This window comes from Uloborus diversus, chromosome 9 (genome assembly GCF_026930045.1).
Source record: "Uloborus diversus isolate 005 chromosome 9, Udiv.v.3.1, whole genome shotgun sequence".
Taxonomy (NCBI): Eukaryota; Metazoa; Arthropoda; class Arachnida; order Araneae; family Uloboridae; genus Uloborus; species Uloborus diversus.
In genome coordinates this window covers 105819299-105890174 of record NC_072739.1, presented here as the reverse complement: position 1 = coordinate 105890174, position 70876 = coordinate 105819299, and the positions used below count along the sequence as shown (strand labels likewise).

General features: G+C 34.3%; 1 protein-coding gene across 1 annotated transcript; it reads right to left on the bottom strand.

Annotated features, from left to right (window-relative positions):
- Window positions 1-24971: 24971 nt before the first annotated feature.
- On the bottom strand, window positions 24972-60747 carry LOC129229867 (zinc finger TRAF-type-containing protein 1 homolog). Its single transcript, XM_054864246.1, has 5 exons — window positions 60433-60747; window positions 46544-46782; window positions 43576-43787; window positions 38198-38369; window positions 24972-25592 (listed from the first exon to the last, which is right to left on the bottom strand). Exons 1-5 carry the CDS (start codon window positions 60643-60645, stop codon window positions 25391-25393), a joined length of 1038 nt encoding a protein of 345 aa, XP_054720221.1. The 5' UTR covers window positions 60646-60747; the 3' UTR covers window positions 24972-25390.
- Window positions 60748-70876: the final 10129 nt, after the last annotated feature.

Here is a 70876-nt window from a genome sequence, read left to right as displayed (position 1 = left end):
CCTGTTCATCGTGCTGCTTCACAAGTCCGACAAAGCAGACAAGATCTCTGACTTAACCAGCATTGGATATCTCCGCATCACCATGGAGCACCTCAAGCCAAAATTCATCCCCGTTCAGTGCTTCAACTGTCAACGATATGGTCTTGGCGCATCCAAGTGTTTTCAGAAACCCGGATGTCTAAAATGCTCCCATGACCATCGCTCCTTCGAGTGCAAGAAAGACAAAAGGACACCTGCATGCTGCGCACTCTGTGGCGGCAGCCATCCCGCCAACGCACTGATATGCCCACAACGACCCAAACCCCGCAAACCAAGACCCAGCCGAACTTTTCCTGCGGCCACAACCAACGCCTGAACCCGACCTCTCTTTCCAAAGACGAAGGAGTCGCTGGACTTCACTCCAAGGCCCGTCGCCCTTCAACAACTTGCCACCCTGCCTATGCCTAACAACGCACAGATCATGACGATTCTCAAGCCGACCCTCGCCCAACTCCACGCCCAGCAGCAGCAGCTCAACCAACTTCAGGATCTTATACGCGGTCTTATCGCCCTAACGGGACCTTAGGCTTTCCTCTCCCCCCCCCCTTTTTCCGTAGGTTAGCCTCATGGCTAAATAGTTCTTTCTTACCAACTTCCACTAAGTCAGGTAAATGGGACTTAGTCCCAGTCCTGATCAAAATCTAATGAGATGAGATGAGATAAGATCTCCAGCAGCTAACCTCTCATCCCACGCACGACAACAGTCACATTCGGACGATCCTCAACCAAGCCCTCACCCAGCTTCATGACCAGCAACTACCAGATGTAAAGCGGAATCGTCGATCTAACGAGGCCATAGCCTTGTTCTCCGATTCCATAATGCTAATTCCTCAACAATTAATGAAGGAACTAGGTCACGAACTTTATGGTGCATTCGGCCAGGAATACGTTCTCCAGCGAGTATTTTTAAATATATACAGACAACTTTGAAGAAAAAAAGTGGTAGCTTAAAAAAAAAACCATATATATATATATATATATATTTTCTCTTTTTACAAGTTCTAAACTCTAAAACATTCAGGTAAAAGGAATGTTTCAAGTCCAACGCTACCCCTCCACCTAGGGTGGGGGCGGGCATGGCGCAGACTGTCGTGTAAATTCGTATGAGGGAGATGGTTTAAGTAGCATTTTTCACTTTGGGGTGAGGGGGGTCATGATATTTAGGGGGTGCGCCCCTGTCTAACGTGTGGGGAAACATTCTAGTGAGGCCAATATTGTCAAGGTCATAGATGACTTTGACAATATTTAATATTCTTTTTGGGTAGTTCAGTGAAAAAGGGAAACCCTGAAATTGAATACTTGAGTTGGAATACTTTATTAAAATTAGCACGGAAGTAACCCGACTCAACTTTAGGCCAATTACCTGCTGCCCAAAAAGTGGTTAACATTATCAAGCACACAGCTCAACTTATTAGAGCCGCACTATATCAAGCTTTAAACACAACTAACTTCAAGTCTCAAAATCATAATCCTCTTTTCCGTAGCGATTGATTTCTCTGAATCTACTTCTACACTGACTGGGAAACATACATCGACTTTTTATTTAACGACTTTAAATGTCAACACTCAACGGTGATTCACCGGTGTTTTTGCATAAGCAGATATAGGCGGTGAATTCTGTGGGTGCAATAATATCGGGGTGTGGCGGAATATTAATCAGGACAAAGGGGGGGGGGGGGCTTCGGAAAATTTTAAGAATTTAGCTTAAAAAGGCTGGGTTTTAGTCGATTTCGGAACAGATTTTAAAGCACTGTTTACTAGAATTATGTGCAGGAACTTGAAACACTTGATATGATTTTTGATTAAGTATATTACTATAGTCATGTTTTTTGACTTGATTAGCCATGGTTGTTACAAAGTAAAAGTAATTGCAATGATTCGCAATTGCGGATCGTTTAATTAATCTATAAAACAGCACTGAATAATAAACAATTTAAGAATTGTGTTTATTTGATGTATACATGTAGTTATTTATCATCATCTTTTTTTTTTTTTCAAATTGATAAAATACAGTCGACTCCCGCTACAACGTGATTCGACTTACGTGAACTGGCTATAACGCGATTTTTTCACCAGTAAATAGTTTTAGGCCTAACGCGAATTCCTCGCCAGCAACACGAAAATTTTCAAAAGGCGTCGCGGTGTGAAAGTATCGGCTTTGGTTTTGGCTACTAAAAATATTTTTTTCTGGAATGGATCTTCATCCTTTAGCATCACTGGCAGCCGAAGATCACACACCGTACTTTTCTGAACATAGCTCAGTCTGTGCTCGCAAATAACTACACCGCATTCACCATGTTTTTTTCATTCTAAATGCGAAAATTGATGAAATATAATGACACCTAGGAGCAGTTCCATTTAAAGTTTGAAAAAAGAAATAAAAAGAGAAAGTTTCTGACAATTAAAGAAAAGCTAAGTGTTCTCGATGCGCTTGAACAACTAAAAAATGCGTCGAAGGTAGCTCGACAATTAAGTGTGAGTGAATCTTTCAAGTCAAGAAAAGGAAATTCGGAAAAGTTCGTCGAGTAGTGTCTAATAAGCAAAATTATAGTGCCGATCGACGGGGGAAAAGTGAGGTCAGATCTGAGGAAAACCCAGATTTCGCTGCGCTCGAAGAGTACGTTATGCTCCTCAATCAGACTCGTTTTAAATCGGCGATTGCATGCTGTTTTCGCAGTTTAAAAGCCCCGTTTTTCGAATTGAACTTATTGCTGCGCAAAAGACAAATTCTGTATTAAGTGCTAATTGTTACATGGGTGTTCATTTATTTTTTGAAGCATATAAAATTACCTCATGCTAATTTATCTTCAATGAAAATAGTACACTATAAGGGACCATTCATTAAATACGTGAGGGTCCCGAGAGGGAGGGGTATTGGAAAAGCCTCTCCTTACCTTTGGGGGGGGGGGTCAAACTCATTCTTACGTAATATTTTCCAAGTCGGTATTTCACATTAGAAATTGCGCGGTCAAGTGATTTGGCAGAGATTATGTTCCATTTGCGTCTGGAAGGTAAGAAACGTGTTAGGATAAGATGGTTTTTTATTTGTTTTACAAAGAATTTATAGTGTAAAATATAATAAAAGAGTCGCATTGTGTATGGTATGTTTTATTTGTAATTAATATTACATAAAAAAAAATGTCGAAAAACATTCAGTTTAGATTCTAACTTTTCAGTAACTATTTCTTTACGCAAAAGGTTTAATTTAATGATGTGAATTTAATAACGATTCCAAGATTTGTTATTTTATCATTTTGAAAAACAAAATGGAATCTTACGTAAGAATGGGGGGGGGATGAAAAATCTTACGCACCCTTACATGGGGAGGGGGGTCAAAAATTGCCAGAATCATCCTTAAGTAATTAATTAATGGCCCCTAAGTATTCTCAATAACTGCGCGTCTCTTATTTCTCTACTAATAATAAAGCTGAAAGTCTCTGTCTGGATTTCTGTCTGGATCTCTGTGACGCGCACAGCGCCTATACCGTTCGGCCGATTTTCATGAAATTTAGTACAAAGTTAGTTTGTAGCATGGGTGTGCCCCTCGAAGCGATTTTTCAAAAATTCGATTTTGTTCTTTTTACTTCCTTTTACAAAAAAGGAAGTATTGTATTCGCGAAAAAATTTTCACTCAAAAATCGCCCTTAATTTCCATTTTGCTCACCCCCAAATGAATGTTGAGTTTTTTTTTCGATTCGACCACATGCGGAAAAGTGCCTAAGAATGTATAGACACGCGAAATATCCATTTTGACCATCACCGAGGTAATTACAACGACTTTTCTCGTGACGTCTGTATGTATGTGCGTATGTGTGTATGTGCGTATGTGCGTATGTGCGTATGTATCTCGCATAACTCAAAAATGGTATGTCCTAGAAAGTTGAAATTTGGTACATAGACTCGTAGTGGGGTCTAGTTGTGCACCTCCTATTTTGGTTGCATTCGGGTGTTTCTAAAGGGGTCTTTTGCACCTTTTTGGGGGGAAATCATTGTTAATTTCGATGCAAACTCAAGTGGTGTTATAATTTGGCGGTCACTTGGCGATATATCGCCAGTCTTTTGGTTGCCAAGTTTTGTCGCCAACTTGGCGAAAAATTTGGCGATTTTTTTTTTTTTTTTTTTTTAAATCTGCTTTCAATGTGGCCATTGCTAGTGATATTTAAAGAGTTAGAGAGAGAATCCCATTAAAATTGCAATAATAGGGAAATAGCATTAAATTGGTGTAAAAGGAAGTCATGTGATGCACACATCAGCTCGTTTTATTCTAATTTTAAGAACAGTTTCCGAAGCAAAATTATCGTAAGATGGACAAGTAAATTACGAAATTATCATGACCTGGAATCGTAACATGGGAAGAGCGAATATACATAGCCAATTGGCGAGAAATTCATCATCCATTACTTGTAACTATGCAGGCTAATCAAATGACCTTTTAATTTTCTCCTCCGGGCAAAGTCGTGCGGGTACAGCTAGTTTCAAAATAAAACTGCTTCTAAATTCTTGAAGCTAATTAAAATTATCAGGACTTCTCAGTCTGAGTCGAAGAGTCGGAGTCGCTTGAAAACCTCCTGACTCCGACCTGTTTTTTTTTTTTTAATTTTCAAGGACTTTCCTTACATTAAAAAAAATAATAGGGCCACTTGCTCCGATCACATATATGACTACATACTAATTTGCAAATAACTGCAATTGGCAAACAGATGGCGTGATTATTTGTTGAATTTTCGGTGATACTCATCAAAGTCAAACTGCTAGTTTGCGTATTTTTACAACGTTATTTAGAACCTGTCAGCAAACGGTTTTGTTGTCGATAATTATCGAAATAGAAGTAGTTTTTGAATCTGACGTTATCACTGTCAAAAAAAAGTATTCATGTATTTTTATCTTTTATCTCATATGTAAAATAGCGAAAGAAATGTGTCCTTAAAAATTAAAAACAAATGGGGAACCTCTTCGTCCCTCTCCTTTGTCTAACATTGCTTATGATAGCTTTAAAATGTTCTTTTAAAAGAAAGCGCAGCTTCTGAATCTCAATACCCTTAATCAGGAAACAACATGACAGTGTTACCATTAAAAAATCTAAATAAGTTGTGATCAAAAGAACATTGGGATACATGTTTTCGGACGCAAAATATTTTCCCGTTGTCGATATATGAGATTTTAAAGCCTATGGGAATTTTTAAGAAAAGCGAGACTCGTTGCTCCAAATTTAGCGAGTTTCGATGGTGACAGACATCTTTCTCACGCTCTGTAGATATGGATGTCCTGCCACATGCAGACGAGGAAATCGTCTGTGAGAAATTGGTACCTTCAATCCCTCGCCAAGTGTTTAAACTTGCCACTTTTAAAGTGGAAGGTGTTTTTAGAGGTTTGTTTAAGAAGTTAAAGTTTTAAACTTTTAACTTCTTAAAATTTCGGGAGACTTAAATACCTTTTATCTCGATAACAAGGGACGATAACAATAATAATTATCAATTTTGTAAAGGATTTTAAAAGGCTGAAGTTCAAGAAAAAAACTTTTTTTTTTAATATAACTTACGTGCTCGTTGATTCCGTTTGTCCGGAAGTCTTATGGTCGGTCGCTAACAGTTACCAGGCGTATAGCGTTGCTGGAGATTTCCAACCTATTCTCCAGACCTATAAACTGAGAGGTGGTGCTACCATATACCGTGCCCAAGTAGGGCTCTTTCTCATTTAGGGGCCTCATCGACTCAGGAGTTGCTCCTTTCTGCTTTAAACTCATGCTGGCTACATGAATGGGGCTTGAGTCTCCCAAGTGGTATTAAAAACAACAAACTGCGCCCTAAGCTATCTCGATTGATAATACATTTGTCTTAAAATATAAGTATCAAATTTTCAGAGTCAATTGTGTAAAATTTTGTTTTGAAAACATCCTTGTCTTTGTGTCTACTTCAATAATGATCTTTTTATCGTTAATATTATTTTCCACATAATCTTCATTAAATACAAAAATGACAATATTTGGAGATTTTTTAAATTTCATACAAACCCAATATTCGTTAGGCAAATTAATATGAACAATTTCATTTATAATAGATTTATACGTGGTTATTTCAGTTTCATCTGCGGAAGATCAAATTTTATTTTTTTCAAACAGGAAACATTTTTTTAACTGCATAATTCCTGATGGACCTTTTCTTTGATAATTTTTTAGTAAAGTATGTTGGCAGATTTGGGAAAACTGTCGGAATTGCCTCATCTTTCAAAAAAGGTTTTCCCCGAGGAATCAAAACTTCCTCACCATTTATAATGTGCTTAAAATGCGTTTCAATAAAATGTTTTTCGAAATGCAGAGCACAAATTGAGCAATATTTATCAAAAACTTTATCTAATCTGGGAATTAACGAGTTCCACTTTAGTTTTTCTTCATCTGCTGGAGCTTTTAAAAGCGAAACTTTTTCCTTGCATGTTTTGTATCCACTTTTGCACCCTGGTACGAAACAAGATGAAGCTTTATTTCTTCTAATGTTCAACTTTGATGCCTCCATTAAAAGCCCTAAACGCTGTTTCATGAAATATTCACGAAATAAAGGTAAAAAAGAGAAACGTGGAACTAAATTGTAACAAAATCCCGCGTCTACTAATGTAAACACCGCGTAATTGAACATGCACTGCCCTCTAGCGGTTTTCATACAATTCCCAGGGACGTAACTAGAGGGGGGCAGACGGGGCTTGTGCCCCGGGCGCCAGATTTTAGAGGCGCTAAACTGACAAAGCTAATACTCAGATTAATTTTTGCAAAAAAAAAAAAAGATAGAAAAAATTATCAGAGAAGTCCAAAAAAAAAAAAAAAAACTCTCCGTGCGGGCGCAGGTAAAAAGCTTGCATGGTTTAATGTGGTTAAAGAATGGTATTAATAGACCGAAATAGAGCGAGGAGGGCGCAGTAAATAGCATGAAAGTATTTTCTTAGAGTGACTAGTACTTGTTATATCTTATTTAAAGAACCTGCCTCTCGGAGGAGGAATATAAGAACAAAGCTATGGGAAGTACAAAACAGCGGAAATGCTCAAATGTCATTTTTCTACAATTAAACGTCATAAAGTTGCCAATATGATGTCTTCCTCTCATTTACAATGACGAGAGCTTGTCTACCCCACTGGTCGTAAGATAAAATCGTTGCACTGTTCCATTGACCTAGTTTAGTTTACAATTTTTCTCATTCTTGGTGAAAAATCTCGCACTATAATAATGGAGATTCAATTTAAAGTGCGAGAGGCTGCCCATTTTTCTTTAGAAAATACTAAGGTTTTTAAAGATAAATTTAGCTGAAATGAGAAAGTTTAGATTTAGTTTCGACACATTTTTGCCACCCACACAATATTTTAAATATGCTTAAATCATCTACTTCAATTAATATGTTAGAAATCAACAATTTTTTACACCTCTCAAATTTTGCTTTGGTACTTTTGATGCATATTCATATTTACAGTAGAAACTCATTTATCTGGCTCTCGTTTATCCAGATCTCCGGCTTCTCCGGATCAAATTCGTAGAGTTAAAAAATATATTCACTATAAACTGATAATTCTAAATTAATGATAGTAAGAACGAAACTATAAATGTGCCAAATATTAACTTATTTTGATTAAATACACAACTGCTATAACATGTATATAGGTCGTGCAATAAATTATAGTCATCTAACGAACTACGTGACGTATTTGGAGCGTCAGTCTGAGTCTGACCTGACACCACTGCAGCTGAACTATTAATGACCAAGTATTTGCGAGTAACAATCCTATGTAATTTTTCTGCAAAAGATCGTTTTTCGCTGCTAATAAAAGATAAGTCTTCTTATTTGCGAATTAATTACTGCTTATTATCCGTACTATCCGGATTTTCGTTTATTCAAATAGTCTTTGGTCCAAGTTAGTCTAAATAAATAAGGTTGTACTGTAAATGGAAATAAGCTGAAAAGAAACTCACTGAAAACATGTAATGTTAATATGTTTAAGATTTGTGTTTTTTAAAAAAGGTTAATAGAAAGAGTTTTGGTATCAAGCACATTAGGTATCTGTTTTTCTAAAAAAATGTTTTTCATACGTATGTTAAATACCAGAGGTGAGGAATGTGCGTTCTTTATTAAAAAAAATAGCTCTTTTAATAATTAATATTTAACTATACAGATTATACGGCAATTTAAAATGTGTTGCATGAAAAATTTTCAAGGTAATGTTCAAATAAGGAAATCTGTTCGATTCGAGCTATTGTATGTTGTCGGATTAAAGTCTAAGCAATATTCAATTGATTTCACGTGAGAAACAAAAACACGTAGCCCACTAAATTTTTCATCGGAGTTAAAATTATTTCACACGTTATTGCGACATATTGTTGAATACTGTTATTTTTCTTACAAATGTTTTCATAGTAGTATAATATAAATACTTAAAAATAAATAGTTGAACACATTTCTGTTTTATTGTTTTCATTTGAAGTGGTAATTTTAAATTCGCATCGCGATACATTTAAAAAAAAGTAACGTCAAAGAAATTGTGAAAAGATGCCTGTGGCGGGCCTGCGTCCAGGAGACCTCAGAGCACCTACAGCCTTAAAATTTTGTACAAAATTACTTCGATCCCCAAGGATTTGAATCTGGGGTTATTTACTTTAAATTTCTAATTAGTTTTTTCTTTGTAATTAATTTTTTAGGCTAAAATTTCACATAAATTGTTTTTAAAGGGATGAAAGATTTCTCACATCCCTTCAAAAAATTAGCTCTTCACTTAAACTCTATTTTCTATGGGAGGGAGAGGGGAATTTTCACTTTGTTAGAAACGGAACTCGTAACGTGTTTTTCAATCTGATTCTTTCTCACAGACGATTAAAATCTTCGTGAATCAAATAAGGTTGCGAAGCAATCTTCAGGGGTTGGTATGAGTCAGCGAGCAGGGGGCAGAGCCAACTTGATAAAAAAAATAATGCAACAAGTTGTTAATTACTCCCTTGTGAAAATACAAAATAGTTTCAGTTGAAAAAATTCGTATGTCAAATAATAAATAAAATATTTAACTATTTTTACCCACTATCGAAATTTTAAAAAATGCAATCCAGTGATAAAACTGTATAAAAACTTATAACTACGTAAAAGTCACTTTTATAGGCTTATCAACACACGCGGCCTCCTTATCACTGCCTAATTTATATTTTTAAAATAATAATTTTTTGATATTTATTTTTTATGTTATGTAGGGGGGGCGCCAAAACGAGGTCTTGCCCCTGCTCGAAAATGACGTAGTTACGTCCCTGACAATTCCTCTTCAAGAATCGCGGGGAAAAAGCGTCGGTCGGCTCATTACTCTTTCGAGGCACTATATAGCAAAATGCAAAAATTATGAGAAAGCTGCTCTTGTAATGAGAATTTTGAAACCAGGAAGAGGGGTGTTGCTAGCTGGAAACCTTATAAAAGAACTAGCGAAACAACTGTATTTAAAAATATATTAGAATAACGATTTGATCAAGCAGCATAATGCATCAACATCTTCGTTTTTAAAAATGTCATAAAAATTTCGGACATTATATTTTCTCCCGAAAATACAATTAATATTGAACTACCAGTTTTTAGTGTAACATCTGAAAGTGATAGCCATATATATTCAAATTCAATGAATGCGAATGGTGCTGAAGACCGTCTTACTGTGGTGTTTGGTCTGCCCTTGCGACAGCAATCTCGTGCCCGCGAAAGTACGACGGCGACCTGTTTCACTACTTGACACGATGGATTCTAAAAATATGTGACACAACATCTCAAAATATTGCAAAAAACTTAACTAACCGTTCAGTAGCTCGACGGCTTCGGCATCTTTTATGGTACAGTCATGGGGGGAAAAAAAAAGAAACATTCGATCGTATTCGAAGACTATTGACACTAGACACGTGTAAGGTGTTATTGTTTCAGGAATAAAAAGTTCTACATAATTATGTTTAAAAAATGTTGTTAAGGGGTCGTTTTCATATTAAAACGAGTAGCAACTTTAAGTTTTTCAATGAGAACCCCCTTTTTATCACATATTTGTGATCAGCATCCTTTTTTAACTTTGTATACAAAGTTTTGTTTAATTCGATCGAGCTGTTACTTCAGAATCGAGTTTTGAAAAATTCCTCTCTTAATGTTAAAACGTATTTTGATATTTTTACTCATCACAAAAACTAGATTAGGCACGGCAAAAGTAGTTTTTTTATATCAAAATATGAATCGACCCAATAATAAAAACATCATTTACAACACCTAAAATGTAATTTTAGTTTTTTTATGGAATTATTTTAAAATTTTTTGAAAAAAAAATATGATCTGAAACCGTGTTAAATTTTAACAAAGAAACAATCTAGAAGGGCTCTTATGAGGAAATCCAAAATTTGAGCTCAAAATATTCAGTAGTTCTCGCGCAATGCTTAAAAATTCATTTTTTTTCCACTTTAGGGGACCATATACTTTTTTAAAACAGACATTATGAAAGTTGGTTTCTTCGTAAAAAAAGAAAAAAAAAATGTTCAACAAAATAAGCAAACCAATTATAACGTGGTTTTTCTACATAAGAGTTACGTCTATGATTTTTTTTAATGCATAAATTTATTCGCTGTCTCTGCAGAAGAAAAACACAATATTACAACCGTCAGTTTTTTGTGGATATCGTTCAAACGTCAATGTGTAAATAACGCGAAACACTACTTCATTGTCTAATAAAAGAATATTTTATAGAACTTTTAAAATTAAAAGCTACACTTAAAATACTTCTTTTTTTGAGCAATCACGATTGCTTATTGTTCTCACTTGACCGTCCTTGATGTTGTGGTTCTTTTTTCCGCTTGGATCAGGGGCCTCTGCAGCACCACCGCCCACCAGCACAGCTCCTCTGGTCCTGAGCACTGTCCATCAGAATCCACTTCTGCTGGGCGGTGGCGTCCATGTGTGTGTCCTACACACGCATGCTCATACACATACACTCGCACACGCGCGCGCCTCTACACACATACACACGCCTACGTGCACACACGTAAGCCAACACACACACACACACACACTCAACTATACACACGTAACCACCCGAGAGGATGGATATGCTTGAGGGGTGGGGGAGAGCCGTTTCTAGAAACAATAACTCCAATGAGTAGGGTCTTGTCGCAACTCGTGATTGCGAAAAATATAATTTGAATTCAAAGTTCCAGAATTCAAATTGGAGTTGATTGGGGAAAGTGGATCACAGATCTTTTTTTTTCTTTCTTTCTGCGTTTAGCCATTGCCTTTTGTAAAACAATAACTCAGAAAAAAAAAAAAATAAATAACGTGCACAACTTTTTCACAGCAGTGGCGAATCTACACTGTAAAAAAAATCCGGAAACGTTTCTGAGTATATCGTGCAGCTGCGGTTCATGAAATTTTCAAAAACGTTTCTGAGTATTTCGGAATTCTCTTTCAATGTTTCTGAGTATTTTGGAATACTCTTTCTGTAATTTTCAGAAACGTTTCTGAGTATTTCGGAATCCTCTTTCCGTAATTTCCAGAAATGTTTCTGAGTATTCTGTGCAGCTGTGGTTCATGAAAGTTTCGAAAACGTTTCCGAGTATTCCGGAACTCTCCAAACAATTTTCAAAAACGTTTCCGAGAATTTCAGAATCCTTTTTCCGTGATTTTTTCTAAAATATAATTCTTTACTATAGTATTGCATACCATATCAGTTTCAGTTCTTTCATATCTAACAGCAATGAAACAAGCAATTTTAGAATCATTCGTGGATTTTTTTTTCTTTTGAATTTCTGATGACAAATAGTATTATTAACAGCATAACATATGCACAGTTATAAATTTTTGAAAATTTATGAAATAATATAGTAGTTTCGTTCCTAATCACAAAATCGTCAGGGGAGGGTAGGGGGGTACTTTCTCAAAAGTGGGATTGTTTGTTAAACAATCTTAAACTTCAGTTTTTCTCTCAATATTTTCAAGACAAAATTATCAACATATTGTATTTTTAATGCAGAACTTAAAAACATAGCTTGTATCAAACTTGATAGCTTTTATTTTCGGATAAAATTTGACAGAACTTACCTTCCCTTCGCGTTAAGTCTATTTCTCTGACGAACAAAGTGTACCGAAAAGTACAACAGAGAAATTGGTGAATTTAAATATGACACCAAGTCCTCTGTTGGAACCATTCGGGTTGACTCTTCTGTTCTTGCCCTTTTCCAGTTCGTCACAAATATAAATACTTAATCAAAATAGGTTACTGATTTTATTTTTACAATGTGCGCAAAATGTATTATATATTTTATTTATTAAAACATTGAATTCTATTGCATGATTACTCCATTTCATATATACGAGATTCCCCCCCCCCCACAATTAGAGTGATGGTGAACCCATAAAATGCTATAAAGCGCCCCCCCCCCTTAAAAAAATGCAATCCCTGAAAATGTCAATGGCAGTCTGCGAGGTGAACGCCCCTCGTTTTCTCCTCATATGTACATTGTATATTAATAACATAGTATTTAAAAAATGATCACTTTTAAAACAACGACATGAAATAATATTTCTTTTTATTTCGGCTTGTAAATGCAGCTGTCCCATTTTTGCCGCTGACTCATTCCTCCTGACTGTCCTATATTAAACTAGTATATCCAGGAAGGAAATGTTATTTAACGGACAACTAATGTCAAGGAATTTTTTTATTGTCAACCACATTTAACAAAATGAATAAGCACATGAATTAATTGCATAACTATGTTGCTTACTAATAGATAACTGGGCCATTTTCTAATGGTATAAATATTTTTAAATAAATGAATAAATTATAATAAAAAAAGATAAATAATACTGGCACATTTTTTGTGAAGCATATTACAATACTAGAAAACATTTGCATTACCATATTTATAATGAATTAAACAATTGATTTTTTTTTTTTTTTTTTTTTGAACCAATGTATGTATATCCAAGTATTTCGAAATAACTTTTCTGTGATTGCTTTTCAAATATAAATCTTATTTCTTTTGCGTAATTAATCAGTTTCAATTGGTTACAACAAATAGTACACTGCGCACATAGGTATGTAGGATAACTTTAAATTAATTCGATAAACCCAAAAACAGTTACAATTGGAGCCTCATCAAATGCAAATCAACAAAAATATAAATATATATAACAACATGCTTTAAAATATTCATTAATACTTACAAGTGAACATGAGCGGAAGAAAATCTAAGTACCTCCATTACAACTGGATAAGTAATCCAAAGGGTTTCGTTTCATTCAGTATAAAAACGGGTGTTGAAACTATTCACGCTTGAACACACAATATATATGCAATCAGGGTTGCACCGGAAATTGTAAAGAAGCAAATCGTTATTAACTAACTTAATAGCTGCTTACATCGTCTAAAAAATCAATGGCAGCCCAAAATGCAAAGGCATAAAATTAGTCTTGACACAATTTACTACTCTCTAGACATGAAATAACAAGCAATCCAATGCTAAACAGTTGCTGACTGCAGCAACCATAGACAAGGAAAAAAATAAGCTCTCGTTTTTCCGACTCACTGGCGCCAGTGTTGAAGGATAAATACGTTTCGAAGCATTGCGCCTGACTTCCGCTTCTAGATTTCTTGAAATAACAAAAAGCTTTCTGAATATTGAGGAGTTCGCTATTGGATGAAGGATTCTTATTATTTCGGAAACGTTTCCGATATACCCAAAAAGTTTCCGAAATTTGTTACAGTGTAGGGGGGAGATGAGAGGCTGCAGCCGCCCCCAGACCAGAACTAAAAGGTTTTTTTTTTTTAATTCTAGTTTTCTGTCCCTTTTTATTTTTTGTTTTCATTATTTTTTTTACAGCAGCAGCACTTGCAGCAGAAATACACAAATAAAAATTTTTGAAATTTTGATTTATTTTTGAATTACAGCCCTTTAATATATGTCCATATTAGTTTTGGGAGAGTAACTCATTTCTCCATAACCTCTTAATAGAATAATAATGGTTAGGATTATCTGAATGTTCATACGGAGGGTCACTGTCTTTTATGTCTCCCATTATCGAAACAGCATAACTTCGAGAGCGGTCTGCTGATCTATTGTTACTTTGTTCTGAACTCATTCGCAGGTGTTTGCTGTTATCTTCCCGACTTCACGTGTGACAAAAAAGTTGGGATGGCATCGTGAAGAATACAGTTTTTTATGATGAATCATTTATTTTTGTCAAAACTGAACTAAAATCAGATGTGATCCCCCCCCCCCGTGTTCAAGCTTATTTTTCGGCGGCTCTGATAGTTCCGAAAGAGCTGCACTAAACTAAACTAACTACTATTCTTTCACTTCATCAGCGCAGAAGTTATTTTCTATTATTCGTTTCGCAGTACATCAAGCTACCACAAAAGAGCATAATCTCTCCTCACAATTCATGCTTCTGTCAGATTTGCCAATGACTGAGAAACAGAGACAACCTGTTTGGCTTTTATGAGTGGGAAAGATAGATTTCCACTCACCTTCCCACCTTCCTCACCTCGTGGTTAAAGAATATTGCCGAAAAAATACTACGCCGCCTCAAAGCATACAAATTACTTCGGTAAGCATTACTTTATATTTTGTTTATATCCACAAAATGGTTCTGAATTTCAATTCAATTTTCTTTTATTTCGAAAACAGTGGTTCTTTTTCATAAAAACAATTTTCTCATCATTTAAATATCGAAAATATTCTTGCGCATTTATTAACTAAAATGTCTAAGCATCTTAATGTAAAATATAGTGATAACTAAAATTCGATACAATTTTATACATCCATTCAATCGTTATCATTTAATTTGTTCTCGCAAATTGTTTCAAACATGTTTTTTTAGTATCTTAAGCTGATTTCTAGGAATAAAATATTCCTCACTCATCTAAAAAAAAAAAATAATAATAATAAAAACGAACAAATAAAATAGGAGCACCTTTTAAACAAAGCAGCAAATACACTTTTTTCCATTAAAAGAAATTCTTTAATAGCTTTCAAAACGAAAAAATAATAAATAAATAATAATAAGCTCATTAAAATATACATCATATGAACGAAAAAAAAAATCGTTTCTTTTTCCCCTGTAGCTAAAAATAATTTTTTTAATGAATTAATGCACTTACCAAAAGAAATAAAAACAATAAAATGTCAACTTAAAGAAATAATTTTCATTGTCAAAAAAAAAAAAAAAATCGTCGGCGCATATCTTTATGTAAAAACATAAATGACTTCGAGTTAATTCACCGAAAACTGAATACCTAAATCAAAACTTTAACGTCAAAATAAAAACAAATCACATCAACAATAATTATTTCACAGTTAAAACCATAGCTGAGTCGGAGTCAATCTCATTTTGAGATAAAGGAGTCATAGTTGAATATCCAAGAATCGGAGTCGGTCATTTGTCCTCCGTGTATAAATTTTTGCCAAAGCTACGAAGTCAGAGTCGAAGTCGGAGTACGATTAATTATCGGGTACAGAAGTCGGAGTAGGAATCAGGAGCATCAAAATTATCGGAGTCGGAGTAGCGAGTAGGTCGTCAAGAGCTATTTCCAGCAAAGTTTGTTTGAAGTAAATCCGCCTTTTTAAGTTCGGAATCTATATTGACTTTCAGTTTCCCCGTAGGCGCTAATGTTAAGGGATTTGAACTGTTCAAAATTGAATAAAAAATTGTTCAAATCAAAAATATCTTTTATATACAAGTTTTTCATCAAAAGCTTTTTCCTACAAAGTTTGTTTGAAGCAAATTCGCCTCACAGTTCGGAATTGCCTTGAATTTCCCCGTAGGCGCTAATGTTAAGTTTTTTTGAACTGTTAAAATTGAATAAAAAATTGTTCAAATCAAAAAAGTGAAATATGGGAATGAGGTGTCCTCGCCGAGATCTTTCGAACAAAAAAAAAAAGTTTGTTCGAATCGGACTATTCATTCAAAAGTAATTAGGGGGGGGGGACAGTCAGACAGACCAACAGATATTTTCCCCCATCTCAATACCCTACTTTCCAATTTTTAATTTTTCGATATACAATTAATTATTTTATTTATTTTTGACTTTTTTTTTGTTTTTCGCGATATTTTTAAGATGCATTAAGCCTTCTTTCATGCTTTTTTCTTCTTTTCTGACTTTTACTGGGAAAGTAAGCTAAAAAGAGAAGTTACTCTTTAAAAGGGGGGGGGGGGAGTTACTCTTTTAAAGGGGGGGACCTTTTTTTCCCCTTTTAAGAGGGGGAAAAAAAGGTTGACTTCATCGTTATTTGTTTTTTTCTCTCTCTTTCTTTCTCTTTAATTGTCGTGTTTAGTATCGATTTTTGAAATTTTGCTTCCGTTCTGACTTGTTTTTAAATATTATTTTAACGATTTTTTATCTTGTTTTTTGTTTACGCCACCAACACCCACGCCAACCATGCGCAATCTTTTTATACCCTAAACAAGAACTGAAAATTATGTCTTTAAATCGCTCAGCGATGGTGCATAAAATGCATACAATTTTTTTTTTCACTTACGTTTAAATTTTAAAATTTTACCACTGAATAACGAATTTCAGACAGTTTCAAGTACGACTCAGAAAACTTAATCAGACATGAACACCCCTAGATAAAGGAAAAATATAGTTTTTAAAAAACATCTTGATTTACATCAATGAACCATTGGTAATGTCAAGGAGACATAGAATTTTAATCACCTCAAAGAATGAAGCAGGTGTCATGTCATTGAAGCTGAAAGTGCCTAAAAACTGGTGGATGAAGAAAATTTATCTCACCAGTGAGATGCCGTAAACATACAGCAGATAAATTTACTTTACCTACCAGCAGGGTTGTTTGGTGTAAACCATGGTTTAAACCAATTGGTTTTTAAAAAAAAAACCATGCGGTTTTTAAAAAAAAATGGTTTAAAAAAAAAAGCCAAAAAAAATTCCATTTTACAGGTTTACATTGATTTTCCCACACATATTGAAAAATGTAAAATTTCATTTATGCTAAGTTTCTAGCTAAGTTGCAGAAATAAATACTAAAATTGCTTCTTCAAAATGTATTACAGGCTTTAATCGAAAAAAAAATATTAATATATTTTTTATTTCATATATGTGCCATAAAGAAGATTTCAGTCAACTTCCATCATTATGCTTAATTTGCATGATTAGTTAAGATTTACTAAGGATTGAATCTTTTATTGTAGATGCAATCCATTAAATTGCTCACTCCTGTTGCAGGGGTGTGACATTTTTGCCCATTTATTTGCACTTTCCTGGAATTTTAACTTTGACTTGTAAGGTAATCAACAGTCTAACTTAATTGTTTGCACCTAAAAATTAAGATTTGTTCTGCGGGTGAACACAAATAATATTTTTTGAATCAAATTTTAAAAAAAAAGTTTATACTTCACGTATATAACGTTTTTGGCAAAAAATTTTTCTTGAAACAGAATTTGCTACACATTTATTTGTTCTAAAGAGTTTGCATTTAATATTTTTTAAACTTCAATGCTGGATGCAACATGTATGCCAGTAAATAAGCTGTAATTTAAGCCATGTTACACCAATTTTTGTATTTTTGATTTGGTTCTTTGTTTTAGCGATAGTCGATATCTTTTCCAAGTCTTTCCAAAATAAGAACGGAGTAGAATATAGAGCAGCACTTTTTTTTAAAACTTTGTCAGTACAACAGCAATCGATTTTTTGACTGTTCAATCATGTACTGTTGTACATTTTGCTTTACTTCAATATTTGCGACATTGTGTATATAAAAAATAGCATTATGTAAGATCAGAAAGAAAAAATATGAAAATTGTTCTTTTGAAAAGATTATGCTTAAAAATATAACTTTTACCTTTATTCGATAATTATTCATCTTATGTTGGTTTTATAAAGTTTTTTTATTGGATCTTCATTATATTTTACCTTAACCCGCATCACAACCACTTCTTGAAGTATTTCGTATCATAAAGGGTCTATATATACATGCATATTAATATGTTAATCAAGTCAAACATTTCAATCAATATTTCCCCGCAGAAAGCTATTTTAATTTAACTTAGTTACAAGATTTTGTTCTTATCTCTTTAATTAATCAAGAAATTAGGTTTAATGTGACTATTGAATAACTGTTAATTACATGGAACCTTAATTACCTTCCGAAAATTTATTGTTTTTCTCGCAAATAGTATTTAAACCAAAAAAAATCCGGTTTAAACCAAAAAAAAACCTGGTTTAAACCAAAAAACCGTTTTTTTTTTTTACCAACCCTGCCTACCAGTTTATTTGCCTCTCAACTTCAATGACGTGACTTTTGCATCCTGTACGATTAGCTCCGATTCCTGTCTACAAAATCCACAACAAAGACGAAATTGTAGCCTCTGGATAGATTAACCCGTCTGTCGGGTATTCTGCGTGCAGTTTTGCTATAGGTGCGCCAGCCTAATGCCCGATACTATAGAAAATGTTCGTTTGCAAGTATGTAGTGCGCGAAACAAAATCAAATAATGCTAAACTTTGTTTGCAAGTACAAAGTTACAAAATCGGAGAAATGACAAGAAGTGTCTGATCATGATTTTTCTTCGGTGGAGAGCGTGAGCTCTTTTGCCGGGTGTGAGGGTATAGGGTCATAACATGGAACAGATCATTGATGGTATGAGGGGGAGGAGGAAAATATATATATAAAAAAAAAGAATCTTTTCAGGGCCACTTGAGTATATACAATATTTACAAGCACATGTGAAATAATTGACAAGTATGAAAAACGAAGGATAAATATGAGTGGATAAATAAGGACTATTTACAATATGTACAGCGAAAATCCAATGGAAGATCAGTGCGGGTAAGGCCTGTCCTACCCGCAAGGAGAGTTCGGGAGCCGAACCATCTGCCGGAATGGCAGAGAAGAGATTTAGCCGTCGGAGACGGCAGGGGGAGTGCGCCTGGGGCGCTTTTTCCCCTTGAGTTGGTAAGTAATGAACATTGTGTCCGAAGGGAAGCCTGTGTTTCCCTTATTATATGTGTATTGTATTTGGTCATGTATCAGTGGGTTGGGGTGGTAGGTGAGTCGAGTGAAGAAATTTGTTGCCATGCCAATAATGAAATCTGTTAGATACACAATGTGGGAATCATTATGGATCGTATCATTGGAGACAAACCAAGGGGCATTAAAGACCTTTCTCAGTATTTTGTTTTGGATGACTTGGAGCCCCATCATGTTGGTTTTTGGTTGCTTAGTAGACCGTACATGTAGCCAATTTTTGTTTTAGCTTCTTTAATGGTTTCTCGAATGTGATATTTGAATGTGAGTTTTCTGTCTAAGCTCACGCCCAAGTACTTAGCATATTTAGAGTACTTGATGTTTTCGTTGTTGACAGAGAGGGGTTTGGGAGCATTATTGAGGTCATTTTTGGAGAAGTAAATGGCCTGTGTTTTACTAGGATTGATAGCAATTCTTCATTTGTTGAGGTAAGAAGTGACATTATTTACGTATTTTTGTAATCTTAACTGAGCAAAGTTCCTATTCCAGTCACTAGCCATGAGACTGGTGTCATCTGCAAATAAGCAAGTTAAGTGTGGATCAATATTGGGGAAATCACTAATATAAATGTTATACAATGTTGGGCCAATCGCAAAGCCCTTGGGCACGCCGGCCAAGATGTTGTGTTTGCTGGATAGATAATCACCAATGCGCACTTGAAACGTGCGTTTGTGGAGATAGTGGTGAATAATTTGGATTATGTAACTGGGGAAATTTAGTTTAATGAGTTTGTAGATAAGACCTTCGTGCCATACGCGATCGAAGGCCTTACTGATGTCAAAGAAAATGCCGATGGGTGATTTTTCCGTCTTGCATATTTTTTGTGATGTAGTTAACCATCCTAAGTAATTGGTGGGTAGTGGCATGAGCTTCTTTGAACCCAAATTGAAAATTAGGAATCAGTTGGTGCTGGGTAAGGTGGTTTTTTATCTGGTTTAGGATAATCCGCTCAGTGAGCTTTGAAAGGGAGCTGAGGAGGCTGATAGGCCAGTAGTTGTTAGACTGTGAGAGGTTAGCATTTGGTTTGGGGATTGGGATTACGATCGCATTTTGCCAGAGATTGGGAAAGTAGCCGTAAGCCATTATCTTATTGATAATTTTTGTGATTGTAGAGATGGAGCTGAGAGGGAGATGTTTTAAGTGTATGTTCTTGATGTTGTCCTCTCCACCCGCTTTTCTTTCTTTTAGTTTTTTGATCTCGATCATTATCTCAAGTGGGGAGACAGCAGGGGGGGGGTGGAGGGGGGGGGGTGAGTGAAGAAGTCACTGACCTCCTTATTAACAATAGAGATAGTTTGGTCATCATAGGCGTCAGCATTTAGCTGGAAGTTATCCTCGAGAGCTCCAGCAAATACATTGGTCTTATCATTTCTGATTTCGGTTCACATTGATTTAAGCTAAAATAACTTTTGCCTTTTTAAATTACTGGTTGAACCATCTCCAATCTCGTTTTTAGAAACAACATTGGGAAATTACTTTCCTAAATTGCTTTTAAGAGCCATTACACGTTTAACTAAAACCGCCGATTGTGTTACGCTTTTTTCATAATACCACGCATTAAGATCTTTCGCATCAAAGTTGGATTTAAAACAAATTCTCTCTATTTTTATTACAAAAAAGCCCACTAGAACAATTACTATGTCTGTCCACTGTGTTAATTCAAATAACCATATTTTTCCCAAATAAAGTTCGAGTATGAACGGTTTGCTTATTAACGGGTATTTATATTCTCCTGTTTCTGTTTTATTTTTTAGATTGATACTTCGTTCATTTTATGTAGTTATAGCAAATTTTCTTGGAATAAATGAATTTTGCTTCGCTCGAGTCTGCAATGTATTTAATGCTGCGTCTTCCAACGTTGTGCGGTATATTTTTATATTTTTGTGTGCGATGGCCCAAATTTCTGCCGATGTTCTGCGAAATTAAAAGCGCGCAATTCCATTTTACATCAAAAGACTTTCTATTCATTCCAAAATAAACCTGTAACATAAGTGCAATTCCTTTTATCAAACACATTCACATAATGATTCTAGGTATAAGGTTGGATATTTACAATTCTATGAGGCTAATTTGCTGAATTAAGCAATACAATAGGTTCATATTACAAAAGGCAAAAAGTTCCATTACTTTTAATTTGCCATTATTCGATTTATTAAACAGCGATCTATACGATGGACCAGCCAAACCCCATCCGTTTTTTCACCAGCAAAACCCCATCCGTACATTAAGAGACCCAATTACTGGTTGTGGTCCAAAAAATTAGATAGAACCTCGATAACTCGACCATCCCGATAACTCGATGCATTTGTTTCTCTCTCTAGTACAATGCTATGATAGGTATATAATAGTTTTTGGTTAAGAAACCCGATAAAGTGTTCCGGTCCAAAAAATTGGACAGAACCCCAATAACTCGACACTTGCACAGCTTGACCATCCTGATAGATAACTAGACGCATTTGTTTCTCTTTCTAGTACAATGCGATAATAGGTAGAAAAGAAAAGTTGCTCTACACATGTTAACAGACATTCCCTAAGTCGATTAATATTTAAACCAGAGTCTACAATTTAAGGTCCACAATGCATATGTGAACAACATTGTAAACCCATGCGTCCTTTAAAAAAGGATTTCAAAATGGCGTAAATTCATGTCTCGAAATACGATTAACACAAATTACTTTATGTTTTCACGGCATAATAATAATTTATTTTCCAAATATAAAATTAAGATGTCTTTAAATAGTATAAAAGCTTCTATTACATACAAAACAATTACAAATTACTCACTTTCATCATCGTCATCATACCCATAGAATTTAACACTTTGATTTTCAGTCATTGATTTGACATACTCCACAAACTGTAGAGCAATACAGTCCATTACTCTTGCATCGGCATCGTAATGTAGCAAATTTTGTTATGCAGGAACAGCGAATCATGCTAAATAAATAGTCTGGGGTCGGTAGTAAGTTACAAAGTATTGGATAATGCAGGTTTTTTTTTCTTTTTTTTAAGTACCAGCCCTAATCTTCTGGTTTGAACCTGTATTTCCAAGCTTTCCAGATATTTACCTCTAAATATGTTCGGTAACTATGGTATTCCGTGAACAAATCGGTTTCAGGTAAGCATTCAGGTGTAATAAAAGATTTTGCTGTAGCTACCTTTGCTACCAACATTCCATGTCGTAGTGCGTCTGTAGATTCCAATGCTTGAGATTCATTCAGTTGCAGCATTACTTTTCTCACAGCAAATGCAATTTCTGAGTGTGAGCATGAGTGAGTTTAAACAACCTTTGCAAAAGAACGAAACTGTGCATATTTCATCGGTTTGACAAACACTGAGAATTTTCCAATTGAAAAAAATCTAGATGCACTGTCACTGCCTCTATGAAGAAAAATAAGTAAGTTACAGTTTTCACGACCTAGTGATAATCGCTTCGAGTTCAGAATATCGTAGACAGAATTGGGAGTTGATCCTCGTTTTATATCACTGTGGCAATACAGCTTGAACCCATTATTCTCGCTTGTACAGGAGCAAAACCAGCAAATCAGTCTCTTCGCCTACTACCGTCGATGTGCAGAGGAGGATACTGCAGCACGCACAATTTCCTCATTAGCATCAGCATTAATGTTTAGAAAAGAACACCCTTGTTTCGGCAATAAATCACTCATAAAGAAAATCATTGGTTGTTTGCATTTTCAATTAGCCAAGAACTTCCTTTTCCCCGAAAAATTGCATGCATGGAATGGACTGAAACTAATGTCTCTACTGGTCTTCGTTATAGCGTCGTCTCCGAGAGGCATCTTTGATTGTTGTAGTCATCAAAAACAACAACAGGTTTCCTGTACTTTTTCAGAACAAAATTAACATAAGAGAGAGCAATATGCTTATAAGTATCGTTACTGCACCAAGGAAGGCGATATGAGCGAGATCCTCCATCCAAAACATACCTATCTGCCAGTACCATGTAGTCTGATTCTTCACTACACAAATGTTTCATATATTTGACTATTTCGTGAGCCAATTCTTTTTCTGCCTTTCTCATCATGTGTGTAGATTCAAATAATGCTACTGCTGCAGTGTATGCACAGAGTTCATAATGCATAATATTTGCAAGATTCATTTCACCACAAGTAGCAATAGTCATCATTCTTTGAAAAAGGAACGCTGGATCTACTTGTATATCTGGATCATCTTTACTACTGTCCAACCACGGATTGTATGGAATTTTCAAACGTCCAGATGAGACGAATCTGAATGAGGGGGAAAAGTAAAAATTTGATGCACGTAATCCGCTTATTTGAATGAGACTCTGCTTCTGCAAAAGCTGACATCGCTAAAAATAATAGATTTGTCCATTTCCGGCTGTAAAACTGCTGTTTGTCTTTCCATACAATCCATGGTCAGACAGTTCAAATAGCAGCATATGATCCTTAAGCATTGATTTTGTATGATCTTTTAACAGTGTATCTAAATATTACCTGTCCTATCATTTTGAAAATTATATTTGTACCAAATAAGTGGAACTCATCAGCATTAATACCTTCTTCGGCTGTTAAACCTGTAACAATATTGCATAGAGTAGAGTCAAGATGAAACGGAGATACATGCGCAGGTGGATTGTGGAATATAACCAAATTATTTAAGATCACTACTGTCTTTCCTTTGTCTACTGTCCCTCATTTCTTTTTGTTGCTCACTACTTTGCAAAAGATTAAAATTATTATTTTTTCAACATTTTGTGCTTGACTAACGTTGTGTTTTACACTTGTAGCAACTAAATTATTTAATAAAGTGATTATAATTTTCACGTAATTATTAAATTCAAAGTCTCAAGCAATATGTACTTGATTTATGCAAATGAAAAACTGGCATTATAAATGGCAACTCTTGTTAAATGAGAAGATTGCGGCCAAAGATTACATGGGAAATAAGATTTATTAATATTCTAGAACAATAAAATAAACTTAAATATAAAAAATGCATTTCAATGCATTTTTTATTATGCATTCTTTAATATTAAAAATGCATTTCAAAGTTTTCTTTTTTTTATGCATGCTACTTTTCTTTTTGTCAGTGGAGTGGATTGGCATGCAATATGGGCCATATATGACCCGTGGGCCTCAGCTTTTCAACTGCTAGTTTATATATAAGTTGAATACGAGAATTACCTCTTAGCACATGGTGTAACCATATTTTTTCACTGTACTAAACGGGAAACAAATGAGTTCAGTTATCGGGATGCTCAAATTATACAAGTGACGAGTTATCACGGTTCCACCTAATTTTTTGGCATAAATGTGACATAAAAATTAACCAAGATGCTTTACCTATGTGTATTACAGTTGGGAAGGCTAAATGTGTTTTTTATATGTTTTAAAGAAGAATACTAGCTCACTTATTTTGAAAATAATTGCCACTAGCCCCCCACTTTACAATCTGATTTTGGGGGGGTTCCCGTGACCTAATTTTGTCTGATTTTGGATATGTTATTGTATTTTATTTACTGATACAATATCGATTGAAAAACCTTCTGTTGCAATTTGGTCCATGTTAATGGTATTTTTTTCTTAGTTTGACTGGACTAAGTGGCCATCCGTCCCGAATCTTGACGCCATATTACATTGTTTCGGAGGTCGTAGAATCAATAGTGTTTAAAGCCTATCAATAGTGTTAATGTAGCCTAATTTTACGAAAAAAAAAAGCTTGAGCGGCCATGCCCTCTAGCCACACATGCTTTTTTGCTCCCCCCCCCCTTTTTTTTGGTGCATCAGCAACCTACAGGAAGAGAAAAAGTAAAAGCTAATGAGAAAGTTCAAAAAAAAAAAAAAGTATGAGGTGACAACCAATATGTGTAATAAGAGTAAGGTTACCTGTATTTAGTGATACAAAAACTGGCTTTAAAAAAAAAACAAACACTAGTTGTGTAAAAGTGAAAAAGTAGACTTTAATGAAATTTGAAATACACTTATTAGGCAAATAAAAAGTATACTCAATAATTGTACAATGATAAAATCCTCAACCAATCAAATTAAGAAACCATCCTACAGTTTGAAAAATTGATCATACTGATTTTAGGTCTTTTCCTGAAGCTAGTTTACTGAGTGTCGATGCCGTTTGCCATATCAGAGTAAACAACTAGGTTTAAGCATCCTTTCCATATTTTTTATTCTTCTCAATTTTTTTATTCCGATTCTTTTCCTCCTTAGTTCTTGGTCAACACATTGGAAAAAGTATTTTTTGTAACTTTACATGTATACATAATTTATTTCCTTTAATACAGTAGTATGTCCCAAAAGCGCTGAGGTCGCTGTAATAATCATCATTCACAGTAAACTTATCTATCTTTCCAAGAACATGATAATTCTCAAGCTTATGCGTTTAGCAGTCTGAAATTTGGCAAGATCTGTTTGGTTTAACAAAGTCAGCACCTGATACTCGCTCTCGACAGCCTTTTCGCAAAATTTGAATTCATACAGATTTGGCTTGATTTCCATTTCAATGTAAGGGCCTCTCAATATGATAAAATGCAGATTCATTTCACTGAAAAATAGAAATAATAAAGAACATAAATTAACACATCAGTGATTTTTTCTTTTCATAAAATAGACAGCAAAGTAATTTTGTTTGCTTTCCTTAGTATTGTCATACCATACACTGTGCAAGTTTAATTTGAATTTTCAGTCATCAATGCTTTAGTGTGTGGTGGTGGGGGGATATAACACCAACCACCAAAGTATTTGGATTATTATAGTAAAAGTGATACAAATTTACTGTAATTTGATTTCAAACAACGTTTTACCTTTAGTTTACCTTACCTTCAGGTACCTTTAGTGATATTAGGGAGAATAGCAGGGATTAGGGACTCTGACCCGAAAAGTTTCCAAAATTAAGGGCCAAAAAACGCAATTTTGAACTCTTTTTGGTTTTCAGGGCTCCCAACACATTTTAACTTTAGAAAAGGGTAAAAAAGGACCATTTTCAATCAAAAAGAGGACTAAAGAGGACCAGTTAGGATTAAAAAGAGGACCTTGTGAGGACCATTTATTTAGGCCCAAGGAAGCACCAAAAGCAAATTAGCTGCCTGCTGCTAAATCTGTGAAGATAATTTGTTAATTAACCATAATGCTGAGATTTTAATGATACAATTCCTTTATCACCTTCTGCACAATTGATCTTTTTATCCATTGAATAATAATATTATTTAGGGGAGACCGGGGCAAGATGACGAATGTCTTAATTTTTCCGTTTTCCACAAGGAAACAGCATCAGCTGGATACTACTGGTTCTCCTATCGGCTGTTCGTTCAGCAATAGTTTAAAGACGCTGAAATTGTCATATTTGTGTTAATTCTGAAGCTCTGATTGTTTACCGCTGCTCCGTTATAACTTTCATTCATGTGTAAATAAGCTCTGCTAAATGAATAAGAATGATAGTTTGTTTCTTTTTAGTATTTATGAGTAAATTAGTTTATATACTGCCTATTACCATGAATAAACGTTAATTAATCGCTTTCCTTGATGGCAGTGAAGATGAATTCTTTCAAACAGGCCGTCCGGGGCAAGATGACGGGCCGAAACACGGGGCAAGATGACAATACTTCTTCTTTACAAGTCCTGCTTGTAAAGAAGAATATTGTGACTCTCCAACATAAGAATGGTTCTAGTGCTGAAATGCCTAGAGGGTTGGCGTGAAGAATGTTTCAATTATAAAAATGGCATTTTTATTTGTGACTATTGTTAGCTGCACAATTAAACACTTCAACATTACTTTGCAATTCATTAGGCTTAATTTGATGCTTTGTAAGATGTAAAAACACAGTAAAAATTTGTTAAACTATGTAATATATTCAAAAAATAAATTGTGTTCAACCTTTTTCAGTGTTGTCATCTTGCTCCGAGGCCAAAGTCATCTTGCCCCAGTACTGGGGCAAGATGACGATTTGCTAAGGCTATGAAAAAATAAAAATGTCCTTCATTTATTTCATTTGAAAATTGAAATGGTACTATATTTAATACTACAAAGGACCACTCTAACAGCTCATGTAAAGGAAATTTTATTATCCTTAAAAATAAATTAATAAGCAACGAAAATTGTTAGCATAGTCATCTTGCCCCGGTCTCCCCTACACAAACATTTGGACGGGGGGGGGGGAGGCGGGAAGCACTTAGCTCAGCACTTAAGGCAACCTCCTTAGAACTAAATAGGCGTAATGATACATTTTGAATTAAACCAGGGATGCTGGTAGTCTCACTGAAGGATAGATGAAGCTGTTCTTTAGTTTAAAATTATTTTGCCGTTTTTCTGTCTGCGTTATATCCCTTCTCAAATGATATGAATCTATCACACACCAAATAGATCTACTGTATTGAAAGTTTTCCTTAAAAATGTCTTAAATGCTCAATCACAAAGAGAAGCAGATCACACGAGGGTTAGTTTAGCAATTTTCATATTCAAAGTTTATTTTCAAGAATCATAAAGCTTACATCAAAAAAAAAAAAAAAAAAACTCCATAATTGCAGGGTTATGAGTGCTTTGAACTTTTATGGGGGAGAAAAACAAATTCCCCCTTTAGCAGGCATCATGACAATGAAATGATGTACACAAATTCAACTTCATAAAATTATATAATTCAACTGTGTTTCAAATACAAACGCTATTTTAAAATGTTATGTACTCAATTGTTTAAACTTAATACCCTCCCTCCCCCCAAAAAAATGAAAACAAGCTAAATATAATCAAAATTAAGTTTGCAAAACTAAATAAACTTGAATTAAACAACACAAAAATTATTTTTTAGTTATTTAAATAAAAATTAAATCGAGTTAATTTAACGTAGCGTGTCAAAATAACTTCTAATTGCCATAAATATAAAAAATATTTATAAGATGCAAAGCGAAGGAAAGCTCAGAGAAACAAATTTTCGCGAACCAAGTTCAATGCTGGCATGTTTCCCATAAAAGAAATTTATTCACTTTCTACTAAATTAAACATAAAACATGCTACTCTAAGGTGGCATATAGGGAAAAAACATTCGATTGGGAAAAATATTTTAATGTTTACAAAATGCAAAAGGATTGAAATTTCAAACGCGTGAAGCAATTTTCCGCGAAGTCTGAATAAGCTCAATGTTGTTGTGGATTCCAAAATATTTCCTTCGTTAATTGTTGAAATTAAAAGAAAAATAAGCTAAACTAAGGTAGCATATGTCGAAATACCTTCCGATTGTGGAAAATATCAAAATATTTACAAGATGCAAAAGGATTGAAATTTCAAACGCGAGAAGCATTTTTCCGCGAAGTTCGAGTAAGTTCAATGTTGCCATGGTTTCCAAAATAATTCCTTCGTTAATTATTGAAATTGAATGAAAAATAAGCTAATCTAAAGTAGCATATGTCAAAATAACTTCCAATTGTCAAAAACATCAAAATGTTTACAAAATGCGAAAGGATTGAAATTTCAAACGCGAGATGCAACTTTTCGCGAAGTCCGGAGAAGCTCAATGTTGCTATGGTTTTCAAAATATTTCCTTCGTTAAATATTGAAATTGAACGAAAAATACGCTTAACTAAGGTAGCATATGTCAAAATAGCTTCCAATAGTGGAAAACAACAAAATATTTACAAGATGCAAAAGGATTGAAATTTCAAACGCGAGAAGCATTTTTCCGAGAAGTTCGAGTAAGTTTAATGAAATCCCACCAAAAACATTCTGTAAAAAACTAGCCAAGTCTCGATGGAGCTGCTTGTTTATCTCTAAAAAGTAGTGAAATCTAGACAAAGTCTTGACAAGTCTAAGGTTCCTTACTGCGATTTCTTTATTATTATAGTTAATGTTGTGTGACTTGGCCGTTAGACATTCTTTATACCTTAGTGGGTACTAGGTCAATTTTGTTTACACGTTTTCCAAGTGGCAATTTTCCATCATCAATGGGTAGTGGTTTCGGCGAAAGATTGGTGCAATGGTGTCATGGAGCACCTGGTTTTGTACCCTTGTGTACCCTTTAACGGCCAAGTCACACAACAATAACTATAATAATAAAGAAATCGCAGTAAGGAACCTTAGACTTGTCATGACTTTGTCTAGATTTCACTACTTTTTAGAGATAAACAAGCAGCTCCATCGAGACTTGGCTAGTTTTTTACAGAATGTTTTTGGTGGGATTTCACTTCTTTTTGTAGAAACATTTAATTTGTGTAATGTTCGAGTAGACTAAAGTTAGGCAAGATTAAGTTAGAAGATGGTGTCCCACTACGCTGGACTTTTGCAATGACAGTCGATTTTTTTATGTACAGTCATAGAAAAAAAAAACGAAACACTCGATCGTATTCAAAGACTATTGATACTAGAGGCACGTGTAAGGTGTCATTGTTTCAGGAATAAAAAGTTCTACATAATTATGGTAAAAAATTGTTGTTAAGGGGTCGTCTTCATATTAAAACGAGCATCAACTTCAAATTTTTCAATAAGAACCCCCTTTTTTTATCACATATTTGTAATCAGCATCTTTTTTTAACTTTGTATACAAAGTTTTGTTTAATTCGATCCAGCCGTTACTTCAGAATAGAGTTTTGAAAAATTCCTCTCGTAATGTTAAAACGTATTTTGATATTTTTACTCATAACACAAAAACTAGATTAGGCACGGCAAAGATTGTTTTTTGTATCAAAATATGAATCGACCCAATAATAAAAACATCATTTATAACGCCCAAAATTTAATTTTAGTTTTTTTATGAATTATTTTAATATTTTTTGAAAAAAATATGATCTGAAACCATATTAAATTTTAACAGAAAAACAATCTAGAAGAGCTTTTATGAGGGAATCCAAAATTTGAGCTCAAAATATTCAGTAGTTTTTGCGCTATGCTTAAAAATTCCTTTTTTCCTACTTTAGGGGACCGTATACTTTTTTAAAACAGAAATTATGAAAGTTGGTTTCTTCGTAAAAAAAGAAAAAAATTGTTCAACAAACTAAGCAAACCAATTATAACGTGGTTTTTCTACATTAGAGTTACGCCTATGAATTTTTTAAATGCATAAATTTATTCGCTGTCTCTGCAGAAGAACAACACAATATTGCAACCGTCAGTTTTTTGTAGATATCGTTCAGACGTCAATGTGTAAATAATGCGAAACACTACTTCATTGTCTAATAAAAGAATATTTTATAGAACTTTTTAAATCAAAAGCTATACTTTAAATACTTCTGTTTTTTTTTTTTTTTAATTATTTTTTTTATTTTTTATTTTTTCTGCGTTTAGCCATTGCCTTTTGTAAAACAATAACTCAAATAATATATATATATATATATATATATATATATATATATATATATATATATTAATTTGAATTTTTGGCATCTTGAATTCAAATAATGTTTTTCGCAATCACGAGCCGTGTATGTGTGTGTAGGAGTGCGTGTACGTGTGTGTGTAGGAGTGCGTGTATGTGTGTGTGTAGGATATTGACGCGACCTGGAGACGGTTTTCGCCAGAGGAGCAGCATCGTGAGGCGGCCGGCCGACGATGGTGCTGCGGAGGGTGCTGGTGGGAAAATAAAATGATATCACATTAAAACAGTCAAATGAAAGCAATAAGCAATCGTGATTGCTCAAAGAAATTAACATGCACAACTTTTTCACAGAAACATACAACAAAACCCCAGTGTCTTGCCAGTCATGTTGCAATAGAGTGTAGAATTAGTGGCTCTTCCCGGTGATAATTTGCTAAAAGGAAAAATAATTGCCTTGTCTAATTCTAGAAAAAGTACTCGAAAAATAGCCGACAGTGTGAAGTTTCTCCTTTAACAGTATCCAAATGGGTCAAAAAGTAATAATTGCTCTTAGATAAGTTTACTGGTTTTTAGGAATTAATTTTTTTTGTATAGAGTTTGAATAATTTTCAATGTGTTAGGATCTAGGAGAGGAAATCTCAATCGCATTAGTGGGCCGCGTGCTTTGAGCTGTATTCTGCACAAAAGTAGTAGTTGTGGCTAATTGTGAACTTTTTTTTTTTTGACTTCGTCAAAGATTTAACAAAACATTAATTTGCGTGTTAGATTAAGTTGAGTTTTTGTCTATTCTTAATTATAATTTAAATACTATTTTTCTATTTACTTTCTCGGTCATTGGCGTGCATTTCACATTAAAATAATTCTCGCAAGACAATGATAAAATTTCAAAATATTTTCTTCTTTTTTGAACAACATGGAAAAATATCGTCAAAGAAAGAAAGTGAAAAAAAATATTGTTATCAACTAACGGGTGCCTATTTTATTAAATGTATCTTTTTCAGAATCCAAAATCTGGATATTCGGCTCCAAATTTGTGACACTGGAACTAATTCTACTTTCTGTTCTTATTCTTTGAACACACAACGGGCTAAATGGACCAACGTCACGGGCTGAATGCGGCCCGCGTCTTCACTGCGAATTGGGTTTCCTATTCCATGGCTGCTGTGAGTCCTAATATTGAACACAACAGCCCTGAACTAGATTTAACCGAACAATGTAGCAGGTGTCATGTCATTGAAGCCGAGAGTGCCTAAAAACTGGTGGATGAAGAAAATTTATCTCACCAGTGAGATGCCGTAAACATACAGCAGATAAATTTACTTTGCCTACCAGTTTATTCGCACTCTCAGCTTCAATAAGATGACTTCCGCATCCCACACGCTTAGTTCCGATTCCAGTCTGCGAAATATGCAGCGAGGACGAAATCGTAGCTTCTGGATAGTTCAACCCGCCTGTCGGGTATGCTGCCTATAGTATTGCTATAGGTGCGCCAGCCTGATGCTGTAGACAATGCTAGTGTGCAAGTATATAGTGCGCGAAACAATATCAAATGAAGCTAAGTTTTGTTTGTAATGTTACAAAATCGGAGAAATGACAAGAAGTCAGATTTCCGTTCACCATGGTTAAAATTAAAATGACTTTTTTTTTTTAATTACAGGTTGAACCATCTCGAATCTCGTTGCTAGAAACAGCATTGGGAAATTACTTTCCTAAATTGGTTTTAAGAGATGTTACATGTTTAACTAAAACCGCCGATTGTGTTATGTCTTTTTAATAATACCACGCATTATGATCTTTCGCATAAATTAGGATTTGAAACAAATCCCCTTTTTTTGATTACAAAAAAGCCTCTAGAACAATTACTGTGTTTGTCCACTGGGTTAATTCAAATAACCAAATTTTTCTCAAATAAAGTTCGAGTATAAAGGGTTTGCTCATTAACGGGTATTTATATTCTCCTGTTTCTGCTTTATTTTTTAGATTGATACTTCGTTCATTTTATGTATTTAGAGCAAGTTTTCACGGAATAAATGGACCTTGCTTCGCTCGAGTCTTCAATCTATTTAATGCTGCGTCTTCCCACGTTGTGCGGTACATTTTTTATATTTTTGTGTGCGATGGCTCAAACTTCTGCCGATGTTCTGCGAAATTAAAAACGCGCAATTCCATTTTACAATCAAAGACTTTTTATTCATTTCAAAATAAACCTGTAACATAGGTGCAACATTTATCAAACATATTCACATCATGTTTCTAGGTATAAGGTTGAATATTTACATTTCTATGAGGCTTGAATGATTATATGAGCAATCCAATAGGTTTATATTAGAAAAAGTCAAAAAGTTCCATTACTTTTAATTTGTCATTATTCGGTTTACTAAAGAACGATCTATACGATGGACCAGCCAAACCTCATCCGTCTTTCTTAGGTTAATGCAGATAGACAAAAATCAGTAAATATTTTTATTTATTTTTTTTCAAAAAAAAAAAAAAAAAACGACCGTAAATCGCTTTTTGCCGCAACATAACCGGCTAAAAAGTATCGGATTACGGAAGAAAAGAGAACTTCAAAAAATCATGAATTGAGCTGGATAATCTCGATCTTTTCTTTGTTTACATTCCGTTACTTGATAAGCCGTGACCTTGAAAGAAGCGTTTTCAATGTGGTGACGGTCCCTAAAACGTTTTTCGTTAATAACTCCTGTTCTACTGCACGGAATGCAGTGAAATTTCGTATCCTGGCTGTATTTTGCGGTCTAAACATAATTATGTAGCAAAAATTAGGGGTTCCCATTTGAAAATCAAGAGTTGGTGCTCATTTTGCTTTGTATATGGTCCCTTATCAAAATTTTACCTACGTAGTTTTAAAGAAGACTTTAAACTAAGTCGGATGACATCTTTCTTTCCTTTCTAGCATGAAAAATGGTCGAATAATTAAAAGTGTTTCGTTTTTTTTTTCTATGACTGTACCAATAGTAGAAGGGGGCATTACCATATCTCTAATACACCTGAGGGTTCTTCATTAGATACTTCAGCTTTCGATTTTTGACATCAAATGAAGCGGCCCCCCAAGTTGAATATTTTTTTTAAAGGTTGTATGCCGATCTCTAATAGTTTGGTTGGGTTCTTGTGTTTTCTAATCAGGGTCACTCCAGATCTTCAATTAGCCTAGTTTTTATAGTTTTCCCTTTATTTGGCCATCAAACCCTAACTCTGTATCAAATTTCACCTCTCTGAGTTTATGGGAAGTACTAGTTCTATTTTGATGATCATGAGCGAGTGAGTGAGTGTCATAAATGCGAAACTTTGCTTTCGCTTAACTTCGGAACTAAATGACCTACAGACTTGAAATTTCGGATTTTAAGTATGTGATTATAGCTTACTGGATGACGAAAATTTCTGCGTTCTAGTCTCATCAGAAGGTTCTCAAATAGGGGCCTGAAAATGCGGCGAAATGGTTCCAGTAAAGGATGGGCAGTGTTTTCTTCGCGCTTGACTTGGCGGGGGCACTGCCGTGCCCCCAAATCCCACCAAAAACATTTTGTAAAAAACTAGCCAAGTCTCGATGGAGCTGCTTGTTTATCTCTAAAAAGTAATGAAATCTAGACAAAGTCATGACAAGTCCAAGGTTCCTTACTGCGATTTCTTTATTGTTATATTTAATGTTGTGTGACTTGGCCGTTAAACATTCTTTATACGTTAGTGGGTACAAGTCAATTTTGTTTACACGTTTTCCAAGTGGCAATTTTCCATCGTCAATGGGTAGCATTTCTGGAGACAGATTGGTGCAATCGTGTCATGGAGCACCGGGTTTTATACCCTTGTGTACCCTTTAACGGCCAAGTCACACAACATTAAATATAACAATAAAGAAATCGCAGTAAGGAACCTTCGACTTGTCAAGACTTTGTCTAGATTTCATTACTTTTTAGAGATAAACAAGCAGCTCCATCGAGACTTGGCTAGTTTTTTACAGAATGTTTTTGGTGGGATTTCACTTCTTTTTGTAGAAACATTTAATTTGTGTAATATTCGAGTAGACTAAATTTAGGCTAAATTAAATTAGAAGATGTGTCCCACTACGCTGGACTTTTGCAATGACAGTCGATTTTTTTATGTACCAATAGTAGAAGGGGGCATTACTATATCTCTAATACAGCCGAGACCAGCTGAAGGTTCTTCATTAGATACTTCAGACTTTCGATTTTTGACATCAAATGAAGCAGCCCACCAAGTTGAATATTTTTTGTGAAGGCGGTATGTCGATCTCTAAATCAGGGTCACTCCAGATCTTCGATTAGCCTAGTTTTTATAGTTTTCCCTTTATGTGGCCATTAAACCCTAACTCTGTACCAAATCTCACCTCTCTGAGTTTATGGGAAGTACTAGTTCTATTTTGATGATCATGAGTGAGTGTCATAAATGCGAAATTTTGCTTTCGCTTAACCTCGGAACTAAATGAACTACAGACTTGAAATTTCGGATTTTAAGTACGTGATTATAGCTTACTGGATGACGAAAATTTCTGCGATCTAGTCTCATCAGAAGGTTCTCAAATAGGGGCCTGAAAATGCAGCGAAATGGTTCCAGTAAAGGATGGTACGGCAGTGTTTGCTTCGCGCTTGACTTGGCGAGGGCACTGCCGTACCCCCCGATGTTGCCACAGTTTCCAAAATATTTCCTTCGTCAATTATTGAAATTAAACGAAAAATGTGCTAAACTAAGGTAGCATATGTTAAAACAACTTCCAATTGTGGAAAACATTAACATATTTACAAGATGCAAAAAGATTTAAATTTCAAACGCGAGAAGCATTTGTCCGCGAAGTCCGAGTAAGTCGAATGCTGCCATGGTTTCCAAAATAATTCCTTCTTTGATTATTGAAATTAAACGAAAAGTAAGCTAAGCTAAGGCAGCACATGTCAAAATCACTTCGGATTGTAAAAAAGATTCAAAATATTAACTAGATGCAAAAAGATTGAAACCTCTAACACGAAAGCAATTTTTCACGATAAATCATATCGAATATATATGTTCAGAAAATTGTACTAATGAAATATTTTTAAAAGAGTTACAAGCACAATCCAATGATTTTTGAAAGAATTCAAGCAATAAAGAAACTTTTCATACTTTTTCAAAGTTTTCAAGCACATGAAAATGACCTCTTTTTTTTCCCCAAGAACTTTACAAGGTTTTTCATGGGCGTACGAATCTTGTTTAACACGCGCTGCAGCGGCGTGTTTGAGTGTACAATAACTTTTAACGAAATGAAAAACTTTTAAAATCTAATATTTAAGTAAAAACAATAAAAAAGCGGACTAATCGGACCAAAACTTCAAAAAGCGGTCTAAAGCGGACTTTACCATAAAAAACGGACTTTAAAGGACGGCGGGAAAAGCGGACCATTTGGGAGCCCTGGGTTTTGTCAAAGGGGGTAAAACCTTCTTTTGGATCACCAGTAAGTGTTTTTATCGCAACACTTAAACTTGCTGCTAGTCAGAAGTTGTTGCCGCAGCATGATCCAACTTTCAAGGTCATTCCAAAGTCGAAAAATGAATGGGAGGTTATATGAAATTGAAGACCTCTTTTGTACATCACACATGGCTTAAATACAGGGGAAGAATCCCCCAGAAAGTTTAAGAATTTGTCGTCTTGAAAAATCAATTTGACAATCTTTGATAATGTTAGAGGGAGAAGAGGTTTGAGGTTGCTCCCCGTCCATTTTTCAAAACTGCAATTGTTATATCCCTAATTATGTTTATAAAATAAATTCAGGAGCTCTCCAACAAAATTTTTTAAATTGTAGCTTTAAAAATGCAGTTTTGAAAGATTTTTGGTGATGTTAAGGGAAAGAGAGGTTCAAGGACCCAACCCTGGAAAATTTCTTAATTTGGTTTTAAAAATGCATTTTAGACAATTTTTGGTAATATAAAAGGGGGTGGGGGTAGTTCAGGGTCTCTAGTTCTTTTATGAAATTAAATCTTTTTAAATGCAATTATTGATTATGACCTATTATGCTGTAAGGGAAGAAGGGGGAAGGGTCGGGGGCTCTACCCCGAAATTTTGTGAAATTATAGTTTCAAAAACACAGTTTCAGATGATCTTTTATAATGTTTGAGAAAAGAGAGATTCAAGGCCATTCCCAGGGAATTTTTTGAAATTGAAATCTTCAAGACAACATTATAATATACCATCTTTGGTATCGTTAAGGAGACCGGGAATCTTTCCCAATTGAAGCTCTAAAAACATAATTTTGGTTGACTTTCAATGATATTAGGGGGAAGAGTTTTTGGAGCTTCTCTCCAGAAAATTTTCAATCAAAAAAAATCTTTAATGATGTTAGGCAGAAAAGTGGGGGAGGGGGGAGATACCTTCCCCTGGAACAATTTTGAAGTTAGCTTTTGAAAAGGCAGGTTTTAGAAGTTCTTTGGTAATGAGTGGGGAGAAAGGGCTTTTGGGCCCTTTTTGGGTCATTTTTGGGGGTGCGCCCCCAGAAATTTTCATTGTAATTGAAGCCCTAAAAACGAAAGTGTAGACAATTTTTAGTGATATGGGGGAAGGGGATGGCATTGTCAACTTCATTTTTTCCCGAGTTAAAGTCCGAAAAACGAAATTTTTGGCATTTTTTTTATAGCATGTGAAACTTTCAAAATTGGGGGGGGGGGGGGGGGGGTCTCCACTAGTTCTACTGAAGGTTTACTATTCCACCTTATTTATTTGCAGAGAGCTAAGAAATAGGGTTTCCAATTCCGCGCCTAATTCTACCCTACGGAATTTCAAGATCGTGAGGAGCCCCATCCCGGGGGATTGACTTTATCATTCTAAAAAATAAATTTTAATGTCAAATAGAAAAAGTTGTGCTTTTTAGGAAGGACTGCTTCTGTTACTTGAATTAGTTTTTTTGAATTCTGGACACCAGTTGTAGAGTGCTACAAAGTCATACACCAATTAACAACTATTGTTTGGTTTTGGTATGCAAAAGTGTACCCTAAAGATGTGTTTTAACAAAGTATTGCTCGTATGGGATGGGAAGGAGTTTTTGTACAAAAAATAAAGCGCTTGATGAATACACGTGCTGTGGCTCCACAGCAGTTGATATTACTGAGATTAAATAATTTTAAAAATATAATAAATAATAATGCTAAATAATTTATTTAGCAAAATATCCCCATAAACTTCATCAACTTCTAAAAAAGATTTTTAAAGTTTCCTTCTGGAGGTCATGCTAGTTTCTTGCTGAAAAACAGTAAATTTTGGTTGGAAAAACAGTAAAACATATATGATTGCAAATCAAAATAAATATTTCAAATTCTTATATTTGAATAATATTTTACAGTTAGACGAATACATATAGTCAAATGTACACTGAAAATAATCGACAGCTATTAGTTATTAATTAAATACGAAATCGTAGTTTACTTTCACCTCCTTTGAGAGTTTTCTGAAGTTTCAACTTTCTCCTCTTATTAAAATAGTATACTTTGGTTTTTTGTGAATGATTTTTCATAAACTCCTTGAATTTTTCACTGTCAAATAACTGCTTAAAATCGAAACATTTAATCTTTAGAAACATAAAATTGCAAAAAATTAGTTTTCGAATAGAAAGTCTCCAGCATTACAAGAAAAAAAAGTCAAAACTTAATTTTGGATGTTAAATGGAATGAACGGTTCACTTTAGACGCTCTTAACGGACGCTAAATTAACATTACACCCATGAAAGAGGAAACAGGACTTCATGCATTGGTTGTTATAGCAGAAGGGTTGCAGTAAAGCTTTACTGCTACTCTAATTTATTCTAATTTTAGAAGAAAAAGAAGAAAAAAATGTTAAGAACAAAACAACAATCGTGTACCTGTTGAGTCTTGACTTTGCTACTAGCTGATATTTCAGTTGAAGAGGTAGAGATTCAGTCATATCTTTTTGACAACATGCACGGACTAACCACTGTAAACCAAAAGCAGAAAACTTTGATGTTTCAAATAAAAGGTTCTTGTTATCTTCTCCACATGGCTTGAATTGAATATCTGAAATAGGTTTGATTTTGTGGCTGATATAAAATCTGAGTGAATCAAAGTTTTTCAAATACAGTATGGAACTAATTTTGGAATCCCGAAATCTGAAAGACCCAACACTTTACTCAGGGGTCTGTCCAGGATTTTTCACAGAGTCCGTTTTTTGTGAAAAATAAAATAATTTTGTGAAAAATCAATTATTTTTGTGAAAAATCAAATAATTTAAAAAAAAAAATTTCTTGTAAAAACGAAAGTTTAGACTCTTGAGATGGTGGAAACTGCATCATTGACACTTAAAGTTGAGTGTTTTCTCTCTTTTCTGTTGAGAATATCATTCTTGAGTGTTTTTCTAGTATTTGAAGAGAGGGGGGAGGCATCGCTCCCTTGTAGATGGGCACCCCTCAAGTATCAATATTTATCTACCATTCTACATCATGTTAAATTATACTATAAATGTTTTTTGTATTGTATTTAAAATAGCTGTAAGAAAAAAAAATAGGCAGGGGTTCAGCATTTAACTTTTTAATCCAAGACACTGTTTAAGAGCACAGAGTTTCGTTCAAACCTTATAAACTCCGGGATTTTCACAAAAATAAAAAAATATTTTATTTGTTATTAACTAAGCGTACTAAACATCGAAAATTCGAAAAATCAGATTTCCACAGCGGGTGCAAAGAGATTGCAATCCTCAAAGTGAAGGAATCAAAAGCATAAAAACGGCTTGTAAAATAAATATTTTTGATAAAATTACTTTTAAATTGCATTTTAGAGCCCTATGATAAACATATCATTAATATCTGGACACAGTTGAAGCAAAATAAATAAATTAATTAATTAAATAAAAAATAAACCGTCGATTCAGCATTTTAATTATTGACTCATAAAAGAAAATGGAATTCCCCTTTAAAAACTTGAAATAAGCTTTGTTACAAAAATAAAGAGACTTTTCATCTATTTGCATCCTAATAAAGCGAAGCTAGCTTGAAAAAAAAAAAAAAATATGATTCTCATATCGGATGTAAAAAGATTGCGTTTTTCAAAATGTAGACATCTATAGAAAAAAATAACAGTAAATAAAAGTTTATTTAAAGTTAATTATCCTTTTTAGTATCGAAAAAACCAAACCCATATAACTTTCTCCCAAAATAACAGTTTAACATCGCACCACCAGACACTAAGTGGCGATAAGTTTAAATATTGTAACCCTATCTGAAGCGATCACATCCGCCCCACCCATACTATCCTTTGCAGTTCTAAATTCATTTCGCTGTATATTATTGATGATTAAATCATGAGTGGGGAGAAAAGTGCTTACTACGCCTATTCAGAGAATGTTGACGCTTTTCCAAAGAAGTTTACAACAACACCGCTGCATAAAACAAACAAGCAAAATTATAAACCTAACTGACTTTCAGCTGTTAATTTCTTTCAAAGAAACCAACAACAGGCATTATATTTATTTGGCGGTAGTAATTATTTATGGCTTGCAGGAGCATCACAAGAGTGCCGATTTTTTTTTTTTCCTTTTGCAAAATTAGCTGATTTTGTATAAGTTGATTTTTCTAATTTAACTTTAAATATGCTGTATTATTTTAATTTGAGATTTGCTCTTTCAATAAACTATTTGTGAAAGATCCGTTTTTGTTTACCAGAATTTTGTGAAGGGTCCGTTTTGGTTGATCGGATTTTTGTGAAAGTTCCGTTTTGGTTGATCGGATTTTTGTGAAAGTTCCGTTTTGGTTGATCGGATTTTTGTGAAGGGTCCGTTAACGGACCCAAATTTGCTCTGGCCAGACCCCTGTTACTCCTTATTTATTTAAAACTTTTATTCCAAAAAAAAAAAAAGGAAAGAAAGATAAAAACGTCCACTTTTTAAAAATTTTACATGATTAAAATTTTGAAAAATCGGCTATATTTTGTAGGAAATAAAGTATTTACAACTTCTTATGTTTTCTCAGTGCCACATGTCATACATATTAGTATTATGCTGTACTTGTGTAACAACCTTTTATCATCCATGATTGATACAATATATATACCTAGCATGAGTGACCACAAAGGGTGGTAGTTTGTGGTGTCACCCTTCCGCTTAAAAATGCAAAAAAGAAAAAAAAAGTCTTAATGTTAAACCCTAAGTTCATACAATTTTTAGAAAAAAAAATATTCGAGTTTTTAGTAAATTTGAAGTTGGCTAATGTACAAGAGACAAACAAAAACTATGGACACTTTTTACAGACGCATGTGCGCAGGGCCATCGCGAGGTCAAAAAAGTTAGGGAAGTATGAAATTGATGGCTTCTCAATTATTTCAAACCATTCAAATGTATTTCAAACAAGGGAAAGATATAGGGTTATTCGTTTTTTTGGTTTAAGAGGAAGTCACTCCTAGGGCCTAGGCAGGTCCGGATCTATAAATTTTGAGCCCCCCTGCAGCAAAATCTGTAGGGTCCCTTCCCCATGGGCCAGTAGTGCATATTTGCAATGTTAATAAGTCTTAGTGCTAGATTTTTCAAATTTTTTGTTTCAATTTCTTGGACTGTATGGCCCCTTAAGGACGAGGGCCCCGCACTGCGGGTACGCAGATTCATGTCTGCTCCTAGGTCTAAGGATTGAAATTATGTACCTTACCCTGAGTATAATATTGACTCTAAGAGGAGGTAGGGGGGATTTTGGGGGTTTATCCCTAGGAAAATTTTTGAATTTGTACTCATCAAAATGCATTTTAGTTGAATGTTGATAATGTTAAGGGGAGAAGAGCTTCATGAGAGCTCTCACGTTCATTTTTCGAAATTGTAGCATTAAAAATACAAATGTTACCTCCAAATCTATTAGTGAAAGGTAGGTTCAGGGGAAGTGTCCCAGACAGTTTTCCAAATAATAGGTCTTAAAACAGTTTTAGATAAACTTTGGTGATGTTACGGGAAGGAGAGGAACGAGGGCTCACTCCCGGAAAATTTTCAAATTTATCGTCTTAAAAAGGCCATCTAGACTAGCTTTGGTCTAGAGAATGTTAGGGGGTTAAAGAGGTTTGATGCCCACCCTCGGGTATTTTCGAAATTGAACTCTTTAAAATGCGTTTGTAGGCCATCTTTAAAAATGTTTAGAAGACCAACAATTTTTCTAAACAAAAGCTCTAAAAACGCAATTAAAACAACTCTTTAGAAAGCTGTGACAAAGACTAAATAAATAAAATGATTTAACTACTAATCAGAATCTCTATTTAGTTTTAGAGCCGTTACTCGATAACTTAGTTGTTCCAGAAACACAACTTCAGTATTTTCCCACAATCCCACATTATCCACAAAATTCAATATTTTCCCACCAACCATAACTAAGTGATCCAATGGGCCTCCATTTCAGGATGCTATACATTAAAGTAATATGTAATAAACAAAGCAAATCATTGTTTTTCTGAGTTGTCTGCATATTTTTCACCAAAAGTGCTGATAAAAACCTTGTAAAATGATGCCTTATTTATGAAATTTGATGAAGTATTCAAGAAGTTATGACATTCCCACAGAAAAACACCTTTAAGAAATAAGTATATGAATTATAATATAGTCAACTCTAGATATTTCAAAGTCCCAAGGGACTGGCTGAAACCCTTTTGAGTTATGGGGTTCCCATAGACTTCTCAAGAGTTTGGGACCCAAGGAAAATTTTTAGATAGAGGAATATTCAAGCTACAAGGCTTCCGTAAGTTGACTGTATGTCGTGTATGAGTATAATGAGAAAACTCTATTTGACTCGCAAAAATCCTTATTTTTGCGTACTATGTAGAAGAAATAAATCAAAAAAAAAAAAAATAAATAAAACAGAGAGTGTAAATGAGTGTTTACAGGTAAGTATGTTCCCTATACAAATCCAGTTTACGTCAGATCTTGACCAAATTTGGCAGGGAGGTTGGGCCCTTGGGAAGGAACGTAGGAGGCTTTTCAAATGCCAAAAAAGACATGAAGCATTCAAATTTTAACTTTAGGACAGGAAAATGGCCTTTTTCATATGTTGGGGGGGGGGGGGGGATGCTCGCAAAAATTAGAACAAAATATCCATAGAAACACCTGATTTTTTAGCATCAGATAAAATGTATTCCAATGTTCCCAGGAAATTAGAATGTGAATTATAACTGTTTTTAACTCATTTCATGCTAAAATGTAGGTAAGCCTTCAATTAGAAATTCATTGTTGAACAATGCTTGTATTAAAATTTGTAGCGTGAAAAAAATCATTGAGAAGAAAGATGTTATCATTTTTTCCTTGAATACGAACAAATAAAATTCTGGCTTTTGTTTTGAAGTTTTTTCTTTAATCAAAAAATTTAAAATTTTTCCTTTTTTGTTATTTTTCTGCAATCTTTAGGGAAATTTTACATTTTCTTTTTTTTTTTTCAAGCTTGACACCTCAACTGACATAGCTTTTATTATCGAAGTAGATTGTGCAAAGCAGGGCAATGCATCTAGTACTACATAAGAAAGAGTAAAGAGAAAAACTTTTCTTTTAACAATAATCTCTTGAAATTTTGAATTTCCATAAAAAGTTACCACACATCTTACAATGGCCATCCTTTCATTACAAGTTTGGGGGATCCTCGCAATGCATATTTATGGACCCCTTTGTCAATCACAGAACTATGTAAAACATTTACCATGTGGATATTTGTATCTCTTTTTGGGGCCACTATGGTTTCAGGACCTCTCGTAACTGTAACGCAATAAATCGGCCATGGTTTTCTATTACTTTTTTATAGGCAAGGACGTTCCCATAGGGGTATACTCCATATAGGTCATATACTGTAAAACAATTTTTAGACATATAGATATAGTGTATACCCTCAAGATTGAAAATTTTTCATGAAAAATTTAGATTTTATCATTGCATTTTAAAATTTTACTTACTGCAAAAATAATATATTAATGTTAACCACATTTTCCCACAAGTAACCTTTTTTTTTATATAGTTCTTAACACTTTGTAAATCAACACCTTTTGAAAATACCCAAGAAGTACAATATCATTTCAAAACATGAAACTTAATTTCACCAGTTTTTTTCTTCTTCCTGGAAAACCTGGAACTCTATCACTCTCGGGCTATACCCTCAAGAATTTCTGGACATATTATGTATATGATCGCATACACATATTGTGCATAGTTGATTACTGGGAATTTACCCTCAGAAAAATTGATGGGATTATCACTGCTTATAGTGACATTCTGACTTACCAGAATAAGCATTTTTTTCCACAGAAAGCAGTTCCAGGATTTTGTCATAGAACTTTACTTCTTCTGTTCGTTGCTTGTCAACTGTCTCGAGGCATTTTAGGATATTATAACCATTAAGGTGGGGTTGTCTGCATTGTGCTTCATGATGATGTTTTTCTTTAAATGGGCCTTTCCATAAACATCCAATTGAATAGTTTTCACACAATGATGGCCTAAAAAAAGGGAAGCAACATCAGCAAGAGAATATAAGTCATATAGAAAAGGAAAAAATTCTTTACTAAATGACCTGCATTTACTATTTGATTCATTCTAATGCTCATTTATTGTATTGTTCAAGAGTTTTTTTCTCCAGCTTTACTTAATCCTAGAATTACGACGGTCTTCATATACCTAGAGAATTGTGGCGGTCTTCGTATACCTAGAGAATTATGGCGGCCTTCATATACCTAGAATTAAGGTGGTCTTCGTATACCTAGAATTAAGGTGGCCTTAATATACCTGAGTCATTCCATGTCAACCGACCTAATTTTGCATGTCGTCCCTACTCGACTAACTCCGATTTCGATGAAATTCTATAGAGGTGTAGAGATGCTTTTGAAACCAACCTAAGCGAATTTTCAGCTTCCTAGGTTCAAATCCTGAGGATCTAGGAACTCCGAAAAATGTGATCCAAAATGGTGGATCAGCTTTTTGTGCCAAATTGCCATATTTAGACTAAGTTTACAGAAAATTTTATTACACTTGAAGCCTGAAATTTTAAGCGCTTAAAGTACGTTTGGCCGTGAACTATTTTTGTGAATTTGAGCTCGTTAGATTTCGTTTAGATTAGTTGTCATAAAATCTGAACAAAAATTATTCAAAAGCTCATATTTTGTGATTCCATTGTAAAAGTACTTGTTTTTAATGGGTCACAGTTGCAGAGCTTAAATATGTATTTTCTAAAAGATATTGACATCCAAAATGGTTATCAAAACCGTTCAAGTGAAAAATAGTTTATTTTCAAAGCGCTATAGTTCAAGTTTGTCACCTTGCATCTTCTTTTCGTTACAACCATTAGAAAGAACAGACTTTTTCCTTTCAAAATAAGTTTTATCTTTGATGGAGTTCTTTCGTTTAAGGATAAAAAAAAATGAGCTTAAAATTTAGACTATCGTAACGAGTTGCAATGTTTAAGAGCAGGTTGCGGCAAATTTTATTACACTGGAAGCCTGAAATTTTAGGGGCTTAAAGTACTTTCGGTTGTCAATACGTCCTAGTGTTTTTATGAATTTGAGTTCACTAACTTTTATGTAGCAAGCGTGCAAAGTCGCAAGAAAAACGCAGGGGAGAGAAACTTTTCCCTGGATTTTTAGAATTTCATAAATTCTGAACAAAAATGATTCAAAAGCTCGTACTTTGTAATTCTATTGTCAATATACATGTTTTTAATGGTTTATAGTTACAGAGCGTAAATATTGATTTTCTTAAAGATATTAGCATCCAAATGTCTGTCAAAATCATTCACATGAAAAACAGCCTATTTTTAATGCTTTGTAGGTCAAGTTTGTCACCTTGCATCTTCTTTTCGTTGGCACCATTTGAAAGAACACATTTTTTCCTATCAAAGTAGTTTTTAATTACGATGATGTTCTTTCAGATAAGCATAAAAAAATAAGCTTGAAATACTGTTTGCCATTCGCAAGAAAGTCTTGTTCTACAATAAATAAAGAATGGTGAATGCCGTACATACAGAATATTAGGGATTTTGTGACTGTTATTAGTCAGAAATAGGTTTTTAATTCTTTTCTTAAAAGTTCTTCTGCAATTTAAATGTGTTAGAAACAGAAAAATATTCTGTTCTGGAAACAGACTAATACATCAGACAGAACAAGAAAATTTTGTATTTCTATCATATTTCATTTGCAAAGTGAACTTTTTTCAGAAGTCAGAAACGGTTTCAACTGTTTCTGACTAATAACAGTTGCAAAATCCCTATTGGTCAGTGTTTACCACATTCACCATTCTTTATTTATTGTAGAACGAGACTTTTTTGCGAACGACAAACAGTATTTCAAGCTCATTTTTTTACTCTTATCCGAAAGAACACCATCGTAATGAAAAACTATTTTTATAGGAAAGATATGTTCTTTCTAATGGTGCCAACGAAAAGATGCAAGGTGATAAACTTGACTTACAGAGCATTAAAATGGCCTTTTTTTTATGTGAATGATTTTGACAGTCACTTTAGATGCCCACTTTACATGTGAAGGAATTGTCCTACAGTTTTCTTTTTGACACCACTGAAAAGCCTTTTTTTACTCGAGATCTAACTTGACCTATGGTCGAAAAACTAAACTTCTATCTCCAAAGGAAAATCGTTACAAGCCGTGAAAAACCAAGTTTGAATAATCTCATCTCCATTAAAATTATTGATGTTTTATTTGGGGTTTTCATAGTTACGTCTTTTCGATTCACTTGTTTTTTCATTCTTATTAACAAATCTTCAGCGTTTTGATTTTAACGGAAAATCTTAGGCTCAACTCAATTTAAGCTCCGCGAGCTAGAGATCAAAATATATTTCTAGAGACCACGAATATGAAAGCGACTTTTCAAACCTATACAACTGCAGTTTTGCAATGCTCAGGAGCCTCCTGGCCTTTACCGCTCTGCAAGTTAGTACAAATTTTTTTGAAACCCGGGGAAGGCGTGCTTTTTGTTTCAAAGGGAGCTCATAATGCGTTTTTAATCTGTTTCTTTGTAATTGACCATTTAAATTTTGCGAGTCAACTAATATTGTGAAGCAATCATCAGGGGTTGGTGAGCGTTAGCGAACAGGGGGCAGAGCCCCCTAGATTTAGAAAAGCGGGTGAGCATGCATCTTGTATAGCTGCTAATTTACATTAATGAAAAGTGCCATTAAACTGATGAAAGTGTATGAGTCTGAAATCAAAATGAAACATTCATAATGCTGGATTGCTATGTTTCCTACCTTTCCATACACTCCAGAGTCTTGTGGTACTTATATACATCGAGTGGATATTCCAGGCAACAATAGGGGCAGGTGACAGGCAGCTGGCATATTGTATTTTCGACGGCAATGTTGCGAGAACACAAATCCTTACTTATAGTAGTGTTGCATGTTGGGCAAGATGTAATTTCATTTTGGAGTTTACTCTCGGCAATCATGTCACCAAGACAGCCAGAACATATCAGATGACCATATTTGCACTGAAATAGACATACTTTTTAAGTTTGCAAGACATATGTATCAATACATAAATAAAACTCATAGCAGTGTGTTCTAGCTAACTATAAATAGATGTTATTTATTTATATTAAGTTGCGAGAACATTATATTTTCAAGGCCCATACTTAAAACAGAACAGTAAACTCCCGTTTATCTGCAGAATTGACAGGTGTGGCTTTGAGGGATAACCGATTCTGCGAGTCATTGGAGTCTGCAGAACCTAATATAGGAGTTGATTCAAACACAAATTGATAGGCGTGGTTTTCAGGGATAACCGATTTTGCGGGTCATTGGAGTCTGCAGAACCTAATACAGCGGTTGATTCAAACACAAATTGGGTCCGCTTTGCAGTGCCTTCAAAAAATTCGATATTGAAAAAAGAGGCCCTTCACAAAATTCTATATCGCGAAAGCTACCCATTCAAAAAAATCTATATTGCTAAAGCAAACCCTTCAAAAAATACTATATCGCAAAAGCGATTTTGTTCTTTTTTGCTCCAATATTAAATGCATTTTTCATCAATTCAATAATATGTGGGGAAATATTTTATTTACATTTTTTAATTTTATACCATTTGAAAACTTAGAATTTTTTGCCTAAGAGGAAGTTTGTTTGAAGTCTCTACAAGCATTAGGAGAGCTGTAGGAATGGTTTAGAGGAAAACAACCTCCAAGGCTTACCTTAAGCAAGCTGAACAATTCTAAATGGTTAAGTTCAAGAATAAAATCAAAAGTTAAAGATAAACTAGCTGTTTTGCTCAGCTTTGCACGGTCCACCTCGAAAATAAAAGTTATGTCAAGTGACGCGTGTTCAACACTCAGTCATGAACCAAAAAAAAAATCAGTAACATTTTGCGGCAGACTGCAGAAAAATAACCAAAAAGTAAACATTTTAAATCCTCTGATTACAGGAAAAGCGTGTGAAACAAAAGCAAGAATTTTACTTGTTCATATTGTAGAAAAAAATGGCAACAGATCTTTCGTCTCAATGATTTTTTTCATGCTATAAATTTTAATAAAAACATTGTTGCGGGAAGTTGAGATGAAGCACTGAATAATAATTTAAATGGAGGAAAACCTTGAAAAAATAGGGATTTTATGTCGAAATCTATGTATCATAATAGTTTTTAATTGATATCTCCGCTAATTATTATCAGAGGATTATGTTAAATAGCCAAACATAAAGACAGGAAAATTACGCATCCATCCATACCTGGTTCGATGGTCAGTTGACTGTCGTTCGGGAGAAGTAACTTGGACATACATACGTACATAGGCTCAGTTTTTAATTATATAAGATGGAACTTATTTTTGAAACTGAAATTAACTTTTGTACGTTACCTACCATGGTTACGTCTTTTAGCTTCTTTGTTTTGTTCCTTTTTTTTCCTTTCAAACATCTTACGATCTAAACCTTTTTATTTTTTGAAAAAGATTTCAATTAAAATATATCAACTTTGAAGAAAAAATCGCATGCTTTTATATTCTTAGTTTTTGTGGAATGATGTTCAGTAAATTATTAAAATACTGCATTCTACAACTTTCTTTCTAGAGTGTTTAATTTTGGAAAAATGTCTCATTTTGTGTTTTAAGCAAGGAAGGGAAACATCCTTTTAAAATATTTCCAAGACTTCTGCTGGTTTTTATTAAGCTACATGATAAATTTTCAAATCTGCCAAAAATATGTTGAGATCTTGAAAAAAAAAAAAAAACATACTTGAAGCATTGTAGATGTAAGCTGTAAATATACAGGCAAATCAAATGGCCTTTCAATATTCCACTATAGGCAAAGCCATGTGGGTACCGCTGGTATACATAAAGAGAAATAAAGCCTCCCCCCCCCCCCCACTCTTAACTTCTTCCCTTCCAGCATGCAGTAACAGAATGCGATTTTTGTACCTTTTTTTTTTAATTTTCTTTTTATTTTCGGTTTTGATTGGATAAATTCAAAACTGGAAAAGTTCCACTCAATCAGTGTCTAACTACAAAGTCTTAAATATAAACACACCAATCTATATATATAAAAATGGATGTATGTTTGTGGGTGTGTGGGTATGTGTGTATGTTCCTTATACAAATCCACAGTTTTCGTCGAATTTCATCCAAATTTGGCACAAAGGTAAATTGTTGCTCAAGAATTCATATAGGCGGGTTTTTGGAATTTTAAAAAGACCCAAAGAGGTCTAATTTCATATTTTGAGTCATAAAATTGTTCTTTTCTGCACGAACGAATTTTTGTATAGTTATGAATTTAGTCTAAATGAAACGTCCGTAAAAAACTGCCGTAGATGAAATTTCTTCTAAGATTAACTTTAATCGTTAAGTTTGTGAACCTTGGTTCAAACCAAATGAAAACGGTTATCAGCATATAACCACCAGGAGCTATTTCAAATGCAATCAACACAAAACGTATCCTGAACGATGCCCGTTAATGCCGCTTAGCGATGAGAGTTAAAGCATGTTTGGCGAGAACGCCGTAGATGTAAGAAATGATGCTGTGTACATCGTTTCTTAAACTGCGACCTATGAAGCCCCAGGGTTCCATTGATGCTACTCATGGTTCTACTTAATTTGAATACTACCGTTAAATTATAATTTTTAAATATTGTTTACTTATAAAACCCACAACAGTAAGGGTTGCGTGTAATTTTTGGTCAGTTTTTTTCCTATTAATAGCAGAGAAAGTACAAACATGAAAAAGGTAAATATATTGAATTCAATATTGACGTACAATCTTCGACTGTTTCAGCATTAGAATACTTTTATTAAAACCACATCTATTTCATTCTTGCAACAGAAATTTAATTTAATGTTCTATGATCCTTATGAAACCAATTTGCAATGTATAAATTTTCTTTATACTATTCCTTGATTTACGTTGAATCTTTAAGTAATTCGGTTCAACTGTAACCGATAACCTAATTCGGTTTAATAGAAGTCGCTCCAGGCTGTCAAAAAACTGAAGTAAAAGTAGTAATAATGCAAATAAATTGAAAAATAATCATAGTAATGCATAAAAGCATGAATTTATCTTTTAAAGGGGAGGGATTGTGGTCAAGTCTTTCCCTACATGCATGTATATATATAAAAATGGATGTATGTTTGTGTGTGTGTTTGTTCCTTCTATAAATACAGTTTTCGTCGGAGTTCTTCTAACTTGTCACAAAGGTAAATTGTTAATTAGGAATTTATATAGACGGGTTTTTTGGAATTTTAAAAAGACCCAAGGTGGTCTAAATTCATATTTTGAGTCATAAAATTGCTCTTTTCTACACGTACAAATTTTTGTATAGTTATGAACGTAGTCTAAATGAAAAGCCCATAAAAAATTGCCTTAGATGAAGTTTCTTCAAAAGATTAACTACTATCGTTAAATTCAGAAACTTTGATTCAATGGTTTGCAACTTATAACCACCAGGAAGTATTTTAAATGAAATCAAAACTAAAGGTATTCTCAAAGCTGGCCGTTAATGTCGATTCGTAATAAGCGTAAAGCATGTTTGGCAAGAATCGAAGTGTTGATGTTAGCGTTTTTTTCCTGCAAAGAAGGAATGCATTACGGTCTCCGACAGTTCTACTTACTTTGCATGCTTTCTTTTGGTATTTCCGTTGCAGTAATGGTAGAACGAAGTTATAGATCAGTATTTCTCACATGACCAGCCCAGAAAATACCAAAATCAGCTCGGTATCAATAATACATTCATTATTCATATACAAGCTTCAACTCTTCAACAATTTAACGTTGGATGGTCCTCAAAACCAATATGCATATTTTCTTTATACTATTCTGATTTACGTCAGATCTTTACCTAATTCGGTTCAACTAAGTTTAATCGCTGAATGCTAACAAAGAAAAAGAGTAAAAAATACAAATTTCGCAAATAAATTTCAAAATAATTATATTTGTGCGTAGGAATTTGTAGCGTATCTTTAATTTGTTTTCCAATGGGGAGGGAGGGGATGGTTATAACGTTTATTACATGCACATAAACTACCCTACTAAGATTACCAATGCGTGCTAAAATTAAAGGTTGTGCACCTTTTTTACTCGCAAAACCACACGGAAATATAATTCGGCGGAGTTCATACAGTTTGGGAAGGTTGGAGTTTTAAGTTTGGAAAAAATGCAAATAATTATTAATTTAAATTTAAACTGTTTTAAACTGCAAAAAATTGGTAATATGAATTTAAAATTATCACTGCAATAGCTTAAACTCTCTCTAACAGTATAGGGATAAGGAGAAATACTCTGTATCTCATGTGTAACCATAATGGAAGATTAAGTGCTGTAAATGTATTTGAGATGTAACTATTTTCGATATAGATAGCTTTATGTTACTTGCTTAAGGTTGGTTTCATTCACAAATGAAATTCTTCTTGCTACTGGGAGGGGGACTAAGAACAATATTTAGGAGAAAGTTTTGAATTAAATTTATGGATTAGAAAAATTTGAATCATTTAAGTTTTAAATTTTTAAACTACGTTTCGAAACGTGAAATACATTTCGTTTGCTTTTAAGCTGTGGATAAGGAGAACAAAATATGCAACAAGATTCTGTAAAATGCAAACAAAAGATTTGTCTATTATCCAGAGTTAAGTACAAACAAGACAAGTTTATATTTCAAAAAATTTCACGGGCTGCAAATAATTAAAAAACAAAATCTAACACGGATAGTGACCAAAATGCGCACGCTTACTTCTTTCTCTATAACGCAGTTTAATTGAAGGTTTTTAAATAGTGTGTTCAATAAGTTCACGTGCACCCATTCCCATTTTTAATGTTTTTCACAACTTAAAATAATGACTGTAATGTAGTCAGTGTACCAACTCCCACCTCTCACAACGACTGCGTCTCTATAAATTAAAATTTTGATGTTCTCAAAAGAATACTCTGTCTAAAGCAACAAACTTAAATACGTGCTCTCTCTACCTGCACCAGTGTGCGATATCATGTATAACATTTGCAGCAAGTATTACGTTTTAAAAATTTGAACTAGAACTTACATCTCAACAAATTTCAAATCGTTACAAGACATTAATAAAATTGTCTAACTGTCACTTTTACCTACAAAAATAGAAATTTGACGTCAATATAAGAAAATAAAATGCAGCTGACATGCGCCTTTTCAAGCAAGTTACATTTATCCAATTTTATTCTATGACATGGTACTAAATAACCTTGGAAAGAGCAAGCAGACACATTTTGTAAAAAAAATTTATACTAAGCAAACTTTTTCTGTGAAATGTGCTTGCATGAAAACATACAAAATAACCTATCACTTGATACCTTCATTCGAAAAACACCACCAAAAATCCGTAAAACGGAGTGTTATCATCTATTAACAACACTGACTGAATTCTTTATTTTCTGTACAGTGGACTATCTGTTTAGCTTTTGAACATTGAGGATGGTTTTAAATTAATCTGAAAATATTATGACTGTGTCCAAGAAGACTATTTTGTATATATTTGTGCCTGACAATAAGGATTGCCTTTTTTTTTTGGTAAGCTCACGACTCTTTCTAAGGAAACATTCAATGATTTATTTCCGAATAAAATGTACGTGAAAAGTACTGTTGCATTTTTTTTTTTAGTCTTGGGGAAAGCAAAACCTACAAAGGCAGCACAACGCTTTTGTTTCGAAGCATCACGTAAAAGGTTGTCCCACAAGACGTGCAAAAGACAATCATTTGTCTTTGTATTAAGACAATTTATGTACCGTCTGTCTGATTCAACCTCAGACAATGTAACAGTGGACACAACACAAAGCCCAAACAGTATTTCTCATACTTTTTCGCTTTACGTTGATGTTATTTTTTCGTCAAATGATTGATTTTCTATGTTATTTAAAATATTTTGAAGATTTGAGCCTAGAAAGCGGTGTGAATGTATTTTTTTACGCTCATTTAGATAGAATTCATTCATTTGATAATCCAAAAGACATGTGGCATTGAAAAGCACCCGGGCAACGCCGGGTAGTAACCTAGTAGTTGTATAAATTCAGCTTTTGGATACTGGCATAAATAAGGAATAATCGTTAAATGCTGTTCAACATAGTTTTACATTTACACATAAATAAGGCTAAATCTGCTACAGGGCATGCCCCTCCCTTTGTGATTTCATATCAAACTCTAGTGCAATATTGGAGAGCCCATGGTCAAATGACCTACTGGTCAATTTACCCAGCATTTGAGAAATACTTTTACACAAAATAAAAAATAGACAAATCTTCAGGCCCTCGGATCATTTAAACGGATCAACCTCTGTCTTTGAAAAATTAATGTTTTTATCTATAAGTGAGCATGGATTCCATTGTTTTTCAGTATAATTTGCATTGAGTAAACACAATTTTTTATTAACCTGAAAAAAAGAAACTTTGGCACTGTTCGTACTGCATTACTTCATTAAAATACCATTTACCACTTAGTAACATGACTGTTTAGATAGAGAATCTTATACATGCTTAAGACATTGGAGGATAGTTGAATGCTAAGTTCTTGTTTGAAAAATCAGTCCACAGTTGTAAAGTAATAAGATAAAGCTTTGTTCCAGTCAGGGGTGCCACCTAGTGGGGGGGGGGGGGGGTCATGATGCAGACTGCGGCATAGAAATTTTTAGGGGGGATGATTTAATGGGTATTCATATTTTGGTGGGGGATCTTGCTTTGGGAGGGTCTTCGAGATACAGTGAAGCCAAGTTTATATGTTTTTGAAGGGATTGTACCAAAAAAAGCGTACAAATGAAAAAAACGTATAATAGGTATAGGTTAAGGTGTATTAGACTCTGCAGGGACCAATTTTAAAAACGTATAATTGATAAAAAGGTATAAAAGAGAAAAGTATAAACGGTGCTTCACTATAACACACACGGTTAGGGGGGTACAGATGTGATATACCCCCCCATTTGGCGACATTCGATTTTTTTGCACAAAATTAAAATATTTTTCTCGCCAATGAGGCGATAATTTTTTATGCATGGCATCCCTAGCCAAACTAACCTGTGTTTAGCAACCCGAAGGCTATCTTACAGATCTGTTCAAGTTTGTTTACTTGGGTTGTTTGGGTTTCACGCAGGAGAGATACGTGGTGTTGTTTCGTGCAATATACCTTACAGGAATGCTTATTTTGTGTTAGTTAAAATTCAGTAGTTGTGTTTTGAAGTAAAAACATTAGAAAATGCCAGTTTCTTCAAACTTGAAGGTTAATTAAAAGTTAACTCCAACGTGGTGTGTATCTGTAACGTGCCATTGTCATATGATGTATTGTTTTAGACTGAGTGTGAATATTTATACCATATAAAAAGGTAAGTTCTTTATTTTAGAATTCAAAAAAAAACCTCTCACTTCCAAAATTCTTTGTTTTTACAAATCCTTGAGGGGTTCTTGTAGTTTTTAACTTTATTTTTACTGTATGTAAATTAATTTTACAGAAATAGTACAGTTATTTTGTTCTAAAAGTTAATTCTTATCGATGCCACGAATTATTTAGACATTCTATTAACGTGCCTCCTTTAGGTACTGAATTTTATGTTAACAATTGAAAGTTCTTTCGGTTGCACTCTTAAAAATGCTGAATTTTATTAATAAATCTGCACAATAATGGTGCATATATCACACTTAAAACTGTGTCATTATTGTACACTGAACGGAAGGAGCCACCCTTGGGTGCTTCCATGAAAATATACATAACTGTGACCATACTCCGACTGTAATGTATATTAACAGTTGGAGGGATGACGGACCGAGCGGAGCGAGGTCCTGGCGAGCCAGAGGTCTCATAGTACTTTCGTAATGAGACCGAGGCAGGGCCGGCGAGCCGAGGTCTCATTACGAAAGTACTATGAGACCAAGGGCTCGTATCCCGGAGAAATGATGAAAAAAAAATTAATGCATTAATTTCGACTCGTAATTAATACAATAATTTATTTCATTGTATTTTAATATGTTTACAAAAAACCCCGGCCCTGTACATTTTTGAAGCATATATTCGTGATGTTTTTTGTTGTGCTTTTATGTTGTTTTTATATATATTGTGTTCTGAAGCGCTTTGATCATATTTTTTTATCTGATTTTTTCCTGTTGGTGCTAAAAAAGCATCGCTAAGAACGATGTATGACATATGTCGCCATACATCGTTTTCTTGGCGACGCTTTCTTGGCGCCAACAGGAAAAAGTCGCCAACGGTGGGGTATATCACATCAGTTCCCTCAATTTCCAACCTCCGTATTTTTGGCTGCACATGGTGACTACGCGATCTGTTGAAATGCAAGACGTTTGAAAGTAAATTAAAAGTTACTTATTTGCTTTGGATTTATTGTTTCATAAAGAATATACTATTTTTTAGTTTAAAATTTTTTTTAGATTTGTTATGAATTTGTATTTTCTTGCGGGAGGATATTTCTTATATTTGTTTAGGCGAATGTTTTTTTTACTGAGGAATTGTAGAGTAAAGAAAATAGGATAAACACTCTTTCTTCATCGTTTTAAAGAAACCAAGAAGAAGAGAAAGAAAGAACATACTAGTTGAGTTACGACTTTGATGAACAATTGTGATTAAATTCTCTTCAATGTTGAAATTTTGCTGGTATCTACTACTCCAGTTGTGCATGAAAAAAGAAAGAGGCTGTGGAAAGTAAGGATTTAAGATTTAAGTTAGAAGAAAAAGTTAAGATTTAAGATTAGCACATATAGTGAACTTGTTCGATGTTCACTATATGTACTAATCTTAAATCTTAATTATGTGCTGTTATTTTACAAATAGAAGTTATTTTACAAGAGAAGAATTATGCGCTAACATTGTAACTCCTTGTTGCAAAATATGTTGCTTGACATCAAGCTCAAAACATTTTACATTAAGTACACCGCCAGCTCAGTCATTCCATCCAAGGACTGCAGTTTCGCTCTTTTCAGCACTCATCAGCCTGGAATAGGAATTAACTGAGCTGGAGGCGGAAAACTTCCTAAAGGAGCCAAGAGAGCCAAAACAAACTGGTAGTTAATGTAGAATTAGTACACCAGACGAGTGACCGCAGCAATGGATTCAACTCAAAGATTGATGGCAAAGCTAGGTACTTTGGCAAAAATCAATAAATGCTGTTCAACATTAAACTCAATAAATGTTGTTCGACATCAAACTCATTACATGTTGTTTGATGAAGAGCTTCGATCTTTTTAAAACATTTACGAATTTTTTTTAAAATCATAATTTCTATTTGAGTGATGTTCCTCCTTCCCAACCTCTCAAAGAACTTGCAACAAATTAAGTATCAGGTCATGTAAGTATACAATAAAGTGTAATTGATTCATTCATAATCAATTTCAGACATATGTTTGATTTTTTGAGCAATTACAATTGCTTATTGCTTTCATTTCACCGTCCTTGGCGTTTGGTTCCTTTTTCAGCTTGAACCAGGGACACCAGCACCACCGCCCACGGGTCTCTGCAGGAGCGGCTCCGAGCACTGCCTCTTGGAATCCGTTTCTCCTGGTCAGGGGCGTTCATGTCCTACCCCACACACGCTCATACATACACACACACATGCACACATACACAAAGGTCTGCACGCTCGCACGCCTACACATACACACACGCCTGCACGCACACACACAACTATACACACATAACCACCCAGGAGGAGGGGTAGGCTTGGGGGGACCAGCTGTTTCTAGAAAAAATAGCCCCCAATGAGTAGGGGGCCTGTCGCAACTCGTGATTGCGAAAAACATAATTTGAATTCAAAATTTCAGAATTCAAATTAATTATCTTTTTTTTTTGTCTCTATTTAAAAAGATGCCTCAGAAAGTGTGTGGATGGAAAATGCACCAGAAGTTTTATTATAAGATAACATTAGGAAAGTTTCTGGATCTAATATTATCCTGAAGCTATTCAGAGCCGATCCTAGTAGGTGTGCAGAGTGTACGCCGCACAAGGGCGGCCAAAGCAAGGGGCGGCCGCAGGCCGCATCATATAGTTCTTATAATTAAGCAAAATTCTTCAAGAATTTCTCACAAGATAACTTATAATAAGCAGAATAAATATGCTGATTTTTAAATGTTCAATTGTCAAAGTATGTGTCGATTTCCCGACAGCATAGCATACATAGTTTAAGACAAATAGAATGTTAGGGAACATTGTGTTGGTCCATTATTATCTACTCTTAACACACATGCTTCATTTGGTTGCTAAGTTTGTGACAGAACCGGTAATCAGGCATGGATACAGGGGAGGGGAAAGGCCCCCTTCTAAAGCATGAAATGGTGCCGTCTAAAAGGAGCACCGAGGGCGGTCACTAATGTTTACCCCCCAAGCTTTTATAGACCTAAACAATGAAGACATATTTTATTTATTTAAAAAAAAAAAGCATTATTGATTAGATACTCTCTCAAGCATTTCAAACAACAAACTATGTAACAAACTCTGTGTTTAACAATTGTGGATGCGTGGAGAGAAAGTGGAAAATTGCGACTCCCTTGAGAGTAACATATATGAATGACAAACTAAAATGTTGTACTTTTCCCCCTTTACGACAATTTTTCTGATTAAAATCTTGAATGAACTGCCCGGTTTCAGATCAGGTAGGAGGACGGGGCCCTTGCCCCGGGAAGCAAATTTAAATGTAGCTCCAAAACGAAGATCCAAAAGAATGCCATGACCTCCTTGACGAAACTAAAGAAGGCTTAAAATTGTGTTTCTAGGACTTTACTTTTGGAAAATTTCGCTGGTTGAACCATCGATCTTAAGGACCCAATTAAGTCTCTGATTAACCTCTTTCAGCTTAACTTAATCCAAACATAGCCTAAAAATGCTGGCTCCAAAATCCAAAACGTGTTTTCAGACGACAGCCCTTCCTATCATCAAACGTCATATAAAATTGCTTCTGCATTTTTCGAAATTTTTTGCAGTGGAGGACCCCGAAATCCATTCGCAAACATTACTACCAAAGACAGTCTCAATTATCGTCTTTAGAGAAGCCCCTAATTCCAACCCCTCTCACTTAACGTATTGAAAAACAAACTAAAATTGCGTTTTTTAAACATCATTTTCAAGAACTTTTTGGGAAAGACCCCGGATCCCCCTTTTCTCCAACGCCATCACTATACCTGAAAATTTCGTTTTTAGACAGTTCCGTGGAGCCACAGCTTCCTGCCTCAACTAGCCTCAAATTGACTTCAGTTTCAAAAACACAGTTCGTGAGGGCACACTGAACCATCGCCCGCTCTTAGTCCCATCGTTATCAAACAATGCTTAAAATAACGATTTTGGGACATATTTCTAAAGAATTCCGGATTAGAACTGCCAGGCTTATGTAACTTTTTACGGCGCTAGGGCATATCCATCAATTGTCGAGGTGAGGTGGGCAAAAGTCTATATAGTTATATTTTTCATGTATTAATGTTGAAAAATATCCGAAAGATCTGTAGAAACTTCCCAGTTTTGTTAACGTCACCAAAGATAATATAAAATGGCGATTTTTGAAATATCCGCTTAAGAGCTCCAAAATCCTTAATTCCCCAAAATAGCCTATAATGGATTTCAGTTCTGAAAAATATTTTGGTTCGGAATATTTTCATGTTTCTCCTATTGTTTTCAAATCTAGTCAAAAACGGGTTTTTGAAAAAATAGTGCGTGGGGGGAGGTGTCAGGGCAGAAATTACCCCCCCCCCCCCCCCGAAGGATAGCCGCGAGAACTCTACCGTCACCAAAGACGGCCTAAATTTGCGTTTTGAACTTATATTTTGAAATCTTTCGATGGGAGATGATTGAATCTCCCTCCCTCTTGCAACGTCAACAAAGGTAACCCAAAATTGCGGGTTTAAAATTTCAGTTTCGGAGATTTTTCGGGAAGAACGCCGATCCTTCCTAAAGCTACGGTTTTAAAAAAAAGCTTCAAATTGATTTAAATTTTGAAAGAATTTTAGGAAAGAACTGCGACATTACTTTCACCTAAAGTCTCGAAAAAGGTCCTAAAATTGCAACATTTGACGTCAATTTCAAAAATTTCTCTATGCACCTTGAATATACTTGACTCTTTTGTCCTTGCAACCAAACACAACTAAAGATTAACTAAAAATATTTTTCATACGCCAATTTCGATAATTTTCTTGGAGCAATCCTCCTCCCCTTAACCCCTGACACCTCCCCCCACGCTTCCCCTTCCTCCGTTCCTTCCATGATGTCACCGAAGAAAGATATAAAATGCGTTTTTACGACTAGTAAATTTTGGTATCTATTACTTTCTTCAAAAATATAACTTGCACCTAAGGAGTTTCTTACTATAAAATTTTTTTCCCTTTTTATAAGATCATTCTTCTGTCCCCCCCCCCTTTTTTTTAAATTCGAACTTGGCATAGAAATTTAAAGAAAGATTTATATAGACGTTAAAGATTAGTCAAAATATGCAAATTACTCTTGAGGGGCGGCACAATAGGTCTATGCACACGGGCGGCCGACACCCTAGGATCGGCCCTGAAGCTATTATAAGTTATCAGTAGGATATAAGTATCAATGGGACAGTTTCTGGATCAACAGTCATCCAGAAACTGTATTATAAGATACCAATAGGATCATTTTTTGGACTAGGATGAAAATGATTATCCAGAAACTATATTATAAGAATTGTGTAGGAAACTTTCTGGATTATCCAAAAGCTGTATTTTAAAAGGTATCAGTAGTAGGAGAGTTTCTGGATTATAATAGTCATTCAGAAACTATATTATAAGATACTGCTGTGATTATTTCTGGATTAAAACTGTCCAAAAGACATCCTTAGGATAGTTTTCAGACAAAAGAGGTGTTTTCGTGTCCCCTATAATTCTCCTAATACTATCCAAAAAGTGTCTGATGAAGGATGTCTTTTGGAAAAGCAGGAGTGTACATTTTGACAAAGTTACGACAGGTGTAGGAGCATTATCGGATAGCCAGCAGATGTCAGATTATATCCTGAAAATGATACCTATTCACTAGAGTCCTTAAGGGGGTATCATTGTCTTGTTAGGGCTCTTGCTCTAAGGGGGGCGGGCACCCTTGCTTCCGGCAAAAAAAGTGATTACCTCAAGTTCAGGAGTTCAGACATAATCTAGATTGGACCCCGGCAAATGATGGTTTTTTATCCTTCAACAGGTAGGATTCTTACCAGTGGTGGATTTACGGGGTTGAGGGCCAATCATAATGCAGTTTTTCGGGGCTCCTTTGTCAATCATAGAACTATGTAAAACACTTATCATGTGCAGTTTTTAATCTCCTTTGGGGCTCCTATGGTCTTGGGGCTTCTTGATTGCAACAAAGTTACTCTGACACTGATTCTTTTAACTAAAGTGAGCACAGTTATAAATACTATTGCATAAATTATAAAAAATATAAATTGTAATGAATTTGAAGCGAGTAAAGATTTGAAGAAACTGCAATGATATTGGAGGAAAAAATGGAATAGTGGCAGGTCTATCATTTCGACTTTTCCCGGGTGGGGGGAGGGGGCAAAGAATGATATCCACTGCAATTATCAGATAATATTCAACCACGTCCACTTTTAGTAAAAACATGAAGTTTTCAAACCTGGGGAGGGCACTTTGCAAGAGCTAAATCGTTTTTGATGAGAGACAACAAACATTCTACTAATGAATAGAGTTCTTTTTACCTGAAGTATAGCAGATCGCTTCAGCTCCAAACAAACTCCACAACTGAGTATTTCTTTCAGTTTATTAACAAATAGCATTTTGTCATCAAGTGAAAGAAAATTAGTATCACACAAGAGCTTTTCATTGCTAGAGTTTGTTGGTTCATCAAGGGGAAACGAAGCTACTTGATTCGGACTATTGAAAATATTTTCGTTAGAGGATCCCTCATTCATGTTTGTTTGATTCTTAAAGCAATAAGAAGAGTTGCAGCTGGCGGAGTATTGTATTTAATAGGTAAATGCTGAATATGAAAACCAAAACCACAATCTACTGCTGATGTTATTGTGTAATGTCTAAGTATCCAACAACGAGGGAGAGTATCAGTTTGTTAAAATTTAGGAAAACAGCCAATCCGCTTCAAGATATAAAATCAAAAATAGACACCAATAGACCAATCAAAAATAGAGGCAGAAGACTACTCTCTTTTCTAGGTCCCCCACTATAGGTAGCGCTGTAAATCGGATAGAAGCAAAAACTACTAGACTGCCAATATCTTCTGTTTAATCATTATTTTCAAATTGTTTTTAGCGATTTTCTTGCCTTTTTTTTTCAAATTTTATGCGTGGTTTGTTAGATTTGATTATTCTTAATGCATTAATACTATATAAACTGTAAGTTTATAGCTTTTCTTTTCATATTTTGTTTTCTTGTATGCATTGGTATATGTTTGTGTATTAATTCTTTTGCTCTTTTACTGCTTACGATCATTTGATGTCTTTTTATTATTCTAACATTGACTTTCAACCTTTTTTTGGGGGGGGGGGGGGTATCGAAACATTTTTATGCAATTACATAAAAATGCTGACTTTGTACTGATTAGTCTATCTGGTAGTGTGGTAGTGCCGATGAATACCAAGATTTCTTTAAATATTTAGCAGGAAAATACTTGTATCATAGCAGTAATTTTGTCATTTACCCTTCTCAACGTCAGTTTCCTAAAATATTTCCGTGTCTCACATTGTCACACGGATGAATAGGACGATCGTGAGTAGAAGATGAGTTTTTGACTGACAATATAAGTTTTCTTTTGATGATTTTTTCAGATTCATCGGGTAGTTTAACGTTTAAAACACATTCTCTATACATACAATAGCTTAAGAGCTTTTCATTTTTGCTCAACAAATTTAAATACACGTATGTTTTTTTTTTTCCTTTGCTTTAAAGTTTACACCGAACAATAGGCACTCGTCATCTTATCCTATTCGCAACTCCAGCGCTCGAATACGCTACCTTGCGGTGATTTATAAAATTAAAGAAAAAGATAAAACATTGCGTTCCACGTGTGTCTGTTGGTAAACATGGGCAATTTGTTATGAGTATTTATTAACGCATTCGATGTATCTTAGATTGCTTTCAGCAACGGAAATTGTTTCCTCCCGTAATGGTATTCTCGAGCTTCTCAAAATAATGTTAGTTTTCCTTATTTTCCTCTAAAAAGTGAGTTGATTGTCGGAAATGACGAAATCGTAAACGCAAGAAAACACTGGATTTGCAACTCCAATAAAAAGGGGCGCTGCAGCAACTGTCTAATCTCTAATGGCCCGATGAAAAAGGTAAAACAAACAAATGCCGTATCTCAAAACTTGCTTTGACGCTTCGTGAATGACAATAATTTTTCATCGTGTTTGTAGGAAGTTTTCTTTTTTTTTTCTTCTAAAATTACATCACACCATAAATTGTCTGAAGCCTGTAATTTACCCCAAAGAAAACACGTGGAATGGAATGTTTTACCTTTTCTTTAGTATTATTAACCATCACAAGGTAGCGTATTCGAGCTCTGGAGTTGCGAATTAAAAAATTTCGCATTTGCATGAATAAAAACCATAGACTAATAATAAGAGTAGACCGAGCTTTCTCATTCTTGCTGATAAAGAAAATTGGTTCATAGATGGCCGTGGTAGCCTGATCGGTAAGGCATTGGACTCGGGACCGAAGGGTCTCGGGTTCGATCCTGACTGGTCGAAGACCCACCGTCGTCATTAATGGTGGCTGGGCGACGTTAAATATGCTCGTGGTCACAATGTCCTCCAAGTGAAACGATACCTCTGGGGGTGCCAGACTAGGAAGTTATTCGGCTCCTGGCCTGGTTCTAAATTGTCTCTCGAACTGTTCATAGATGGCACCACCATCTATTGTGTTGCTGTGTGCTGTCCTGGAAAACAAAATTCTGGTTCATAGATGTATCATGTGACTAGTGGAAGGGCTTGGCGAAGACTTTGGCAGCATGGTTGCTAGATGGCAGCATTATCTATAGTTTGGCACTCGACATGTATTTTAAGACAATGTGTTTTCATTATAAAAAAACTTCCAGGTGCAGAGATTGAACTGTTTTTCTTTTAGTTATGCATTATTTTGACATTAATAATAGTTTTTGATCAGTTTTCGGTAACTTTTATTTCATTTGGAGCTGTCAGCGTTGGCGTGAACGAAATGGCGTAAACGTTTTGCGTTAACGCAAAAATGTACTAATCGGTATCTTAAATTGAAACTGTAGGTAAAAATCTTACCATTTGCTGATTCCTCTTGGTCGCTTGCATCTTTTATTGCTTAGAGAGTTATTGAAATTGACTAAAGAAAATGCACAATACTATCTAAACGAAAAACTCACTATATTAACAAAATATTTACAACTTAGAATAACAAATTTACAAATCGGACTCCATAAAAGATCATTCTTCCGTGTTCCATCAATTCTATTTATTTTATTTCGTGCTGGCGTTGATCGTCTGCTACGATTAACGCCCGCTGTTGCTAGGATATCCACCAGTAACATGGTTTGGTTTATGAGCAGCAAAAGGGTTGCCATAGCTCGGTCTACTCTTATTATTAGTCTATGATAAAAACAAATACTCGTCTGTTCAAAGCTTTTTTCTTTTTTCTGAAAGAGGATAACGTTATGCCAGGTAAAACTTTTTTATTTTTTGTGAATTTGTAAGAATATGGGTTTTTTTTTCTTAAGCTAGAAATAAGGATTTAATAACATTAGCAGAAGAATTCGAGCTTTTATCTCCGCACAGTTTAAAAATAATTCATTTAACTAACCCTTACTTAACCTTTTTCTACGTGGGCGAGAATATCGACAAGACTTTAAAAACTAATTTAAAAAGAATAAAACAAAAAAGTCATGCATCCAAACAAAAATTACTAGACGAAGGGTGCACAGGTTCGAGGACGGTGAAGGGGAAAATAAAAAACCGAGGCACGGGGGTTCGAGCGTGAAAAAAGAAAAGAGCAAAATAAATAAACACAATAATACAGTCGATGTGCTTTTATCTTCGTACAGTACCAAAGAACTTGGTTGAATTGAGCCAGGGACTGATTTACGACAGGGCATTCGGGGCCCGGGTCCGGGGCACAAAAGGAAAGAGGCACCAAATTTCTGTCATCATTTTTTTTAGGGACCAGTGTTCGTGGCCTCTAACTAAAGGAAACAAAAAAAAAATTTGTCATTTGACAATTTTTTTTATTAAATGATAGCATTACAGCCAATTGTTGGGGAGAACGATCCTTTTCGCTATTGAAGAAAATTAAGTGTCTTACTCTCATTTCTGATGGTAAATTATCTTTATTAGCTCTCTTATGAATCGAAGGAAGTTTGACCTAAAACTTGATTATGAGGACATTATAGATGAATTTACTACATACAACAAAGGAGAAAATATATAAAGAGTCATTGATGTGCGGAAAGCACATTATGATTTACCTTAACCATTTTTATCATAGTTTTTCCATCTGCGACTGTAAAAAAATTTCTAACATGAAAACCATAAAATTATTTTAGATTTATATTAAATGATTTCTTTGCAAAACATCTTAATTATTGATTTCTTTCCGTATGAAATCGATATTTTAAAGTTTTCTTTCTATCAAAATTATATCCAACACTTACCTTCATATTTTTTGTGGGGGGGGGGGCATCATATCTATCAGTGCCCGGGGCACCCAGGTGTGTAAATCGGTCCTTGTATTGAGCTGTTTTACTGTGTTTTTGTTTTCAAGGAATCAAACACATGTCATCACATGTACTTATGGCCGAAGAACATCGTCATTTCCATCTTCGAAATGGTGTGAAAAACCTACTGCCTCATAAAACCACTGAGTATGTTAAAAATTGTATAGCTTCAAATTCTTCACATTAATTTGTCGTCACCATCTTCGCTTTCAGTATTTTTTTTTTTTCGTTTCCAAGCCATCAATGGCTCATTCTTTCTCGCAAATTGCATTTTTGCAATGAAAGAAATGTTTACAGAACTTAAACATTTTAGATATTTTTTTACATTTTGCATAAAAGAAATTCTGATCACTAAATTTTTTATCATCATTTCAATAATTTTAATAGAATGAAGCTAATAATTTCAGGAAAATTTGTAAGAATAAAGCTAACAATTTGTTTTAATTGACTGTGAAAGATGAAACTGACGTCGCCAAGGAAAGTAAGCAAGAAAAAATATTTCACTCACAACTGACATTTTTTTAAGTATTGATTTCTGTTTCGCAAAATATTCATTTGATTACTTTTTTGTGTTGTTGATAGCGACGCCTGATTTAAGAAAAATTCCCATGTACCTATATACATAAATGGCTACTTCGGTATGTAAGGATGTCTGGATTAAACTTCAAAACAACTGAACAGATTTTAACAATTGTTTTACCACAGATAGCTACATTATCAGGAAGCAACATAGGCTACAATTTATTTCTAAAAAACTTAGTTTCAAAAAGTTATGATGGAAAACAGTAAATTTCATGTAATTTCCCCATTAAGTGATTAAATACAAAACTTATTGTTACAAAAATTCGTTGCCTTACAAAATCAATACTAATAGTAAATCATGTCGTAAGTTTTGAATCAAGTCTTCTCCGGAGCAAACATGAGTTTAAAGTCATTTAAACATTTGGAAACTACTTTTTGCATACTTAGGGGAACATAGTAGAGAGCTTTCTTTTTGTGTGTGTGTGTACTAATTAATTAAATAAAGCGCACGGATTTTTTAGTGATCTTTGTTTTTGTTAGTTCATATTTTGGAAATTCCTCAAATTTTTATATGCTTAAATGTCGTGCTTTCGTTTCTAACTGAATACTATTTCGTTCTTTATAGTTATTGCTATTTTACTTTTATGGGTAAGGAAGAAGCTCGATTTTTAATCACGTCAAAGCGTTGTATCTTGAATTCTTTCAGCTAAAACAGAAAACGAGTGAAAGTAGCTATTGTTTCTCACAATAATTACTGATCCAGGCAACGCCGGTTATTTTTTATAGTATTTTCATATTTATGCAGAACGCATTTCATATGCAACTATACACTTTTTTAGAATACTTTATTGGGATAGCCAATGCGTTACTACGATAGCGGATGGGAAAATTTAAAGCATGTCGTTCTTGTTTAATTATGAGTCTATGATAGTTAAAATTAAAATTTGTCATTTATGTTTACTTCGTTATGATATTGATAATTAAGATATTATTTTACGATAAAAATCATACGGATATGATACAACGTATTGAAAATTTTGGTCATGGGGGTCCATGAAACTAGGGACATCACAGTAAAAAAAAAAAAAAAAAAACTTCATTGTATCAGCATTTTTTTTCTTTCATATGAGGTAAAAAAGACTGCATTTTTATAAAAAAATGCGAAAAAAGTTGTAAATACATTTTTTGTAAGTTTTATAGGTGAATTTTGACAACACTATACTCAGTGCCCATGTGTCGTTGTATATGCGGTTCTAAAAATTAATCCTTTTTTTTCACTTAGGAAATTAATTGTTACGTCTACAATCTTATTTTTATTGAAATTTAGTTTACATAGGATGAGGTTAGACCAACAAAGAAACTTTAAACTGTTATAATTGTCTTGTAACAATATATTTTTGGATTGATTAAGTAGGCCTCATATTAATGTAACATCAGTCACAAAATTTTTTAAAGTTTGCATTGCTTAAACAAAAACAAACCCAAGTTTATAAAAAGTCCTATTCTCTTCATTTGTGATGATATCTTTAATATTAATCCTTTAAATATTTAGAAATGGTTGAACGTAATTATTTAAAACTTATTTCAAGTATGTAACATCAGTCACAGTAATATCAGTCACATTTCTCTTTTGGTTAATAAACCTCAAACAAATTGCACAAATGGCGTTGACTGCAGCAGAAAGGCAAAAAAGCAGGCGAGATAAATTAAGAAATAAAGGAAAACATGAAAATTAAAAAAAAATAAAACAAAGTAGAAACTAAGAAGAGCGGATGATAAAAAATAAATAAAATAATTTAAAAAAACCTAGCATAATTACCAAAGTGGGCTCAGAATAAAATTAAAAAGAAAAATTAGGTGAAGAAGTAGAACAAGAGTAGAACAAATTTAAAGTATTGAAGTCCTAGGCTTGAATTAAGCTGCAATGCCCCTCTTTAAAATAATGAAATTTTGGTAAAATCTGTTAGTCATTCAAAGCCCTCTTTGTTATACAGGGTGATTATAATTAAAGTTCCATTTTCAAAACGCTGTAAAAATAAAACCACTGGTTAGAATGACGTCAGATTTCAACAGCATATCATCGAGGAAGGGGGAAAACGTATGGCAAATGAAAATTAAATAGTTGAAATTTTTAGCAATAGATGGCGCTGTACGCATCATTATTTAATAGTGATCGTTCATTTTTTCATCAAATTGGTTTTTAACTGTCGTGAGACTGGCACAAAAGATGTTCAATATGCTGTCCACCATTTTCTGAAACAAGTTGAAATCGAGAAACAGCATGTTCCACAACTGATCGAAGTGTTTCCGGGCTAACGTTTAAAATGTATTGCGCAATGCGTGACTTCAGCTCAGCTAAGTTTGCAATTAGAGCACCGAACACAACAGCTTCATAGCCAGAAGTCACACGGGTTAAGATCAGGTGATTTGGACGGCCAGACTGTATGGAAATGGTGACGGATAATTCTAGCATTTCCGAAATGACGCTTCAGCAGCTGCTTCACTGGATTCGCGATGTGCGGAGGTGCGCCATTTTGCATAAAAATAACTTCATCCACGCATCCGCGCTGCTGTAGAGCTGGAATGACGTGGTTGCGCAAAAGGCATTCATAGCGCTTACCAGTTACAGTACAAGTAACAGGACCGAAGGTCCCAGTCTCTTCGAAAAAATATGGCCCTATGATAAATGATGCCGTAAACCCGCACCACACAGTGATCTTTGCAGGATGAAGCGGTACTGGATTATTTGCGTGTGGATTTTCTATTGTCCATTTCCATACAACCTGGCCGTCCAGATCGCCTGATCTTAACACGTGTGACTTCTGTTTATGGGGCTATCTGAAAGCTGTTGTGTTCGGTGCTCCGATTGCAAACTTAGCTGAGCTGAAGGCACGTATTGCGCAACACATTTTAAACGTTAGCCCGGAAACACTTCGATCAGTTATGGAACATGCTCTTTCTCGATTTCAACTTGTTTCAGAAAACGGGGGACAACATATTGAACATCTTTTGTGCCAGTCTCACGACGGTTAAAGAATAATTTGATGAAAGAATGAACAACCGCTATTAAGTTATGATGCTTACCGCGCCATCTATTGCAAAAAATTTCAACTATTTAATTTTCATTTGCCATATGTTTTCCCCCTTCCTCGATAATATGCTGTTGAAATCTGACGTCATTCTGATCAGTGGTTTTATTTTTACAGCGTTTTGAAAATGGAACTTTAATTATAATCACCCTGTATCTTCACAAAAGAAAACTGCAGCTGCTAAAAAATTCTCCTGCATGAAATTTGACAAACAGATACTCCTAGTTCTTCATGTATTACATTTGAATAAAAATGCTACATAATCGATACAGAAATATTTCTAAATGTCAAATCTCCATGCAAGTTTCACCATCCGACTTGTAGTCATGTTATAAAGAATTACATTTTAGTCATCTTTTTTTTTTAATTCAGAAGCTGTAGCAGTCGTTTAGTAACAACTTTTTTTTTTTACAACAAAAGAGGGAATCACTTCCAGCAGAGCATGTTCCAAAATTGTTGATTGCAACTGGAGAACGGGTTCTTGAAGAATATGACAAACAACTGTATCACGAGAAGTTAGATACATTGAAATTGAAAACTAGGACTATTTAGTAACTGTCAAGATTCGAGCATCAGTAAAACATTGGAAAAAGCCATTGTGTATGAAATTTATTATTAACATGAGAAAGGAATAAAATATTTAGCGCACTAAATGTAGCAAATGCAGGAGGACTTTCTATTTTATGAAATACATCAAAAATATAACTTTTAAAACGTCATAAATTTATTTTTCTTGTAATTTAAATACAATTTTACAATTGCAAGCAAAGCATATGCTAATTTTATTTTTAAGGAGAAATAATTTATAATTGCAGCAATTTATTGTAAATGTAACATCATTCACAAAATCTTTGTATCATCAGTCTCGGATGTTAAATAATTTTTATACTTTCAGGTTTTAAGTTTTTTCAATGAAGCAAAGTGTTTTCATCAAGTTTAAAATCTCTATTTTAAGGGGAAGAAATCTGTTTAGATTTGACGTTATTAGTTTGATGAGAATTTCAAATTATATATAAGTCACTTTTTTCAATGTCTCTTCTGCGTAACATCAGTCACGTTTTTTTACTCCCCTTAATTTCATACAAAAAAAAAAAAAATCCTCAAGTCTGAAAACAAGTGTGGGTGCAGTAATGTGCAGTCATAGAAAAAAAAAAACGAAACACTCGATCGTATTCAAAGACTATTGACACTAGAGACACGTGTAAGGTGTTGTTGTTTCAGGAATAAAGAGCTAATAATAACTTTTCTAATATAATAATAATAACTTAATTATATTAGAAAAACGTTGTTAAGGGGTCGTCTTCATATTAAAACGAACATCAACTTCAAATGTTTCAATGAGAAGCCCCTTTTTTTATCACATGTTTTTGATCAGCATCCTTTTTTAACTTTGTATACAAAATTTTGTTGAATTCGATCCAGCCGTTACTTCAGAATCGAGTTTTGAAAAATTCCTCTCGTAATGTTAAAACGTAATTTGAAATTTTTGCTCATAACACAAAAACTAGATTAGGCACGGCAAAGATTGTTTTTTTTATATCAAAATATGAATCGACCCAATAATAAAAACATCCCTTTCAAAACCAAAAATGTAAATTTAATTTTTTATGAATTATTATAATAGTTTTTGAAAAAAATATGATCTGAAACCATGTTAAATTTTAACAGAGAAACAATCTAGAAGAGCTCTTATGACGAATCCAAAATTTGAGCTCAAAATATTCAGTAGTTTTCGCGCTATGCTTAAAAATTTATTTTTTCCCATTTTAGGGGACCGTATACTTTTTTATTTTTAGGAATTATGAAAGTTAGTTTCTTCGTAAAAAAAGAAAAAAATTGTTCAACAAAATAAGAAAATCCAATTATAACGTGGTTTTTCTGCATTAGAGTTACATCTATGAATTTTTTAAATGCATAAATGTATTCGCTATTTCTGCAGAACAACACAATATTGCAACCTTCAGTTTTTTGTGGCTATCGTTCAAACGTCAATGTGTAAATAATGCGAAACACTACTTCATTAGAACAGTTAGTAATCCAACGTTGTGAAGCACAATTTTGCAATTTTTGTGCTTCACAACGTTGGATTACTAACTGTTCTAATTTTCAGCACAAAGGTATTTGTTACTACTTCATTGTCCAATAAAAGAATATTTTATAGAACTTTTAAAATTAAAAGCTACACTTAAAATACTTTTTTTTTTTTTTTCTTTCTGCGTTTAGCCATTGCCTTTTGTAAAACAATAACTCAGAAAACAAAAATTAACATGCACAACTTTTTCATAGAAACATACAATAAAACCTCATTTTCTTGCTAGTCATGTCGTAATAGGCAGTGTAGAATTAATGGCTCTTACCTGTGATAATTTGCTAAAAGGAAAAACTATTACCTCGTTTAAATCGGGAAAAAGCACTCGAAAAATAGCCGACAGCGTGAAGTTTTCCTCTTTAACAGCATCCAGATGGGTCAATAGGTAATATTTTCTTTTTGATAAGTTTGCTGGTTTTTAGGAATTATTATTATTATTATTATTATTTTTGGAAAGTGTTTGAATAATTTTCAATGTGTTAAGATCTAGGAGAGGATATGTCAGTCGCAGTAGTGGGCCGCGTGCATCGAGCCCGTATTCTGCACGAAAGTAGTAGTTGTGGCTAATTGTAGGACTCGACCGATGCATCGGCGCCGATGGTTCAACAATTTATCCATCGGCATCGGCATCGGCGGCCGATGCTAACTTGCAGGAAACATCGACCCATCGGCCTTAAAAAACGTCGAATAGCCGATGGAATTGGCCGATGTTTTCGAAAAAAAAAAGACCTTTGATGTTTTACTTTTTAAAG

Coding starts and splice junctions, on each gene's coding strand:
- LOC129229867 (XM_054864246.1), bottom strand. CDS start 60,645: ATGAATGAGGGATCCTCTAACGAAAATATTTTCAATAGTCCGAATCAA. Junction 46,783..60,432: donor AGCGATCTGCTATACTTCAG/GTAAAAAGAACT, acceptor TGTCTATTTCAG/TGCAAATATGGTCATCTGAT. Junction 38,370..43,575: donor GGAAAAAAATGCTTATTCTG/GTAAGTCAGAAT, acceptor AACCTATTTCAG/ATATTCAATTCAAGCCATGT.